At 42.8% G+C, this 70,583-nt stretch overlaps 2 long non-coding RNA genes across 3 annotated transcripts; one reads left to right on the top strand and one right to left on the bottom strand.

The window, feature by feature from the left end:
- Nucleotides 1-20,692: 20,692 nt before the first annotated feature.
- LOC308482094 lies at nt 20,693-32,333 on the bottom strand. Its single transcript, XR_013988991.1, has 2 exons — nt 32,175-32,333; nt 20,693-20,977 (listed from the first exon to the last, which is right to left on the bottom strand). It is a non-coding gene; the product is annotated as an uncharacterized lncRNA (long non-coding RNA).
- Nucleotides 32,334-32,386: 53 nt separating this feature from the next.
- On the top strand, nt 32,387-37,626 carry LOC308482076. 2 transcript variants are annotated; one of them, XR_013988962.1, is made up of 4 exons: nt 32,456-32,487; nt 35,175-35,290; nt 35,454-35,605; nt 37,228-37,626. It is a non-coding gene; the product is annotated as an uncharacterized lncRNA (long non-coding RNA). The 2 variants fall into 2 exon arrangements; XR_013988961.1 differs by lacking the exon at nt 35,175-35,290 and having other exon boundaries at nt 32,387-32,487.
- Nucleotides 37,627-70,583: the final 32,957 nt, after the last annotated feature.

Genomic DNA, 70,583 nt, shown 5'->3' with positions numbered 1-70,583 from the left:
GTATTTTGGAGAACCAGAAACCATCAATTCCAGGTGGCCTAGATAAGAAGAAGCATCTTTTTGTTATCTGAAGATGGCAGTTGGTATCACACCTTTTGCAGAGACAGGGGCTGAATTCTTACTGTGGTTCTTGCAGGCTGGGTGGGGCGGCAGCAGCAACAAGAGAGCTGGAGACAGAACTATTTCCAACATGCTTCCCAGGACTGGGTCAATACAGTGGGTTGCTTAAGGCAAAAGATGGTTCCCCTCCTCATTCAGTGTGGGAAAAGTCAACTAGACTGGCAGTAGACTGCAACACTGTAAAAGAGCCAGTGCACTTCACAGCCCCAAGTTAGTTCAAGGTAGACCAAATGGCACAAACAGCTTTTTGCCCTTCAATGCCTCTCCATGGCTGCCAGCCCCTTCAGTATTTGCCAAAGGTATGCTCAGGCCTGACTATTCCCTCAGCAGTGAGCAATGCAAGTTCAAAAAGCCATTGAGAATGATCTCATGGAAGAGTTATAGGTTGAGCAACTGGGTGATATCGTCTGTTTCACTCAATTTTGTGCTGCTGCTGCTGCTGCTACAACAGCAAGGAGCCCCTCCAGACTGGTGCTGCTCGCTGGTGTATTCTGCAACATGCCAGACACTGCATTCACATCAGATACATAGATCACGACAATGCCAATTTAAACAGTCATGGCTTTCCCCAAAGAATTCAGGGAGATGTAATTTGTTAAAAGCGCTGAGACCCCTATTCCCCTTGTACAGCTACAGTTCCCAGACTTCCCTGTGAAGAGAGATTGACCATTCAACTCATCTAGGGATTGCTTTGCAAAAATGTGTGCATTAGGAAGAAATTCACACTAAAATGCTGCTGAATTTCCATCAGGATTACTTAAAAAAAAAAAAAAATCACAACATGATATGGATATATGATTAACTGCACCTAAGCATGGAAGAATGAGAAACAAAGAGAAACCAAAATTAACCGATTTAGCCATCCCCACCAGAAAGCGGTAAAAAAAGGTAAAAAGGTAAAAGACCCCTGGATGGTTAAGTCCAGTTAAAGGCGACTATGGGATTGTGGTGCTCATCTCGCTTTCAGGCTGAGGGAGTCAGCATTTGTCCATAGACAGCTTTCCGGGTCATGAAGCCAGCATGACTAAACTGCTTCCAGTGCAATGAAACACCATGACGGAAACCAGAGTGCATGGAAACACTGTTTACCTTCCTGCTGCAGTGGTACCTATTTATCTACTTGCACTAGCATGCTTTGAACTGCTAGGTTGGCAGGAGCTGGGGCAGAGCAATGGGAGCTCATCTCATCATGGAGATCCGAACCACCAACCTTCTGATTGGCAAGCCCAAAAGGCTCAGTGGTTTAGACCACAGCTCCACCTGTGTCCCACCAGAAAGAGGAGTGCAGGCTGTAAGTGGTAACGGGATGGAGGCTTCTGCTATGGAGTGAAGCAGCTGCAGCCATCCCTACCACAATTTTGACTTTCCTCTTGAGGACTCAGAATGCTCAGGCCAACCTTATCCACATTAAATTAATTTGCTCCATGCTGCGTACTTCTGCACTATAGACACTGCCACCAGATCTGCAAGTCTGCCATTTCTTACAGAACCCCAAATGTGTGCAAAACCTTTTCACTTTGCCGCTTGGAAGGATGCATATATAGAAATACACAAAAGAGAGAGCTGTTGCACAATCCTGTCATTTCTATCCAGCAAAGGCAGAAAAGCATTAATCTGTTTGCTTCGCAGGTGCACTTATCAAGTTTCATATCAGGATGATTTGAAGCAGAACCACATTTAAACTCAAGGACAAAGGGTACTGATTCACAGAACTGTCATTTAGTGCTTCGGGCGATGCCTTTGCCTGCCTTACACACCTTCAGCATCTGCTTGTTACTCACACAGTTATGTTGCATTCCCAACATGTCCACATTTCCCTTCCAGCACATTGATTTGAGGATTGGATCTGAACATATTCATTCAGCAGAGATAGTATCTGCCAACCAAGGCGACCCCCCCCCTCGAGAATGTGACTCCACCCACAGCCAAACAGCAATAAAAGAAAATGACTTCTGGGAACAGGAGCTTCTGGAGGGAAGTGAATTGGAGCACAAGCATGCATATGGATGTTTCATTTTTTATTTATTTTTAACACTCCAGAGGACGAAATGTTACGATGGGTACCAAAAGCCTGATACATAATATCTGTAGCAAGCTGCTAGGGTTAAAAGAGAAGAGATGTTTCATAGCATGTTTGAACAAAATGCAGGCAAGGAACTTGTCACACATGAAAAGGAAACAGCTATGGAGCGGAGATGATCTCTGGAAATCAGCAGCAATGCCAGACCTCTGCCCCGGCAGAGAGGGAGAGAAAAATAACTTGCCAGTGAGAACTGGAACTGACACTACAAAGTAACTGCCGGAAGAGGAGAGACAATGAGAGCTTAGACCTAAGATGTGGACTCGTGAACCTCAGCATCAGCCAAGTAATGTGCAGAGCTGAGTGAATGCTGTGTCTGGATTTTAACCTTTCCCAGGAATATTAGGAAAGGGAACATGAGCTAGCTAATGCTTCAACCCTATAATGGACACTGAACGGTTGTTACACGCCACCAAAATCTCTGAGCCATGAGAGATGCCAGGGTTTCTAGTGTTCTACCCACGGTTTGGTTTCCTTGGAATGAAAGTGTCTTTAGGGTATATTGTCTTTATTTACACCTATATGCAACAGGGGCATAAGATGGAGGGACTCACAGCATTATGCTGACTGATCCTCCGCTCCTCCGTCCAAGGGAAGCGGGTGGCACTGTGGTCTAAACCACTGAGCCTCTTGGGCTTGCCGATCAGAAGGTTGGCGGTTCGAATCCCTGTGATGGGGTGAGCTCCCATTGCTTTGTCCCAGCTCCTGCCAACCTAGCAGTTCGAAAGCACACCAGTGCAAGTACATAAATAGGTACCACTGTGGCAGGAAGGCAAACAGCATTTCCATGCACTCTGGTTTCCATCACGATGTTCCGTTGTGCCAGAAGCGGTTTAGTCCTGCTGGCCACATGACCCAGAAAGCTGTCTGTGGACAAACGCCAGCCTCCTCAGCCTGAAGTGAGATGAGCGCCACAACCCCATAGTCAACTTTGACTAGACTTAACCGTCCAGGGGTCTTTTACCTTTTCATTTCTTTTTACCTCCACCCCCCAGCCAAAAAAAGACCCACAGCAATATAAAAGGCAGACGTTCCTGAGAGTGAAGCTATTTCAAGGAGATAGGAATGCTCTAGGTCCAGGGGTGCATAATCTTTTTTTTGGGGGGGGCAGGATAATATGCTTTGGGTATATGCTGGCAGAGCTCAAGCCAGTGGTGGGTAAGGCCAGAGTCAAAGGAATCTCTCTCTCTCTCTCTCTCTCTCTCTCTCTCTCTCACACACACACACACACACACACACACACAGAGAGAGAGAGAGAGAGAGCCCATCTTCCTTCTCTCCTTCTCTCCCCTCTTGCTCTCTCCCTTTCCCCCTCTCTTTGTTCCTCTCCACCCAACAGGCTGCTGGGAGAAGAACAGGTCTCTCTTTCAAGTGTTCTGAACAGATTGCTTGCAAAGGTCTTTTGAAATAAGGCTGAGGGACACATGCAGCCCAGCCCTGATTCAGGAAGATTGCTGGATAACTAAGCTGCCTATTTACAAATCGCCAGAGAAAGAAAGCATCACCAAAAGGAGGGCACAGATTTGCATAAATTTGCTTATGCTACTTGACACATACATATGTGAATTAAGAAATATGTTGTATTATGTAAATAGAAATACAAAACATCTCACCCTAACAAAGAATACTGGTCACGTACCATGTGCCGGCTAAGTCTCTTATCCCAATGCTTATTGGTGCCGGGCAACTTCCAGAGCCCTGCTGCTCTCCATTTTATGGTAATTTATCTTTAATCTGGACTTGGACCAGACAGCCCTTCAAATAAAGGACTCTGAAGACAGCCAGCTCTATTAGTATATAACATCTGAATGAAGAGAGGCTTTGCAGGCCCTGGAGCACGGCCTGGACTCTGTGGTGAGCTGGATAATGGCCAAGAAACTAAGTCTAAATTCTGGCAAGACAGAGGAGCTGTGGGCAAGTGGTTTCTGAGTGTGGATAATTGGTCAATTGCCTGCTTTAGATAGGGTCATATTCTGGGTGTGCTCCTCCATCTATCTCTGCTATTAGAGGTCCAGGTGACTTCAATGTCTTTGACTTTGGCTACTAAGACAGCTATGGCTGTTTCTGGACTGGGATATTCTGACCACTGCCATCCATGTGCTAGTATGCTCCACATGGGATTACTCCAAAGTGTTCTATGTGGGGCTGCCCCCGAGGTCGGTCTGGAAACTGAAGCAAGTGCAAAATGCTTCAGCTGGTCTGCTCACTGAGGCAAAATAACACAAACCATGTCACTCCTGTTCTATAACATCCTCCTATATCTTTTCATGTAACAAATGCTCTGGTTTGTTTTTGTCCCACATTCACTGAACAAGAGTGAACCTCCAGATGGCAATATAGTTGTACCTTGGCAGTTGAACGCCTTGCAAGTCGAATGTTTTGACTCCCGAACACCACAAACCCAGAAGTGAGTGTTCTGGTTGGTGAACATTCTTTGGAACCTGAATGATGTGGGTTCTGCGGTTCTGATGTGGGTTCTGCAGCTTCTGATTGGCTGCAGGAGCTTCCTGCAGCCAACCGGAAGCTATGCCTTGGTTTCCGAATGTTTTGGAAGTCTAACGGACTTCCAGAACAGATCCTGTTCGACTTCTGAGGTACGACTATAATGTGCTGGGGAAGCATCACAGAACAGCTGATCAAGTGGAATGACGTGTGGACAGTCCAGTACAAGTCCACTACTAATGTGCTCTTATGACATCAGTGACATATTGCAGAACACATTCAGAAAAAATACACCGGTCTGGAGGGACCCTCAGAGAATTACAATTAATTGCTAGTGAGATCAACCACAACTACTTGTTGCAGGTCACTTTAAAGAGGGGGCTGGTAGGAAATCCTTCTTTAATGATTTGCAACTGTTTGAGACCACTGGTGGGAAGTAGCTTCCTCCTTAAGGATTTGAAGCATGTGGAGGTTATAGTATTACTTAATTTTATTGAGTGATTGCATTTATCTCCACCTTCTTCCATGACTTTTAGAGAGAGAGAGAGGGGGGGGGCCCTATGCCCCCTTTTGTTCTAGTGAGGTATGTTAGGTTGAGTTTTCATAGAATCATGGAGTTGTAGAGTTGGAAGGGACCCTGTGGATCATCTAGTCCAACCCTCTGCAATGCAGGATTATGCAACATACCTGGGACATACAGGGATCGAACCTGCAACCTTGGCATTATCAGCACCACGCTCTCGCCAAGTAAGCTAACCAGGCTGACAGTTCTACATTGCCTTCTCTGAAAGTTAGCTTCATTGAACTCTTGTGAGTATATCCTGTGATAGAGCTCACAGATTCACTGGCAACATGTGATTTGCGCTCATGATGAATCTTTTCTATAACTAGCTTACAACAAGCACGGCAACCCAAGTTCAGAACGATACCTGTGCAAATCATCTCAGAGTTTGCATTAATTGACAGTTGCAAAGCGGAAAAAGGTCTCTTTGTTCTCTCTCTCTTTATAAAGTGGTGCTATGCACAGCCAGATGTATTATAATCTCAACAATTACTTATTGGGCTGAAAAGTGTGTCTCTGAGAATGCCCTCAGTGCAACTTGGAGCTTGAATACATTATATTGTACTGCAACCCACAGGCAGATTTGTTCTACTTCCAAATATGTATTCTAGTTGATATATAGTGTAAGGTGCATTGTTACTATGTCACTGATTGTCAAATTTATTGAGTTAACAAGGAAGAAATATGTCAGGTAAAACCTTAGAAGTTGCTTCAAGGTTCTGGGTAGCAGATGTTTAATGGCTTCATCTATAGCCAGAGGATTTGTTTGGAGACTGTCCTGGAATTAATGGAGTAAGATCTTTTTTCTAGCAATACATTGTGTCCTTTTTAGTGACTTCATAACAAGGGCTTTCGGAAGCTGAGAGAGCTTTTTTAAAAAAGGCATGAGAAAGTGTGTGTGTGTGGCCTGTTCTATAGTTTCTTCATGCATTCAAAAGAACAAATGCAGGCATCAAATCTAGTATTGGGAGTGGGCACAGTGTTTGCCACTCACACCCCAATGTCCCTGTTGATGCTGAGCATGATTGTTGTAGCCTCGACCTTCCCAAGTTGAGCAGGAAGGTCTGAAGCAGGCTTCTAACTGCATTTGCCTAAACATGCTTAGTAGCCTCCTTTCAACTGGGAATCATGAGCATGAAGGTGTCACAGCACTGTCAACAAGCCAGGACACCTGCAGGGCAGGCACACACACAGAAGGCACAGAATGCTACTGGCTTTTTATTAGCAGAAAAACAACAACCCTGGTTCATCTTAACTCAATGAAGGTGTTGCTGAAACTAAGCTCTGGGCATACCTGTCTCAGGACGATTGGCGGGAGCCACCCCCTCCCCCTGCTCCTGAATCTTCCCAGGAACAAGAGGACAGGGTAGATTTGGAACAGTGGTTTGCAGAGGGGCATAGTTCAGAAGGCAGAAGCTGGGAAATACTGGATGGAGAACAGCTAGAAGAAGAAGAAATTCTGGGGGAGAGAGGGTTAACAGATTCACAGTCATTAGACAGCATTTCTCCACTGCCCTCCCCAAAGTCGAGAAGAGCTCAAGAAGTCACAGACAGAAAGTGCAGAGGGTATAAGCTCAGATTCCAAGACATAGGTGTGACGTAGATTAATAGGGACGGAGGGGTGTGTGCCTTAATTGGGAGCACCGCCATTTCTAGGGAGATGTGTTCTTTTATCTCTCACTGTGATTATTAAAGAAGCTAACTGGTAAGACGTTCCTTTTGTTTGATCTTCTTATTTACTGCCATGGGGAAGGAAGCTGATTCCCTGAAGCCTGATAATGCCCTTCCCCTCTAGCCTCTCATTCTGGATCCCTCCCAAGCAGACAAAGGCTGCGTCGAGCGGTGGTCTCCTCCTCTGGACCTGTCTGGAGCATTGCTCAACAACATGCAGGAGCCTCCTCAAGCGGGGTGTCCTAGGGGGAGGAGAGTCAGCAGGACTGGGACTGCATGCATGCTGTGACTCTCGTGTTCCAGTCTTGTCCTGGGGGGCCCTCCTGACTCCCCTTGATCACTCAAGTCTCCTGCTTCTATCAACTCCCAGCTCATCCCTTCAATAATCCATAATCACTTCATTCCTTTCAGAGAACATTTGGAGGGATGATATAAACATTTTATTTTGGGGGCTGGGTGTTTTTTATTCTTCTTTTTTAACTGATGTCTGCTTTACTGAGCTGTAATCTGATATTGGTCCAATACGTGGGAACAGGTAGGATCAAAAGAGAACAGTACAAATAAATACATATCAATCTTTCCAGCTGGACACACAGAAGGCTTAGCTCATTCCACAAATTAAGCCAAACTCATTACTATTTTCTTTATCAGTCTCCAGCTAATATTATTCACCATCATTTATATTATTCATTGTTGATAGCTCAGCCTTCCTCCAAGGAACTCAAAATGACGGCTTGGCTCACGAGAACTTTACGAGGTCCGGTTGGGTTGTAAACGAAGGACTTGTCCAAGGTTAACTTCAAGGTGGGCGGCTGCATACACATTGCCAGAAAAGAAGCAATTCATCATCAAAACCAGGGGACAATAGTTGAAGATTTATGTATATTAATGCATAGGTATAGAGGAGAATCGGGAAATGATTTTCATTATTTAAAATGGAAAATGATCCATCTTACCATCCCCACTACGGTGGGGAGGACTGTGATCAGGTGACCTGTCTGCTTGCTCAGTTTGCTATCCAACAAACTGATGGTGAGCCGTTTCAAAGCCCTTGGCTTCTGCTCCCCCTTCTCATGGCTCTTTATGAATCAGCTTCACTTGGACTAGTCACTTGACAGTCCTTCCAATATGCAGGGTTGTGCTCTGTAAAGTATGACACATGTTCCACCCCCTGTTCAAAATTAGCTGTTCCACCATCTGGAGATGCATTCCTGGGAATCATAGGATCTTGACTGTTTTCACACACTAATACCCCTACTATATAATTTTATCAGTTATATTTTATCTGCACAAATTATTGTTGTTGTTGTTGTTGTTGTTGTTGTTGTTGTTGTTGTTATGCTACCCATCTGATTGGGTTCCCCCAGCCACTTTGGGCAACTTCCATCAAATCAAAAGACAATAAGACATCAAACATAAAAAGCTTCCCTGAACAGTTCTGTCTTCAGATGTCTTCTAAAAGTCAGATAGCTGTTTATTTCCACAGGGCAGGCGCCACTACCGAGAAGGCCCTCTGCCTGGTTCTCTGTAACCTCACTTCTCTCAGTGAGGGAACCATCAGAAGGCCCTCGGCGCTAGACCTCAGTGAACAATGGGGGTGGAGACACTCCAGCCAAAGTCGTTTAGGACTTTAAAGGTCAGCACCAACACTTTGAATTGTGCTTGGAAATGTACTGGGAACCAATGTAGATCCCTTTGGACTGGTGTTATAAGGTCCCGGCAGCTGCTCCCAGTCACCTGACTGGCAGCCATATTCTGGATTAGTTGTAGTTTCTGAGTCACCATGAAAGGTAGCCCCATGTAAACTGTATTGCAGTAGTCCAAGCGGGAGATAACAATGCATGCACCATTCTGGTGAGACAGGGCATAGGCAGGTAGGGTCTCTGCTGGTGTACCAAATGGATCTGGTAGACAGCTGCCCTGGACACAAAAGTGGCCTATGCCTCCATGGCTTTTAATGGTTTCAATGGCTTGTAAGCTGGCTTTTAGGAGCTCTTGTTGATCCAAGCAGCTCCTATTGGAAATGCATTGCTGCTCTTGTTTTGATCATTGTTGAAAATATTTTCTTGAAAGTTAAGGTAAACATACTTGCAGTAAACAAATAAGGAAACAAAAATGAATAAATGATGCACTTGCTAGCTAGCTCATTTGGCTAATCCATGGCATTTCATCCATTGCTCTGACTGAACCCTTCTGCTTAGTTTAAAAATGATTTCTTAAGTTAAGCAAACAGAGTGCTAAGTTTTAGAAATAAGAGAGAGGTTTTGCTTCATGGATATAATTTTGCAAAATCAGTCTTTGCTTTGTCTATGAATCAGGCAGACCCATTCAAATGATATTGTGAATAAGGCAGAGGATTTACTTAATTAAAATCATACCAAGGCATTTCCTATTTCATGAAAAAAAGGCAATTGCCTTCTTTCACAAATAAAGCAATTCCACTAATTCAGCACAACATCTATATAGTGCACACAATGGATAACTATGAACTAATGAGCCAAAAACTCTGCGTTGTTGTTTTATGTGAATTACCAGAATAAAAGTGACTTGCCCTTTTCCTAAACAGAAGAACAGAAATGTGTAACAAATGACAAAGACAGTCTGCATGCACATTCCAGGTAACCTGCAGATAAGCTGGAAGTTCTTCTGTTATTATTATTATTGCAAGGGGGGGGTTGGAGGGTTCCCTCCTTACTGCTTTTGCTGTCATCCCCACATATTTTGCAGCTGTGGTGTTTTAGCAATGGTGTTTCATGGAACCTGGTTGGCTGCCATTTTTCTTCTTCTCTGCACTCCCTGGAATGTGGGTAGCAAGCATTCTCTCTGGTAGCCTTTGTAGAAACTGCTATTTCACTTAAACCTTGTGAGTCAAAGAGTGAGAGTAGATGTTTCTTTGTCTTGTGGCTCTCAGCCAAGGGTTCCCAGGCTGAGCACAACATGGTGGCCAACAAGACATCAATGGAGCTTGAAATGGAGCAGGCAAAGTTGCTGGTGGTGAAGGGGAACCTAGCATTTGGTTGGCTGCAACAGTATGAGTTTATGGTAACCTTCAAAGCCACCTTCAGTATGAGGTTGATGTTGATGTCTGCTACCAGTACTGTTTGTTTGTTTATCAGGTGTTTATCAGGTTGTGCCTGGCCGGGTCTCCCCAGCCACTCTGGGCAGCTTCCAACAGAATATTAAAAACACAATAAAATATCAAACATTAAAAACATCCCCAAACACTTGGGCATGTTGCCTCCTTGCATGACTTAACACATGTTTGGTGAATTGGTCAAATAAAGCGTTTTTCTGTTTCTCTTCCCGTAGATCTTGCAATATTATTCTTGGCTTGCTTGCTTGAATATTGAAGAACAGGAAGAAAGAGAACTGTAGGTTTCCCAGAAGCAAAAATGTTAATTGCTCAGCAACAGAACTATTAAAGGATGCTGATTTTTATTCATTGGTGATTAAGTAAGTTTGGGGACAATGCAAACATTCATTCCGTAGGTAACTAAAATGATAACATTCAAGGAAGGTATAATAGCAAATCTTGGAGTGTCTTAGACAAGGAGCGGACAGCGATTTTTCAGCCGAAGAGTCACATTTCCTCATGGCCAAACCTATGGGAGTAAACATGCCTGTGTGGATGGGGACAAAGCCAAAAAGGGGGCGTAGAGCAATTGATGTGACTTTATCCTTTGTAAGGCTATATTCCAGCCATACCAAACTCAGACACTGATCCATCTAGGTAAGCAAGAGTTCAGAGACACATTCCAGACCATTAAAGCACCTGAAGAGAATGCAGGGTTAGTCCAGTAAGGGACATGGCTTGGGAAGAATCCTGAGGTTCATACAGACAGGTCTGAAGAAGTGCATTTGGTCCCCACACCGGAGGATCCCATCATTTCCTTGGCTTTAAGCCTTGCTCAACTCTTCAGTACCTACAGATACAGAGTATGGAAAGAGGATTCCAAGGAAGCAGCTGGCTAGCCTCACTGTCAGGCTTTGTGGAATCAGCTTCCTCCCCAGTCACCGTAAATGAGCAGATCAAATGAAAGGAAATTATTACCAGTAAGTTTCTTTAATAAACACAGCCAAGGACAAAGGAAAGCATCTAACCAGAATGGTGGTGCTCCCAATTAAGGTTACTCCCCCCTCCACCCCTATTAATCCATGTCACTCCTATGTCTTGCAATCTGAGTTTGTAGCCTCCGCGCTTTCTGTTCTGACACTTTCTGAGCTCTTCTTGATCTTGGGCTGAGTGGAGGAACGCTGTCCAGAGACTGTGAATCTGTTAACCCTCTCTCTTCCAGTGTTTCTTCTGCTAGCTGTTCGCCATCTGGTATTTCCCAGCTTCTGCCTTCTGAACTATGCCCCTCTGCAAACCACTCTTCCAAATCTATACTGTCCTCCTGCTCCTGGGAAGATTCAGGAGCAGGGGGAGGGGGTGGATCTCACCATTCTTTCTCAGTGAAGCCTTCCTCAGCACGGTCCCTGACACACATATTCCAAAACAGGGATGGGGATTTGGATCAAGTCAGCAGGCCAGTTCTGATATCCACAAGTATGACATGAAGCCACTCACCTAGAATCATAGAATCATAGAGTTGGAAGAGACCACAAGGGCCATCGAGTCCAACCCCCTGCCAAGCAGGAAACACCATCAGAGCACTCCTGACATATGGTTGTCAAGCCTCTGCTTAAAGACCTCCAAAGAAGGAGACTCCACCACACTCCTTGGCAGCAAATTCCACTGTCGAACAGCTCTTACTGTCAGGAAGTTCCTCCTAATGTTTAGGTGGAATCTTCTTTCTTGTAGTTTGGATCCATTGCTCCGTGTCCGCTTCTCTGGAGCAGCAGAAAACAACCTTTCTCCCTCCTCTATGTGACATTCTTTTATATATTTGAACATGGCTATCATATCACCCCTTAACCTCCTCTTCTCCAGGCTAAACATGCCCAGCTCCCTTAGCCGTTCCTCATAAGGCATTGTTTCCAGGCCTTTGACCATTTTGGTTGCCCTCCTCTGGACACGTTCCAGTTTGTCAGTTTCCTTCTTGAACTGTGGTGCCCAGAACTGGACACAGTACTCCAGGTGAGGTCTGACCAGAGCAGAATACAGTGGCACTATTACTTCCCTTGATCTAGATGCTATACTCCTATTGATGCAGCCCAGAATTGCATTGGCTTTTTTAGCTGCCGCGTCACACTGTTGGCTCATGTCAAGTTTGTGGTCAACCAAGACTCCTAGATCCTTTTCACATGTACTGCTCTCAAGCCATGTGTCACCCATCTTGTATTTGTGCCTCTCATTTTTTTTGCCCAAGTGCAATACTTTACATTTCTCCCTGTTAAAATTCATCTTGTTTGTTTTGGCCCAGTTCTCTAATCTGTCAAGGTTGTTTTGAAGTGTGATCCTGTCCTCTGGGGTGTTATCCACCCCTCCCAGTTTGGTGTCATCTGCAAATTTGATTAGGATGCCCTTGAGTCCATCATCCAAGTCGTTGATAAAGATGTTGAATAATACCGGGCCCAAGACAGAACCCTGTGGCACCCCACTAGTCACTCTTCTCCAGGATGAAGAGGAACCATTGATGAGCACCCTTTGGGTTCGGTCAGTCAGCCAGTTACAAATCCACTGAGTGGTAGCATAGTCAAGACCGCATTTTACCAGCTTCTTTACAAGAATATCATGGGGCACCTTGTCAAATGCCTTGCTGAAATCAAGGTAGGCTACATCCACTGCGTTCCCTTCAAACACTTTATGTCCTGATGATATCAGGTGAGCCATTTTGCCTGCGTGGCTTGAAAACAAATTTCAAGAAATATGTGCAATGCTTTCCAAGTGCCAACAATCAGCTGACTGTTGGTGTGGGTGCCAGGGAAATCCTAGGCAGACTCTTCCCAAATGATACCTGTGCTTGGGAAACACTGTGCATAAGGCTTCTTAGTGCTGATAATCAGTGGACTGGCAATGTCTGCAAAGCTGATTTCGTCCAAGCTCTGCCATTACCTCCTCCATACGTGGCCTAATATATGACATCATTACTTGGCTGAATTGGCCTGCAGGCCAAATGGGGAGGCCTGGTAGGCCCTAAGTGTAATGATCTCTGGCAGGCAGGCAAGCCCCAATAAGAAGCAATGACTCTATGGCAGTTTTATGTATGTTTATTTGCAGAAAGACACATCCAGAGCACGGCTTCTCGCCTGCTCACATTCACGATAGTTGGTCAATCTGAATTTTCACCTCTCCAACACCAGGAAGGACTCCAAACTCCCGCTTTTCCCCTCTTGCCCTTCCTTTGCCATCTGATCTTTTCCAGACGCCTAGAATGGAGACTAAGAGGCTGGGCCTGCCCCCTCTCCACTTCCACTCGACACAGACTCAGACCTCTGCTTATCTGCTGATTGCCTAGCAACGCTCTGGCTGCCTTCCAACTCTTCCTCTTCTTGAGAGCTAACAGAGTCTTCCCCAAGAAGGGGGCTTGAACTACCCTTTCTCAACTCTGTCAGTCATCTGCAGAATAGGTCCCTCATTCACTTAGTTCAATTTCTGAGTCTTACACTTCCCCTGTGCTCTGGGGGGCCACGTTCCTGACCCTAAGCATATATAGATGTGTGCACATAGGACCATTTTCATGGGAATGCAAACTCTGATCAACCAGAGTTTGTGTCCTCATGAAGAATACCTTACATAGATGCATTTATATGTGCTTAAACTCCTTCAGACTGTTGCTTATCACATGATGGCCAAGGTGTGTGGCCATCAGAATGCACATTGACGTTGAGAGTGGGACGAGACTGGACAGTTTTTTAGAAGCCCCTTTGTGCTGTCCATGACTCCTTGGTACTGAAGACCTGACAGGGCTTTGGTTTTAAAACTAATCCGGAATAAGGACAAATGTCTGTTTACATGTTATATATGCAATTTATCTCATGCAGAGTGCTTCATCTCTGTAGTGGACTGTGAAAGTGGAAAGCATAAGATAAAAGATAAGATAACAAAGGACTCCTGTCGGCCTGTTTAGATTGCTTTTTTTTTTAAACATATAACCTAATTTTATGGTAATGGAAAATAGGACACAGGTTCGGCATTGCATTAGATAACAGAATGATTTGATAACAAAATGATTTGTTAATGACACCGTTGCAGCATTTAAAGTGTTAAACCTGAGAACAAGGGCTTTGAAAATATGTTCATAGTTTTTTTCAAGATGGGACTTGGATATATTTTAGCCCCTCTTTTTTTACCACATTATAAAACATTTTGTTTGTTTCAATGAGTCTAATTTCTATTTGTTCAATTTCCTGCTGTCCCAGGTTTTCTTTTGTATTTTGCTCTATTCATTCCTGTGCCTTTTCAGCAGTCCCTTGTTATTTTCCTTTTCCTTTGCATGTTATCTTGTTGCATCCATACTTTTGATTTCAGTTTTATTTTCTTCCCAGCCTGGTTTCTTTTTGTTCATCTTGATGCCTTCTTTTATTTTACAAATTGTTCTCTCAGAGTCTTTTGTCTTTTGCTTTCTAGCTTTAAAGTGTGTTGCTTCTCCCTCTCCTAGTTTAATACACATCTGACCATCTAGAACACCATATGGCTGACTGATGTAATTCCAATAAAGTTACTGTGTGCCTGTGTGTAAAATGGTAGGTACCCAGATATCATTTATCCTTTTCCTTTGTTTACAAAGCTATTGTACTACCAACCTTACTGTATGCTCATGAAACATGTACCACTTATAAATGCCATCTCCAGCTCCTCAAAAGATTCCATCAATGGTGTCTCTGAAAAAAATTACACAACGCTTGGGAAGACAGGCAAACTAATGCCAGTGTGCCGAGAGAAGCAAAGATCACCAGTGTCAAAACAATGAATCTTCAACATCAACTTCGTTGGAATTGTCTTCCAAAACAATTACTCTATTCTAAACTTAAAAATGGAAAGCATAATGCTGGTGGTCAACAAAAGAGGTTTAAAGACTCTCTCAAGGCAAATCTAAAAAAATGTAGTATAAACACCGACAACTGGGAAATACTGGCCTGTGAGTGCTCCAATTAGAGAACAGCCTTTACTAAAGGTGTCATGGACTTTGAAGATGCTTGAACTCAGGAAGAAAGGGAGAAATGTGCTGAGAGGAAGGCACACTTGGCAAACCCCACCATGATCAACTCCTGCCTGGAAACTTATGTTCCCACTGTAGAAGGACGTGTGGATCCAGAATTGGCCTCCACAGTTGCTTACGGACTCACTTTTAAAACCGTGTTTATGGAAGTCAATCTTATTCGGCTACAAGTGATTGCCAACTAAGAAGAAGAATAAGTCTGCCATACTGTAGATTGTGGCTTCATGCATTTTGTAGCTTGTTCAAGGTGCCAAAAATGTTTGCATGAGGAATAGAACCCCAATGAGCTCCAGGTTTTACTCCTGAATACACATGGTTAGTGTTGCCCTGTGGGACTCTTGTGCCTCCTTTGCCAGCTGCCTTCAGTTTGACTGAGTGTTTGGTCACCTTCAGTACAAATGGCACTGGGAGCATGGAGGTAAGATCTGCTCAGTGAAGATAGCTGATACCAGGAGTCTCTCTCTTTCTCTTTCTTTGTGAAATAAAGATCTGATTGGGGGGTTCATCAACACTTCTGCTTGTGCCAGCTGTTTTCTGCTTGACTCACACTTTCTAGTTTAGCCTCTATGACATGGGTAGGCAAACTAAGGCCCAGGGCCCAGATTTGGCTCAATCGCCTTCTAAATCTGGCCCGCGGACGGTCCAGGAATCAGCATGTTTTTACATAAGTAGAATGTGTGCTTTTATTTAAAATGCATCTCTGGGTTATTTGTGGGGCATAGGAATTCGTTCATTTCCCCCCCCCCCAAATATAGTCCAGCCCCCCCACAAGATCTGAGGGACAGTGGACCAGCCCCCTGCTGAAAAGGTTTGCTGACCCCTGCTCTATGAGAACAGGATAACAGGATGCTGGAATTGATGGGCCTGAAGTTCTTGCTCTGCCTGCTTTTTGGAAACCAAAACAAGTGGTAAATGCAAAATGGTGCAACAATATTTTATATAATGCAGATGATCATTCATCTTGATGTGTTTGAGCCAAACATTGTCATCTGTGATTTATGATTCAATGGTCTTTCATAGTAAATAAAAGGGGGGGGGGTTGTTCACAACTTGCAGGTAATTTCTGGCTTGAAATATGTTAGGATAAACAATCCCCATGTCATAGTCAATATTTTTGGACCTTTCTGATTTGATGCAGCACCTATTCTTTTGGACTACTTCTTCTGGTGCAAGAGACCATGACAAAACCACATTGAGTGTTGTATGTATAATGTAATGCACACTTAAGTGGTATACTATCTCATCCTTTCATCGTGCCCTCTGACTCACATGTAAAAAGCTTGGCCACTTCCACTGATGTATGCCAAATATCTTCTTTGGGATTGACATCTCTAGAATGCACAGAAAAGGAAACAGGGGTTTGCATCTAGGATTCCATTTGGATTCTTTATTCCCAGACTTAAAGCAAGACGCTCTCAACGCAATCATGTAACATTAACTTATATAAATAACCTAGGCGTTTTACTGTGACACAATATTCTGCAGACACAAATTGTACATTCAATCATCTTGTCAGCCAAAGTAAAGAAAAACATATTTAATAGAGCCCAGAGCCTCAGGGACAGAAATAGATGCCCTTGCTAACCAAATTTGCCAGCAACAAGAATGTTTGTATAGAGTTTAAATTCAAAACAATTTTTCTCAGACAAGTTTTCTCCGATGCAGTATGCTGTGCCATTGGAGTATGTAGTGTTGTATAGTATCTCAATATATAACTTCAATATAACTTTTAGTAAAGGTCTGTCTCTGCATCAGTTGTGGTACACTTTTCCATTTAATGTAGCCAAAGTGCTTGAAGTGTCAAGAATAAATGCTTAAAGTGTCAATAGAGGAATCAACTGTTATAAGGGGAAGAGAAAGATGCACCACCGCACAGCAGTTTTGATTGCCTTTGTTCTCCTTGCTTGCTTGTTCCCCAGAAGATGCTGATGTAGTCATTGGGATGATAGGTTGAGTTCATGGCTGAGAATAGGGACATGGGTGGCGCTGTGGACCAAACCACTGAGACTCTTGGGCTTGCTGATCAGAAGGTCGGTTGTTCAAATCCCCATGACAGGGTGAGCTCCCGTTGCTCTGTCCCAGCTCCTGCCAACCTAGCAGTTCGAAAGCACACCAGTGCAAGTAGATAAATAGGTACCTCTGTGGTGGGAAGGTAAACAGTGTTTCTGTGTGCTCTGGTTTCCGTCACAGTGTTCCGTCGCACCAGAAGTGGTTTAGTCATGCTGGCCACATGACCCAGAAAGCTATTTGTGGACAAATGTCAGCTCCCTCGACCTGAAAGTGAGATGAGCCGCCACAACCCCTTGGTTGCCTGTGACTGGACTTAACTGTCCAATGGAAAAGTCAAAATTGTGGTAGGGATGGCTGCAGCTGCTTCACTCCACAGCAGAAGCCTCCATCTCATTACCACTTGCAGTCTGCACTCCCCTTTCTGGTGGAATGCAGGTGGTGTTGTGGTCTAAACCATTGAGCCTCTTGGGCTTGCCAATCAGAAGGTTGGCGATTCGAGTCCCCATGACAGGGTGAGCTCCCATTGCTCTGTCCCAGCTCTTGCCAACCTAGCAGTTCAAAAGCACACCAGTGCAAGTAGATAAATAGGTACCACTGCTATGGGAAGGTAAACGGCGTTTCCATTCGCTTTGGTTTCTGTCATGGTGTTCCGTTGCACCAGAAGTGGATTAATCATGCTGGCCACATGACCCGGAAAGCTGTCTGTGGACAAATGCCAGCTCCCTCGGCCTGAAAGCAAGATGAGCACCGCAACTATTTAGTCACCTTTGACAGGACTTAACCATCCAGGGGTCCTTAACAATTAACTTTACTTGGCTGAGTGGGGATATGAACCCTGGTCTCTGAGGTCAAAATCTGATACTCTAAATACTACATTTCCAGCATATGTTTTCTGCACCAAGCTCTGGCTGATGGATCTTAGAAGCCTGAAGTCTGTGCACCCTTGACTGACATCCTATTGACTTCAGTGACAAAGGAATCCTTGGCTTTTTAACTAGCTGAAAGTAAAGTTTTCGGGCAGGATGATGCTTCACTCCAACTCCCATCAACTCCAACCAGCTGCCAGTGGTCTGAGATGAAGAATGCAATAGTCCATCAACATCTGGAGGTCCACAGGTGTCCTGTCCCTGTTTGGGGAGAATTCTCCAATTTGGCCTTGTCGCCTTTGATTCAGATATGACTTAAGTAAATCTTTTAGTTGACATTCCTGCATCACAGGGTCAGAAGGGATGACCCTCGGAGTCCCATCCATCTTTAGAGATCTGTGATTCTTTGTTGCCATTGATTACTGAAGAAAGAGCAGTAGCAGGTGAGTCATGAATGCCAATGGATTAAAACTAAAGACAACCACAAGTAGGCATGATTCAGTTTCTTCAGGAGCAGAGCAGCTAATGTAGGACTAAGTTGAATACCGCCCTATGTACAGCCTTACCTTGGAAGTCGAGCAGAATCCGTTCCGGAAGTCCGTTTGACTTCCGAAACATTCGACTTCCAAAACGCGGCTTCTGATTGGCTGCAGGGAGCTCCTGAAGCCAATCGGAAGCGGTGGAAGCCCCATTGGATGTTCGGCTTCCAGAAGAATGTTCAAAAACCGGAACACTCACTTGAGGTTTTTGATTGTCCGGGAGCTGAAATGTTTGACTCCCAAGGCATTCAGGAGCTGAGATACAACTGTATTTATATGCCTGTAATATTAAAGTCATACTTCATGGGTAGGGAAACTAAGGCCCGGGGGTTGGATCTGGCCCAAATCGCCTTCTAAATCCAGCCTGCGGACGATCTGGGAATCAGTGTGTTTTTACATGGGTAGAATGTGTGCTTTTATGTAGACTGCATCTCTGGGTTATTTGTGGGGCATAGGAATTTGTTCATCCCCCCAAAAAAAATATAGTCCGGCCCCCCACAAGGTCTGAGGGACAGTGGACTGGCCCCCTGTTCAAAAAGTTTGCAGACCCCTGTCATACTTGAGGGTCAAACTTGATAGGCACTAAAATAAGCAGCAGACACCTGTGGGAATTTTTTCCTCAAAGGCTTCTATCCCCACACAGAAATGGAGGTGCAGAAGGAAATATCCATTCTAATGTTAGTGGATAAATTCCACCTTCACAGTAAGAATCAAAGTGCATTCAGATATGCGGGTTATTGCATTAGTTTTCTTGGTCATAATCTTAGTGCTTCTTCCGGCTTCTAGTATTCCTTTTACACTGCATTACCTGTTGTATTATGAACCTTTTGTCAATATGCAGCCATTTGCACCACATTTCACTCACATCAGTGGGCATGGCAGGACATAACAGCAGATATTATTGGACATGTTGGCATCTTTTATTCCCCAGATTCTGGTCATGTAAAGTAATAAAGGCTTTCTGGGTGAAATGAAAAAAAAAAAAAAAGTTTAAAATGTCCTTTGTTAAAAAAAACCAGAAGTCTTTTTATTAGGAATTCTAAGGTACTGACATCCCAAAGGAACAGAAAAGACTCTTTATGTATGAGACAACAGCAGCATGGTTGCTAGTAACGCAGAGACGGAAAGAAGAAAGAGTCCCCATCAGAGACGAATGGCAAACCAAGCTGTTAGACTACACCGAAACAGCAAAAATGACAGGAAAGCTCAAGAACCAAGAAGACAAAAACTTCAATAAAGAATGGGGGAAATTTATAATTTACTTGGGAGACCGCTATAAGCAGATGAAAATGTTAGCAGGATTTTAATTTCACTTGTAATGTAACAAATACAGTGGTACCTCAGGTTAAGTACTTAATTCGTTCCGGAGGTCCGTACTTAACCTGAAACTGTTCTTAACTTGAAGCACCACTTTAGCTAATGGGGCCTCCTGCTGCTGCCGCGCCACCGGAGCACGATTTCTGTTCTCATCCTGAAGCAAAGTTTTTAACCTGAAGCACTATTTCTGGGTTAGCGGAGTCTGTAACCCGAAGCGTATGTAACCTGAAGCGTATGTAACCTGAAGCGTATGTAACCTGAAGCGTATGTAAACTGAGGTACCACTGTACTATGGACAATATGGACAGATATAAAATATAGATTATGGTATAATATGCAGTTGAAAATGTTGGCATTAGGACCCATGGAGGGGATGGGGGGAAGTCTCGAGATTCAGAGAAGTCTCTTTAAATGAATATGTATTTGGCTTTGCTAGAAATTTATATCTGTAAAATCAAATAAAAACGTTTTAAAAGGAATGCTGCCCCAAATTCCATGGTTAATGAGGTTACAAACAGAATTTCTTACTGGAACCAATTAACATGACAACAAGCACTCAATTTCCACTGGATCCTGCTAGTTTTCCAGACATGGCTTTTAAGCCATGTGAAAAATCACATAAAACATGGAAATTATCAGGTAAAGAAACTTCAGGAAAATGGAATAAAATGTTGTCTGAGCAGAGCCTCAGGGCTCCCTTTCTCCTGTAATTAGTTAAGGGGAAAAAACCTGAGCTGCCTGTTAGGCTCATATCTAGTTAGAGAAAGAAAAATAAGTGCCTACTGAGAACAGAGAGCTACTGTATCATAATGACAAAGAACATTTGCACGGAACATAAACATTTTTAAAAGCGCAGAATGTTACATCCTATTACTTAATTTCGTTGACCTGTGACTTTGTTTAGCAGCAGCAGCACAATAACAGGGAAATGCAGAGTTTCAATTAATGAAATATTAAAACAAATGGTCCAATCAACAGCACAGTTGTTGCATTATTTAGAATAATATTTAATTCATCACAATTGCTCCTCTTTCCGAATTATGTTGATATTTTTATATGGCGCACTTGCTCGGGAAATTCACCTTCCTGCAGAAGGCTGCAGCAATGACGACGAGGTACCACTGCTCGAGTATGTTCACACAGTTGTCAATGAGAAGTGGGAAACTTCAGCCTTGGCAGAAGGTGGGTGGGATGGAGGACCCTCTGCCAGCTTCAGTGACAGCTCAAAGCATCGGAGATGAAGGGAGATACGGGGGAATCTCTGGCACCTCAAACAACAGAGTACATTTTGTCATGCAAGCTTCCACACAACGTGATCCTCAGCTCCCAACTTTTGTTTGACACTCAGAGAGAATAAATTACATAAGGCATATGTGTTTGCCCAGACAGGCGCATCATGGGACCCATGAGAGCAGCAAAATAACCAGACTGTACAACGGTGGTGGGATAAAATCAGGCCAAATCTTTATCAACAGCAGCAGGCAGGGCAAGGCTTGGCATGGCATTGGGTCCCAGGATCAGTTCATCATTCAACAAGCCCCATGTTGATGAAACGGATCCACTGGGTTTGGACCGCTCCAAATATGTATGATGGGAGTTGGCCAGTGTTGAACCTTGCCATGCTGCAAGCCAAGCAAGCAAGGTCTCACAGGGGACCAGGGTGCAGATTCCAACCGTGCAGATATCGAACCCACGCTTGGGTTTGCCATGGCCAGTCCTCTCTTCAGGCCCCTATACAGTGGTACCTCGGGTTAAGAACTTAATTCGTTCTGGAGGTCAGTCCTTCACCTGAAACTGTTCTTAACCTGAGGGACCACTTTAGCTAATGGGGCCTTCCGCTGCCGCTGCACTGCTGCTGCACAATTTCTGTTCTCATCCTGAAGCAAAGCTCTTAACCTGAGGTACTATTTCTGAAGCATCTGTAAGCTGAAGCTTCTGTAACCTGCGGTACCACTGTAATATGTTGATCCTGACCAATGCCAGTTCTGCCCTCGTACAAACAATGTTCTTCTGCCTAACAGAGAAAAGCCATAATTTCATTAAGGGAAAGGGGGGGGGGCGGACAACCAAGTGTCAGTCAGGTGTGTGTGGGGGGTTCCTTTCCAGCCCTGTCAACCAGTGACCCAAAATTGCTCAGTGAAGGCTCTAACTTGAGGTTGGGTGGGCGGGAAGCTCTCAAAGCAAAATGGTTGTGAGTTCCAAGGGAAGCAGCTTTTTATAGCCTTTCCCCTCCCCTCTTCAGCAAGGGCTCATGGGACAGTTTTTTCCCCCATGAGGCCATCATACAGAGAAGGTAGACCAACTGTCATTCTTGCCTCATGATGTTGTTTCAGTTTCTCTCAGACAGTATGTTATGGCGTTACCATTTTCTTTATTATTCAAGCTTTGTCTGACATAGACATTAGCCCCTTGCTTCGCAGAAAGGAAAGAAATGCTGCAGAAGAATGGTGGAATATCCTAAACTGGGTGCGTGAGGGGATATTCCCAGTCTGACAGGAGGACTGTTTTTTTTAAAATAAATCACCCCCACCCTCCACAACAGTCATCCTAGATGAATCAACAGCCATATGTTGTGTGGGGAGGGCACAGGTGCCTAACAGCATCCCTGCTTTCCCCCCCACATACCCTCCAACATTTTTCTGATAAAAATATGTACGTCCCATTCCATTATGATTTTTTCAAAAAACAACCCCTTCCCTATACAGGATTACCTTCAGATTGCTTGGGGTGGGGGTGTCAGATAACTCTATACCCTCCAACATTTCTCCAATGAAAATAGGGGCATTCTAAGGAAAAGTGAGACATTCCAGGATTAAATCAGAAACCAGGACTGCTTCTATAAATCAGGGACATCCCTGGAAAATAGGGAGACTTGTAGGGTCTGTTTTCAGTCCTGACAGGAATGGCTCTGCCCTTGTGAACTGAAGAAGGGAACCCTCCTAATGAAAGGGGGGCATAATGGCATCACTGTCTCTGCTTATTTTGGTCCTCCAAACCAAATCAGCCAGCAGTCATGCAGCAAGGAGTGAAGCCTGCAGTTAGTCACATGACAACCCAGGGCTATCTAATGTCTAATTGGAATATAGTCAAACTACAATGCCCACACTATACTTTTAGAGCACATTTCCACCCTTGAGAATTCTGGGTATAGTAGTTTATCCCTCACAGTGTTACAATTCCTAGCAACCATTAACCATAGAGGATGGGGGTCAGTGCACAGGAACCAGAGCAGCAGGAGCCATCAGCATAGCCAGAGGGGACCCTGTCTTCATGAACATGGTGAGCTCTGGGGCATAGGGAGCAGTGGGCAGAGAGCTCCAGGAGGCTGGGGTAGGCAAGAGCCCACAGCCCAGCTCCCTAGTTGGCCAGGTGGGGCTTGCTAGCTCTGGGAGGAACAGCAGGGGTAGGCTTGGAACAGGTGAGGGTCACCTGCCTTATCAAGCCCAGCTGCTGCAATCAGTAGGCAAAGTATAAAAGGGCAGCACAGCTGAGGTCTGCTTAAGTGCCCAAGTTGAAGAATCTCAGCTCTGATACTCCGTTATCTCTGTGGGACTGAGCTTTGCTTTGGACACCTGGATTGAGAGTGGAATGGAGACTTGACATACTGACCTGTTGCCAGGTAGGCCAGAGGTTCAGAGCAGCTGCTGAAAGACACTCTTGTCCCATGGATTCTGTGTTTTCTTTCTTGGTCACATGCTAGCGGGACAAAATGCAGAGAGCTTTTTTTTTTTTTTATGTAAAGATCTTGCAAGAGAGGGCTGCATATTCTTGCATGGCTGAGGATTGGACCAGGTGGTCCTCAGAGTCTTTTCCAACTCTACAATTCTGTGATTCTAAGTGAAAAAATAGCATCCAATATCATACTTCCTGCCTCTCATTTCTTCTTGTGCACATGAATTTTGCTTCGTAACAAAATATATCATTGTGGGTTGCTGGTTGGGGGAGGCTGTAGGCCTGAGTCTTCACTGATTCCTGGATCTAACAAGGCTCTGACTGCAGGAATAGCCAGACAAGTTTCTTTGGAATGGCTCCCAAAGTATGGGCCACAAATGTAACAAAGGAAGTAGCTCTGTGCCACAGAACAGATGGATGGGACCCCCATCTCCCCGAACTGTCTGGTAGTTAGAAAGACAAAAGGCCAGAGTTTGGTGGGCCAGAAACTAGAAACTAGAAGCTGGAGGCTGTAGCCTGGGCAGCTGGGAGACAGAGCCATGACTGATTTCTGTTTTGAATCTAAGGCTGTGGCTATGGGAGAATCAAGACCCTCTTCAGGTGTTAATGCTGTGAGCGCCTCCATTGTAGGCTCAGGTTGTTTGTGTGTGTGTGTGTGTGTGTGTGTGTGTGTGTATGTATACACAGTGGTACCTCGGGTTAAGTACTTAATTCGTTCTGGAGGTCCATACTTAACCTGAAACTGTTCTTAACCTGAAGCACCACTTTAGCTAATGGGGCCTGCTGCTGCTGCCGTGCCGCAGGAGCACAATTTCTGTTCTCATCCTGAAGCAAAGTTCTTAACCTGAAGCACTATTTCTGGGTTAGCGGAGTCTGTAACCTGAAGCGTATGTAACCCGAGGTACCACTGTGTGTGTGTGTGTGTGTGTGTGTGTGTATGTAAATAAACCCTATATCCTGAAGACACTATAGTCTCTGCTGTCCCTCATTCCAAGACAGTATGGAATTTGATACTGCCCAGAGATGCAACAATATGTATACAGCTCTATTCTCATGCGCTCTAAACATCTCTGCAGCTAGAATGGAGTTATATTGTTTTTATTTTCCCTAGCTCCCTATTTCTGATGTTTTTGTTTTGTTTTCATAACTCCTTTCAGGTTGATTTGTTCTATCATTCATCTTCTGACTATGCCAGAGGCAGAAAAGATGGAAAAGGAGTGAGTTTTGAGGGGGAAGCATTATGGAAATGTATATATAAAAAATCGAGCTTAAAAAGATACCAGTTGAAGATTTCTGGAGTAAAGCTTTAATTCTCTCCTCTAGGCTGTATTGTGTTGTGAGTTATGTACCATATTTCTAGCAATAGATTTCCCTCTGATGGGGGGGGGGAATGAACAAACAAATAACTTTACTAGTCCCTTGTACCATTCAAAAATAGTAAACTACTAAATATCTAAGGAATATTAAAACAAATATTTTATTGCAATGTTGTGCAAAGGGACGCGGAAATAGCAAGGAAAACAGTAGGGTAGAATAAATTAAAATAAGTTAGAGGCCACTGAGGCACCGTTATGTTTTGTTTAATTTAAACAAAATATGAAATTGTTATGGAAAGATTCTGATGTGATGAGTACCATCTGCTGTTATTTTGTTATATAACAATTTGCATAAAATCTATTAAGTTTGTGTATTGCATGCTTCGGGAATTTAATAACCTAGAATTATGTGCGACATGCATTACATGCCAACAAATTGGAACAGTGTGGATGGTCCTAAGTCAAAACACATCCAGGAAAGAGCGTTGGGGGTTGCTATAACTGGAACTCTCCCTGCTCCAGAAGTGGTACCTTTATCGGAGACTGGAGAGACTGAGGACTCATCTAAACTTTGCATTTAAAGCAGTATCATAGAATTGTAGCGCTCGAAGGGATCTTGAGATTCATGTAGTCCAACCACTTTAAACAGTCATGGCTTCCCCCACAGAATTTTGGGAACTATAGCTTGAGAACTATAGTTTAAGGGTCCTGAGAGTGGTGAGGAGATTTCTTTTCCTGTCAGAGCTACAATTCCCCAAGTTTTTTGGGAAGAGGGATTGACTGTTAAACCAGTGTTATAAGAATTCTAAGGTCTCAAATATCAATTAACACACATAAGTATATAAACCACGTGTCTGAAATAGTAGGCTGCAGGAGAGCAATCCTGAAGCCATTTTGACTCTCCCAAATTGACCTCAAATATTTCTCTGCAAGGAGGGAGGAGGTGGGAAAGCCTCCCCATTGCCTTTTTTGCTTGCAGATCCTGTCTTAAGGGCGTATTTATGTATGAACAGGGTGAGCCTGTGACCTGGATTCAGGAACTAAAGTATTAACTATCACAAAAAGAATGGTCAGGCTGCCCACGTAATGCAGTCAGTGACCATTATCAGGTATCCTGGCAGACAGGATTTCTGTTGAAGACCGCCTTCTCTGCTGTAGACCGCCTCCTTCTGTGATGTATGTATGATTTTTAGAGGGGTAGTCTTGGGCTACAGGGTGGGCAATTTCAAAAGCCTATATAAGGACTTGTGCACCATTGTTCAGGGTTCTCTTCCCTCCTGCATGTGGTGAGTGGGGACCCTGTTGCAACAATTTAATAAAGATCAGGCTTACTAGCCGCTTTGCTTCTCAATATACTCTAGTTGGCCTCTGTTATTTTCTCCTACCAATAGGGTGTGAGGATAACCTGAGCTTACAGAGTTAAACAGCTCAGAGTGTACGCCCTGCCTACTGTTGGGAGGGAGGAACTTCTGCGTCATTTCCGAGAGCCTCCAGCCTTTGTTTCTCTCTACTTTCGCTTTTGAGGAGAGAGGACGTGTTTTCACGATGCTGTTCGCTGTGATAGATAATGGATAGTCTGCTGTAAATAAAACTGCTTTTAGCTGCTAAGATCCTGAGTGGACTTTATTTAAGCAGACTGAATAATGCACTGGAGTTTTGAAGCTTTCTCTTACCGCTGCTGATCTCTGCTTTTGCTCAGAGCATCGGAATGTGGAGTTTGGAATGCAGAGGCCTGGCAAGAGCTACGCAGCCGAAGCGGGCTGGACGCCAGGATTTATCTGAGCAATAAATCAATATATTTCAGATAGGGAACCCACTTAAGGACTCTATACTGGCTCTTGAATACGCCATAAGGGAAAAGGAGCAGTTTTTTCTTATAATACCTGTTTGAGAACTGTAGCTCTGTGTGGGGAATAGGGTTCTCCTAACAATCTTTGGCACCTTTAACAAACTAAAGTTTCCACGTTCTTTGAAGGAAGCCATGGCTGTTTAAGATCATCGTTGGTGTGAAATTTCTGAGTCTTTTTGCCCCCTACCCTGGTCACATCCTCTGAAGTGAGGAGGGCAGTGACTGGAGAAAGGGCCTTTTCAGTTATTTTCAGGGGGTTTTATCAGCCAGAACTAGGCTTTCCTTTTGGGAATTATAGGGACAGAACTTCCCAAACTGTACAGAAACTTATTCATGTGTGCTACTACAGCGGCAATTATGTTACTTGCCCCAAAATGGAAAAAAGTCCTAGCAAAGGAAGAATGGAGACAAAAACTTATGGAATATGCAGAAATGGTGAAAATTATTGGAAAAATATGAAATCAAGATAACGAACTTTTTATTAAAAAATGGGAATCGTTTCTTGAATATTTACAGATAAATTGTAAAAAGATAAGAACATGGCAGGATTATTGTAATAACCTGCAGTTTCATAAGAGTATATATTTAAAGTAGATGAATAAATGACTAAGTTAATTTGGATATGCAGAAGATATTAAAAATAAATTTAAGGAACCGCGTAAAGAGGGGGAAAGATGTCAAGTTTTGAAATGGTAAATTAACTGTAAAATTATTGAAATGGATAAACCTGATATATATAAACATATGATCAGCCAGAACTCATCAGAACTCAATTCTGGCACATCTTAGGTATGCACCATTGTAAGAGCACCTGTTTTTCTAGAAAAATAGCACTGATTATGTTAACTAATTTATAAGTGCCTTTGTATACATCTCTATAGTTGTGGTGCGCTGCATGTGGCATGTCCTCCTCAGGGAGGCTCACCTGGTGCTCTATGCAAAGTCTTTGTTGGACCAGGCGAAAACCTTCCCCTGTTTTTTAAAAAATAAATAAATAAAAATAACCTGACCTTTCAACACGATACTTAAGCTGGTTTGAAAACAACTGGTTCTATTCTTTTTTAATCACTTGGGTTTTTTCTTCTTCTTGCTAAACTATGTTAATATACATTATTATTATTATTATTATTATTATTATTATTTTAATTGATACAGCAAGAAAAAAGAAAAAAACACAAATACCAAATTACACACAGGAATAACCATACAAACATAATTTTCTTAACAATAAAATAAAAATTGGTCTTAACACTAAAGACCCAACCTCCCGTCTATTCCATATTTCGATTTCATATTACTTATTGCCAATACACACTTTTATCATAATTAAACTTTTTCTTAATATATCTAATTTCTTATATCTACCTTGCAACTATTACTGAAGTTCCTCAAATGCTGCAACAGAATTTAAACTACTATATTTATTTTTCAAATATACTTTGAAAACCTCCCATTCTGAGACAAATTCCTGTTTTGATTTTTTCTGATAGACCGGCATATTCTGTCAGCTTTTGGATCCAATCTCGTATAGAGGGGATTTCATTACTCTTCCATTTTGCCGCGATCAGAACTCTCGCATATAAAAAGGTACCCTTCCTCTTTTGCGGAATATCCAGATCTGTTATTATACATTACAATATACATTTTTTTTTATTTTTTTATTTTTTTAACTTTTATTTTGCTTTAAACAGGTATGTATAAATGTATATTCAATATACAATATTTTAAATTAGTATTAGTTTTACTCATCAACCACTCTGGGGGCTTGTTAAAAAGGGGACACCCTAAAACATTATAAAGAAAGAAAGACAGACTTGGGCTGGCTCTAGGATAAAAGCAAGCTTTCTCCTCCCTTCCAACCTTTCTGCTTTTTTGCAATGTCGAGCCCCTATGTGCAGTCGAAGAGGAAGCGATCTCTGTCCTATGCTTTCTCAAACCTGAGAGATGAAGTGTCCTATGATTCTATGCACGTTCACTCAGAAGCAAGTCACACCGAGCTCAATGTTACTTTCTCCCCACTAAGTGTGCTGAAAACTGTAATCCTATGCACATTTTCTAGGGAGGGCTTCCCATTAGACCCAGTGGGACTTACTTTTCGGGAAATATAGATAAGTGGTTGGCGTGTTGTTTTAGTTCCATATACTTGGTGGAGAGAAAGGGAGAAAACATCTGATAGGTTCCCCTATTCATCCTTTCTTTTTGTTTGTTTATAACACGCCAATGCTACTTTTGTCATATTGGATTTTGTGCAATGTGCAGACACGAAACAAGCAACACCCTAAAATGTAGTAGTCAAATCATAATCATAATCATAATAATTTATTATTTATTCCCCACCCATCTGACTGGGTTTCCCCAGCCACTCTGGTTGGCTTCCAACGAAAGATTAAAAGTACATTAAAACATCAGTCATTAAAAGCTTTCCTAAACAGGGCTGCCTTCAGATGACTTCTAAACATTAGACAGTTGTTTATTTCTTTGACATCTGATGGGAGGGCATTCCACAGGGCAGGCACCACTATTGAGAAGGTCCTCTGCCTGGTTCACTGTAACCTCACTTCTCGCAGTGAGGGAACCACCAGAAGTCCCTCGGAGCTGGACCTATGTGTCCAGGCTGGATGATGGGAGTGGAGACGCTCCTTCAAGTATACTGGGCCGAGGCCGTTAAGGGCTTTAAAGGTCAGCACCAACACTTTGAATTGTGCTTGGAAACGTACTGGGAGCCAATGTAGGTCTTTCAAGACCGGTGTTACGTGGTCTCAGCAGCCGGTGCTATGTGGTAAAAAACAGTAGATAACATCTTTGAAAAGGCAGAGAACTCTTTGATCTGAAAGGTGTTTTTGTCCGGCACACAAAGGATGACAAATTTAATTCTATTAGAGTTTAATTGCTTTTTAAAAAGACTATACTTTGTTTTTAGCCTTTTGGATTTTATTCTTGGTGTTTTAATTTGTGCAAGGCGCATGGAGTCTGGGGAAGTTGGTGCCAGGCAAACACATTTGGGGAGGGCATCCCATAACTGGGTCAACACTGCCATTTTAAAAGTCCTCTGCCTTGTTCAAGTCTACCTTAGAGAAGGGCATCGGCAGATGTTATTAAAATATGAGAAGTATACACTTCACACATCCAGTCACTTACTCTGTCTTCTAAACCAAAGGAAAATGGCCTACAGATAAGTTGATGTTATTTTAAAATTTGTGAGAGTTGCCTGGGGGCGTTGTTGTTGCTGCTGCTGCTAATTTTTTGTATCTTAAGATTTATGTGGAAAGTTTCTGATTTTGTTGTATACTTTTTGATGTTCCTTTATTGTTCGACTACTTTTGTAAGCCACCTTGAGCGTGGCTACAACTTTGGAAAGGCGGCAACCTTAAATTCAGTTTTCCACATTTCCGCACCATTTTGTGACTTGTTTGTTTGTTTTTTTAAAAAGGTCCTTATGTAATTCCATCAGGATTTCAGAGTGAATTTCTCCTAATAGACACATGTTGGGATACAATGCTGTCTACCGTAAACATTTTTGCACTGCAGGCTCCCCCATTGTAAAGCATTTCTGCATATTGTCTTTGCGAATATATGTCCGTTATGCACACTTTACCTCAGGTTGTACAAAAAGAAGAACCGCACTGCAAAATTTGGGAAAGGTGCAGATTTTGCTGGGTGGCTTTGCTTTGTGTAGGTTTTTCAGAAAGTGCTGACTAAGTAGGCTTGCCTTTAAATGTGATCTGAATCAGATTTCCCCCCACCCCATCCCTTCCACAGGGAAAGAGACCGACCAAAAGAAGAATATTTCACTATACAACGTTGTACACATCTATCAATGTGCTTAATGTAGTTGTTTACAGCTAGCCCTTTCTGACTAAAATGGTTACATGATGTCTCATCCTGGCTTGGCAGTCTTACAGACAGGCAATTTTGTTTCAGGCTACATGTGAGCATTCCTCAGGAGCGTATCTGTTTGTGGTTTTTAGGAGGAAAAGTAACTGAAACACATGTTTTGGAACTGCACTTCTCTCCCACCTTCAATTTAAACAAATACATTCAAGAACAGACCTTGGATTGTTGGTACAAATGACATTGCTCCTCCCCCCACTGCGTTTTGACTACATATCATTATTTCTTAGGTGCACATATATTTCTGGTTGTCATGAAGAAATGCAATCGCAATAAACATTCTACAATGCACTGTATTGTTGAAATTTAAATATTTTTTTCATCTATACATCTCTGATCCAGTGAATACTGTAGTTTTAAAAGTGTAAAATAAAGCTGGATTGAGGGACCAATTCTTCTTTTTTTAAAATGGATCTATTGCAATTAGCTTCCTTAATATATTAGTAATTAGTTTATTCTAATGGCCGAGAGACTCCATTTCACAGTTCTGTATTCGGAGTACAGTAGAGTATAACATGATATTAGATTTACTAGATTTTTTTTAATGACTGGACAATAGCCACATTACTGTTCATCCAAAAAAACCAAACCCCACCCCCAGAAAGCACAGCTTATTGAAACATAGTTATGGGGAAAGAGCTCTTCATGGGGAAAGATGTCACTTCATCCCCACAGTAATTCTAACAAGTGTGAATTTATAATTAATTGCAAAGAATTTGAGAAGTGAATATTTCAGTTTAAATTAGATGGATCAGGGATGTCAAACTTGTGGCCTTTGGGGCTCTGCAATCTGGCTCTCTTGGGTGATTTTGTTAATTAAGCACATATTTTCTTAAGGGGGAAAGAAGTGTTTTGCTTGCAGTGGCAGCCTGACTGTGCAAGAGAAGTGTTTTCATCACCCGCTTGCCACAGGGAAGCTATAGGGAAGCTGCTTTGCTTTATTTCCCCGAAGGCTCAGGGGACAGTGTGATGATGTGAGCTACGAGTCCATCGAGCAACTGCCATCCCTGCCCTTGTACAGATGTTCAGCAGCTTCCAAGGAAACCAGCCTGTTGCATAAAAAGGAGAAGCAAGATGAGCATATGCAAACAAGGTGAGCTCAGTCCAGGCTTCTCTGTTGGCCGCAGTGAAAACAGGATGCTGGAACCTAGGGACATTTGGCGTGATCTCACAGGGATCCACCCCTATCGTTCAGCCCGGACACTGAGGTCCAGCTCTGAGGACCTTCTGGCAGTTCCCTCACTGCGAGAAGTGAGATTACAGGGAACCAGGCAGAGGGCCTTCTTGGTAGTGGTGCCCGCCCTGTGGAACGCCCTCCCATCAGATGTCAAGGAAATAAACAACTATCTGACTTTTAGAAGACATCTGAAGGCGATCCTGTTTAGGGAAGTTTTTAATGTTTGATGTTTTATCATGTTTTTAATATTCTGTTGGGAGCCGCCCAGAGTGGCTGGGGAAACCCAGCCAGATGGGCTGGGTATAAATAATAAAGCACAGTGGTACCTCGGGTTACAGATGCTTCAGGTTACAGATGCTTCAGGTTACAGACTGTTCTGGGAGATGGAGGGTCTGGAATGCTTTCAGCTGGGGGGTGTTCTGGCTCTCTCATGATTTCCCACCTTTCCCCCTCATCTGCCTCTGAGCTGCTCAAACCCATGTTGTAAATCTATACTGTCTTCCTCTTCCTCCTCCCTGGAAGAGTCACCATTCCTCCTCTGCCCAGTCCTTAACAATTACCGGTAGTTTTCTTTAACAGTGGAAGCAGGTTTTCAGATTATACACAAACTCTTCTTCAGACTTCGATTATGAGAGCAAAAAAATGAAACAGTCTAACTAGAAACAACTGGGTAGTTAGGCTGATGGTTACTTGGTTGCAGAAGTTTACTGGCTATTGCTGTTGGCATGGAAATAGTCTAGGCTGAATGCAAACATGCCATTCTGATGTCATGTGTGATGTCACAAAGAGCATATGCTTTAAGTCTTGGTAAAACCAGAAACAGTTAACAGTCAGACTGCATCTCAGCACTGTCAAGACGGATCTCCATAACAGGTGATGAATAGTTTTATTTGGGGGATATATTAACTTTTACTGTTGGAGAAAAGATTTAGATTGGTTTGCCAGTTTGTACCCCATCAAGTTGAGGCCAATAGATACACATTCACAACCCTGTACCCATCAAATAATCAACTTTATGTGTGACTTTGGGACTGATTCATACAACCACATTTCCTTTCTGCACTCTATAGCAGCCTTTTCTCTGTATTTGAAAAAAATAGCCAAGAAGGAGAAGATAAGTAACCAGGAAAAAGATCTAGATAAGTATGGTAAGGATCTAAGCTTTACAAGTGAGGGGGCTAGGATGATGGCTTTGTGGTCCAGCATGTCCTGCTGGGGATAGTGGACCAGCAGATCCTCGACTCATTAATGCCTCCTGTTTAGTATACCTCCCATTTCCTCTCTCTGTCTTCCCCACCTATCCTGACTCCATGCTAGACTGGCATTCCCAAATGCCAGTCCCAGTAGTGCGGACTAGTTGAAAAATGTGAGACCCAAACAAGGATTTCACATTTATTGTTGCAAGGAGAGGGAACAAATGTCTTTTTTCCCTCTTGCACTAATGTTCTTGCTGATGCAATAAACATCTGAATGGGGCCATCACAGTTCTGTTGCTGAATATAAGAAGAACAGGCTCTAATTCCCACATATAAGTCTCCCTATGCTCTTTAGGTAGAATGTAAGCTTATTAAATGCATACTTGACATGCAGCGGTAGTGGGAGGCCCCATTAGCTAAAGTGGCACCTCAAGTTAAGAACAGTTTCAGGTTAAGAACGGACCTCCAGAATGAATTAAGTTCTTAACCCGAGGTACCACTGTATTAGTATTAGTATTAGTATTAGTATTAGTATTAGTATTAGTATTAGTATTAGTACCCAACCCATCTGACTGGGTTGGCCCAGCCACTCTGGGCAGCTTCTGACATTACCATACTTTTCTGTGTATAAAACTAGGTTTCTTTCTTTAAAAATTAAGCTAAAAAGGGGGGGGTCGTCTTATACATGGATAGTGCATACCACAAATTTCTTAAATTTGAGTCTCCCAAAATTGGGGGCATCTTATACATGGAGCGTCTTATATACAGAAAAATATGTTATATAAAAACATAATAAAACATTAAATGAGAGATGATTCAAACCATAGAACCACCTCTTTTGCCAGGCTTGAATGCACTCCTCTGCCTGGTTATACGGCATATTCTTTTCCTCTGCAGCAGCCTGTTTTCTGTTGGTTTTAAAAAGCCCAGGGAGCGTTTGTTCTTTTTGGGTAAAGGGATTTGCAAAACATCTCCGGTTGGCAAGATGGTATCAACATTTCAGAATATGCCTGAGCACTTGCGGGGTTTTGTGGGGGAATGGCAGGCTGTGCACTGCATGGTGCTTTTGCACACATTTGCAGGCACTCATATGGGTGCGCACTAAGACAAGATGCATCCACCCACAGAGATTTAACACTGAGAGTCCCCAGAGAAGCAAGTCAGCTGGATTCTGGATCAGAACGCTACCAACTAACACGAAACATGGAAAGCCACCTTTCGAAGAAAAGAGGGGCAGGGAGATCAAGATTTTGCCAGGGATAGGAGCTGCTCAACAGGGATAGTCCCTGGTCAACAGGGATGGTTGGAACACATGCAACAGTTCTATTTGAAAGACAGATACAATATATTGATGCTGAGCCAGTAACTGCACATGTTGCCAAAATACATCTGAGCAGAATCCAATGTGAGGGAATTAAAGAGAGCAGGCAGCTGCCTGGTGGGGCACACCAGAAGGAACACTGCCTTACCTGGAAATGCCAGGGATTCAGCCTGAGACCTTCTGCAAGCAGAGCGGATGCTCTCCCACTGACTCACAGCCCCTTCCCATCATGCCAGCAGCAGCTCTGGTGCTGTTTCTCACAAGGCCAGCTCCTGATGCAAACTGGGGCTTCGCTCCAGACATGGCAGGAATTGTGAGGCTGCACTGTCAAGGGCTAACAGCACGATCAGGCCATGCGCAGGTTAGAGGGAAGATGCAAGACTGAAATGCAGTTAAGTTCCTTTTTTAGAGGGTGCTGCACTTTTGGATCCTCATGCTGTCCCGCCACTTTGTGAGGCTGAGACGAGTGGTATCAAAGGACTCGTGGCTGTTGTGTCCTTCTCACTAGTAAGTTTAAAAAATGATTGATAACCCAGGGTTATTAAAGCACGTCAGTACTTTTTCAGGGGATGGGGGAAGTGGCTGGTGGAGCTTCCTGTGGGCCCTGCCCCCTTTGCACCTTGATGCTGACCTTTAAAGCCCTAAACAGCCTCGGTCCTGTAAACCTGAAGGAGCGTCTCCACCCCCATCGTTCAGCCCGGACACTGAGATCCAGTGCCGAGGGCCTTCTGGTGGTTCCCTCATTGCGAGAAGTGAGGTTACAGGGAACCAGACAGAGGGCTTTCTTGGTAGTGGCGCCCACCCTGTGGAACACCCTCCCTTCAGATGTGAAGGAAATAAGTAGCTATCCTATCTTTAAAAGACATCTGAAGGCAGCCCTGTTCAGGGAAGTTTTTAATATTTAACGCTGTACTGTTTTAACACTTGATTGGGAGCTGCCCAGAGTGGCTGGGGAAACTCAGCCAGATGGGCGGGGTATAAATAAATTATTATTATTATTATTATTATTATTATATTTATTATTATTATTATTACTGCCCCAGGCACGGCAACTGATGCTACACCACTGCCTACAAGTAAACGTCACAGGAGAGGCCGAACTCATACATTGCAGCCAGGCCTTTACTTTCAGCATATGGAGAACATAAAGACTTTGTAGGTGTGTGTAAAATGTGAAAGCTTTGCACCGAAATTCAAGTAGACTCGGTACCCTTTCACAAAAATAATTGATTGCTCAATTATTTGGTATACACTTGGTATGCATTAGCAAACAAGGAAGCTGAACTGCTGATTAATTGTGCGGCATTGTCTCAATTGTGCAGCTGCCTATTGTGGCCAAGAAAAGCAACCTGATGCCTCATGGATTATACAGAATGAAAGGTCAGCCCTTACCACAAACAGCAGGAGGCAAATGAGCAGCCAGTCACAAGCTTGTAGGTGGGCTGGAAATTCTTCTGATTTGTTGGGGTAACAGGTAAGTATTTCTTTAGCCCTTATGCATTCCATATTTCCCATACGGCATCATCTCCCCCTCCAAGAAAGATCACTGCGCTGGCAATTTGCCAATTAATTGACATGTCACCGATTCAAAGCTGGAATTCCTTTGCATATTCCTCTAGCAGAGGCCATACATAATGTTAATCAAAGAACAAGTGGGAAATGCAACGAAGAATGTGGTGTGCTGCTGTTCACTATCAGCCAGGCCCACCCCCGTAACAGTCCATTCCATTCCAGGGATGTGGGTGGCACTGTGGTCTAAACCACTGAGCCTCTTGGCTTGCCAATTGGAAAGTTGATGACTCGAATCCCCATGACGGGGTGAGCTCCAGTTGCTCTGTCCCAGCTCTCGCCAACCTAGCAGTTCGAAAGCACACCACTGAACGTACACAAACAGATACTGCTGTGGCTGGAAGGTAAACATTTCTGTGCGCTCTGGTTTCTGTCACGATGTTCCGTTGCATTAGAAGCGGTTTAGTCCTGCTGACCACATGACCTGGAAAGCTGTCTGTGGACAAACACCGGCTCCCTTGGCCTAAAAGCAAGATGAGTGCCGCAACCCCATAGTCGCCTTTGACTGGACTTAACTGTCCAGGGGTCTTTTACTTTTACCTATTCCATTCCCCCCTCATTCATTATGACCCATCACTCTGCACGGCACCACCACCAAACGACCCATCAGCATTCTGTGTCTATAAATTATGCTCAATTCTTAGTGGGTTTTTGGAGGGGTTCACTGCATTTTGGGTCACCCCTTGAACATTATTTCATATTTCCACAAATCTTGGGGTTTCTGAGTCTGTGGGTACTAGTGCTGTGACAAAAAACAAACAAAACCTCCCACATTTGTTGTTTTGACCATTATTCATCAGTAAATGAGACAAATTGAATTCAAAAATTATCAAGGTGTGTGTGGGAAATGGTGACCTCTTGTTGATGGGGTGCTTACCTAACTTTTGTGGTGTTCTGAGTTTGTACCTCGATATGTGGTTTATTGTTTCCCCTCTACCCAAACAAAAGTTTGCTACCGCTTGAAGCAGGTGCAATGCTGTCCACAGTGCTAAGGTTAAGCAAGGTAAAGCAGCAATGCTCCCCCTTCCTGAAAATTTTGGAAAACTCTTTTCCGCCCCACTTATAATTTTTTTTTCTTGGGGGGGTGTGAGTTTTTATTTCACCCTGCTCTAGCCTACTCAATGCATTGCCACAAAAGACATTTCCACCACAGCTCTAATTTTACCTGCTTTCTCTGGCTTTGGAAAGCCATCGTTGTTTGCTATTGATTTGTCTCTTTTTCATGTTTGCTTTAAGGTGCCCTGAAGTTTTTTGTTTGTTTGTTTTTTAAGGTGAGGTATAAAGAGTTGAAATAAAAAAGAAATAACTACTGCACTACTCCAGCCTTCTCTCTCTCTCCCTCCCTCCTTTCTGTGCATGTGTGTGTGTGTGCACATATGCACACACCCCGTATCCTGCAATTTGAGCTATGTTATTACCAATGCAGTTAAAAACTGCTAATCCAGGCATGAATTGTTCTAAGGAGTGCTTTTCTTCAAAACAAGCATATATCATCCGACTTGAACTATCCATTGTCATCCTCCTTAGACATGAGATGCTACAGGCTTACTATGTCAGAGAGACAATTTCTGCCTAACACAGCATCGTACTCCCGCCACCAAGAAAGACGGCTATAGAAATCCTTTGTGCACTCTTTGTGCCTTCATGTCTTTTCGCCCGCACCCAGAGAAGTACTTCTGCAAGACAATTGACTGCTAAACATAGGGCCTTGTTTTGCAATTGCCCAAGAACTGCTTTAGCAACAGTCATAATGGGAAAACCTGAAAATGAACAGCAGACAGATTTGAAAGAATGAAAGTGCCTGCACAGAAGAAAAGAAGGAAGATTCTAACCCGGGGAACATAACAAGGGTCAAGGGTCAGCAAATTATGCCCAGAGATGTAGCTACTCGCCTACAGGAATATATTAAAAGTGCCTCTGAACACATGCAGAGTCGTCTTTTTGCCAAACAGGCTTCACCTGCCCTTCCATTCCCACACAAAGAAGGGCTTAAAGGGCAGGTGTTGTTTCTTCCCCCTAATTCTGAATCCCTGAACTTTTTGTCAGAAATTGAGTACAGTAGTACCTCGGGTTACAAACGCTTTGGGTTACAAACACTTCGGGTTACAAACTCCGCTAACCTTGAAGTAGTACCTCAGGTTGAGAACTTTGCCCCAGGATGAGAACATAAATCACGTGCTGGTGGCAGGAGGCCCCATTAGTGAAAGTGCGCCTCAGGTTAAGAACAGTTTTGGGTTAAGAACAGACCTCCAGAACGAATTAAGTTCGTAACCAGAGGTACCACTGTAATTCTTCCACTTCCCTTGCAAGTATTCAAAACTAGAGAGCACTGGACTCGCCCACAAAAAACCCCCGGTCCTAATTCTTCCCCCACCTCACCAGCTCTGATCCAGCTGCTCTTTGCAGTTCACAGACATTTCCCACGACTCTCTGGCTCTCTTGCTGCAGGCAGAGTCTTCGTTCTGTAACAGAGAACATTGCAGCTGAAATATGTTTCCCTCCTAAAAGCCTTCTAGGTTAAATACAAATTAAATACTTTTATAACAGCTAGTCCCCTAGAGATGCATAGAAAGGGAGAGTGGAACAAGGACGAGGCAGAGAAGGGACATCAGGACAGAACAGAGTGGAACCCATCAATAGTAGTGGCAGTGAGAGGGCAGACCCAGATATTTGGGTGCTTGCCAGGAAACTTGAAATCAGGGACTGAGGCTTGGAATTTCTGGGTGAAAGGCAGATAACTGGAAACCTATTAATTCATTGTAATTTCTATCCTGTTCTTCCTTTTGAAGGAGACCAGATTGGCATACAATAAAAAATAGTAAAGGAAAAAGAGAGGGGGGAAAACTTTAATGTACAGTACAAATAGGGAATGTAGCAGCCAAAATATCTAGGACTCAAAAGGCTGATTAAAAATAAAAAGTTGTAACCAAGCTAAGCAATGAAAGCAACCCCAAAAAGGCACAATACCTTGCAGACGGGAAGAAGGGCCTCTGTGGAAGATTTTGATTCTCAAGAAGAATTGAATGAAGAAAGGTGGTATTTGGGGAAACCTGAAGCCATTTCTGTGAACCGCCCTGAGACCCCCCCAGGTATAGGGCAGTATATAAATTCAATTAATAATAATAATAAATAATATTTTTGGGTTTTATAGGCCAAAACCAGCACTTTGAGAATTGCACCTGGGAACAAATAGATAGCCAATGTAGTCAGTATAAAACAGAGAGGGTTTGTGATGTGAGCCCTACCTTTTACCCCTGTAAATTCTTGGATTTAAAGGGATCTTGCCCAACATTGTGAAATAATTTCTTACAGGACATCGGCAAAAAGTTCCACCCTGCTTCCATGGGAGATATGCTTCCTAGCGTACAATTCTGGGTGAGGGGTGCATTATTCTCCAACATTATTCTCTCTCATTAAAAAATCTGCAATCATCTAGTTAATCCTATGCATATGTTGATTCCATGTAACATTTCAATATTGTGGAACTATGGCTTATATTTCATTGCTAACTGGAATTAATTTTGTGACATTTATTGTTTTTGTAACATGTTTTGAACATTTGGGAAGGTGAAAACCTTAAAACAGCATCTGGGAGTAAACAGAGAAAACCTTCAGATTTCATAAGGCACATTACCAAATTCATTATGCCAATGGAAATTTCCAGTAAATCAGCACTGTTTTTGCCATTAACAGTGGCAAAACAGTGCAGGTGAGCTAATGATCACCTCTGTTTTCCTCGTCTCTTATTTAGGCAACAGTCTTTGAGTTTTTCCCTTTACACTGCAACCCATTTACAATGAGGCAATAACATGAAATCCATTTGTAATGGCCCTTAAAGCTCCAACTAGGTACTCAGACAAAGTGATACACTTACAGTCATACACTCTGAACATTATAATGCCATTACGAATGCTACCGGTCCTATTTCTGGATGCATTGCCAACAATTGACATTTGTTGTAATCACGCATCCATGTTAAAATCCCAGAGAGAGAGAGAGAGAGAGAGAGAGAGAGAGAGAGAGAGAGAGAGAGAGAGCTGGCGGTGGGTGAAATTCACACTTCTCGCTACTTTTGTTTAAACACGGGATGTCATCTGTGCACAGGTTTTTGCAATCTGTTCACATCTGAAAAAAAAGTTTCTGGCATATGGACTAGATACTCTGCTCTTGCTTCTGCATTTGGTTTTAGTAGCAGAAGGCAACAGCGAGCCACAGCCTTTTGAAACTGTATTTCGCCCCCCCCTTCCTTCACAAATTGTCAAAACGGCATCCAATCTTGCAGGTTTGGTTAGTCATAACAGTGCTTCATCACTAGGGTTACAGTGGAACCTCAGTTTTCGAATGTAATCCGTTCCGGAAGACCATTTGACGTCCGAAACCAAAAACTGAAAGTGGAAGCCTCAGTAAAGGTAAAGGTAAAGGGACCCCTGACCATTAGGTCCAGTTGTGGCCGACTCTGGGGTTGCGGCACTCATCTCACTTTATTGGCCGAGGGAGCCGGCGTACAGCTTCCAGGTCACGTGGCCAGCATGACTAAACCGCTTCTGGTGAACCAGAGCAGCGCACGGAAACGCCGTTTACCTTCCCGCCGGGCTGTACCTATTTATCTACTTGCACTTTGACATGCTTTCGAACTGCTAGGTTGGCAGGAGCTGGGACTGAGCAACAGGAGCTCACCCCATCGCCGGGATTCGAACCACCGACCTTCTGATCGGCAAGTCATGGGCTCTGTGGTTTAACCCACAGCACCACCCACGTCCATGGAAGCCTCAATACAATAGGGAAATTCAAAACGGAAACCGTGTGGCACGTTCAGCTTCTGAAAATCATTCAAAAACCAAATCAGTTATTTCCTGGTTTTCGGCATTCGGGTTCCAAAACTTTTGTCAACGGAAACATTCGAGAACTGAGGTTCCACTGTACTACAAAATAATTTCTTCCCTGAACTTTCCCCCTTGTGGTTAGAGAAGAAGTTCTGAAGTTCAGTATGATCTCCTTTTTCTTTTCACTTTTGATGATGAGCTATGAACTTGATCTATGAAGGGCATTCTGGTCCATGGTAACACTTAGATAGGATGATGGGTGAGTTATACTTACAGAATAAGGCAGGGGACCTGTGGACTTCCTGATGCTGTTCAACTCCCATCAGCCTTGGTCAGCATGGCCCAATGGTTAAGGATGATGGGAGTTGAGCAACATCTGGTGGTCCACCCCTCCATCTTCTGATACAGAAGGAACTTAAATGCACGTCATAGGTTGCCTGTAAAAGCTTGGCAGGAGGGGTACGGAAACTTGTTGGGATATCTTTATTGTCACCATCCAGTTCTGAACTTCTTGCTCTGCTCTTGAACTCCTGAATTATAACTCCTGAGCCCTGAGCCTGCTGTCAATTCAATACACCTTTTTCCTCAAAGGTCTCTTGCTAGCTCATAAGTAAGAACATCTGTCTGCATGTGTTGGGCAGGAGCCAGGAGCGGGTCGCAGGCACTAATCTCTTATTGCGGCAATTGGAATAGACAATAATTTTCATCTATGTGGCATCTTTCTTAAAAATAAAAATCCTATCTCTTCCATCCCCTATCCTGTTTGTGCCTTGACTGCTTGATTACAACCCACATTTTATTTAGTGTTTGTTTAGCATCAATAACTGAAGGGCATCTGCACACTTTCAGAGATGTCTGAAAGGCCACTGTGGAGGTTTTTAAGCAGAGGCTAGATGGCCACCTGTCATGGATGCTTTAGTTGAGATTCTTACATTGCAGGGGCGTAGACTAGATGACCCTTGTGTGCCCTCCCAAATCTACAATTCTATGATTCTATATTCTTTAAGAAAGCAGTTTATGAAATTATTAAAATACATCAAAACAAAGGAAACAAAGCAAACAGTTATAAGGAATACTAAAACAACACCATCTTATGATCAAGAACAGAGTTCCTAATGCATAAGTGCCCATTTGACAACAAGTTCCTGTAATTCAGAACTCCAAAAGCAGGGGAGGCATTCAGATGATAATTAGTCTGGAAGCATCCCTAGATGATAGGAACTTTATAAATAGCAATTAATGCTACTATGTGCACAGGTGAAGCTATTAAAGAATATTCTATTTTGGTAATAACTTATTGCTGTAATTAAAAGAGAAACATCTATAGGGTAAAAAAGTCATATGCTTTTTAATATAACCCCCCCTTACTGGTATGTTTAATTATATTTCATATATTTATCCATTTCCTCCCCTCCCATTTCAGTATGATACATTTTCAGTAGGAAGCTGCTATCTTTTTAATTGTGTACAGGGCACCCAAACACCCACACCCATATATATATATATATATATGGGAAAGCTGTTAGCAGACTGGATATATATGAAAAATATCCAGTTTGCTAACAGTTTTCCTTTCTGTGATGCATCTCCGAATGACTGTTGCTAAGTAATCCTTTTTGTCCTAAAGACAAGGGAAGTAATGTGAGATATATATATATGCATAAAGTAGGTTTTAACTTGGAGAGATTTTTTTTCCCAAAAGTCTAGTGGTACTGTTTCTAAAGGTCCTCAAGTGGTTTTACTCTTCAACAAAATATAGTGCTATAGTGAAGGAAGTACATTATTATTACTATTTTATAGTCTAGTAATAGTAGGATGAGTAACAGCAGTAGTAAAATGTGCCTCCCACTTTTTCCCAAATAGACCTGTACCCAAAGTTCATTAGAAACTGTTTCCTTACAAGGAAGAATAAAAATAAATAGACAGGTGCAATGGATTAGTGCGGCAAACATTAATGTGCAGCTTTGTTGCAATGTGAAAAGATGTTAAACAAATGGAAGATGTGTGCTTGCTGACATTCATGAGTTTGATCCACTAAATCAAACCACATTTCCTACAGTGGATATAGAAACAACATGTTGAATCCCTATTCAGATTAATTAATTCACATGATGTATGAAATGACTGAAAGATTAATCTGCCTTCAATACATTATCCATAACGGTGGTCAAATTAATTCATTGAAACTTTTGACCACCATTACAGATAATTGATTTAGGAGGCATTAACCTGCTGAACACTATGTCTCATTTTCTACATTGACATTGCACATAAGGAAGAAGGTTGCTCCAGAGAAATCCAGTCACTTCAAACCATTATTGATGCCTGTTCATATTTTTGCTAGAATTAGTTCTACAGGTATTATGTTCTGTTCTCATATTGGATTGCAAAGCTGTGGCAGTGATGTATTATACAGAAATGCCAAAATGACATTGGATTGATAATTGCAATGTACAGTGTTCTCCTATAAAATGCAAAACAATGCATTTGGATTTCCGTGGGGATGAAACGAGTTCTGGAGTCATGTAACACTGTGGGAACAGACACAAATCTGAAATGAAATATTGGAAGCATCAATGAACCACAGAAGAAGAATAGCTGAGATTGAGTTATATATCTGATTAGATGTTATGATGTCCCAAATTTACAGCACAAACACATGCATTTCTACTCAGTAGTTCTACTGAGTTCAAAGAGGCTTACTCGCAGGTAGGTGAGTATTAAGCTAACAGCCTTAAGTTTCATCACATTAATTGAAGGTGCACATTTTATATATTCATCTCAGTTTGTGGCTCCGAAAGTTAAGATTAGTACTGATATATAGCAGTATTAATTACATTTCACAGTAAATTAATTTAGATCAACTACAGCATTAATGACATGTTTATTCTACCATACCGCGTCTCAAGCAGAATACATGCTTGCTCTGTCTCACCAGCTTCTGTATCGGAACCAAATAAAACCTTCCCACGTCAGGAGAAATTAATTGCTAGTCCTACCTTCTCTGGTCTCACAGAGAGGCAGCATATTTCTTTACCTCCAGTCAGCACATTTCCCCCTCTGCAGAGGCGGCAGACCAAGAAGGTGGTCTGCCTTCAGAGGCTGATGAATCCAATGGATTTCCAGATATCTCTGGGGGATTTTTTGGCTGATATGACTGGCGCGCCAGTCAAAGCCCTGGCTTACCTCTGGAACATCCGAGCAGCTCAGACCATTGACATGATCATCCCTGGGTGCCCTCTCCTACTTTGTGCAGCCTGTTTGGCTCCCTGGTGACACAGGTGGCGCTGTGGTATAAACCACTGAGCCCCTTGGGCTTGCCGATCAGAAGGTCGGTGGTTTGAATCCGTGTGATGGGGTGAGCTCCCGTTACTCTGTCCTAGCTCCTGCCAACCTAGCAGTTTGAAAGCACGCTAGTGAAAGTGGGGAAATAGGTACTGCTGTGGCAGGAAGGTAAACAGCATTTCCATGCATTCTGGTTTCTGTCACAGTACTCCGTTGCACCAGCAGCCGTTTAGTCATGCTGGCCACATGACCCGGAAAGCTGTCTGTGGAAAATGCCTGCTCCCTCGGCCAGAAAGCGAGATGAGCGCCACAACCCCATAGTTGCCTTTGACTGGACTTAACCACCCAGGGGTCCTTTACTTTTTTACCTTATACCCCAGAGCTTCTGGCAAGGAAACAAGATGAGAGATGAACTGTTAAGTCCTGTTATCCTGGATAGTAAGGCCATGGTGCTGGGATCGGTCCAGGTGACTACATCACTCTTGCCCCTCTTGGCTGATACAGAGTAGCAGGAAGGGGACAGGTGGCTGGGCCAGGGAAGAGACTGATGCCTCCTTATGAGTAGCGGCGGCTCCTGCCTGCTTGAAGGAGGCAGCAGTACAACCGCTTCTCAAGAAACCCTTCCTGAATTCAGAAAATCTAAGTAGCCACCAGTTGCAAATCTCTTCTTCTTGGCCAAGGTTCTTGAGCAGGTGTTCATGAACCGGATCCAGGTCCTCTTGGAGGAAACTGGTTTTCTAGATCCATTTCAATTGAGGTTTTGGCCCAGTAACTTCTTTGGATGCCCAGTTTGATGACCTGTCAGGAGAGAGTTAGGGAAAATGTGTCCTTGTTAATTCTTCTCAGTCCCTCAGCAGCTTTTAATACCGTTGACCATGGTATCGTTCTGAAGCAACTGTCTGTGTTGGAGGCAGGTGGCACCAATTTGCATTGGCTGCAGACCCACTTGGATAGTCATTTCCAGAGGGTGCTGCTTGCAGAATGCTCTTTGGTCCTGTGGAGCCTTCTAAGTAGAGTTTCTCAAGGTTCGATTTTATTGAACTATTTCAACATCTACATGAAACTGCTGGGTGGAGGAAGGCCGCTCGCACACAGAGCTGTAAATTGTGGACTATGTCCCCTCTACAGTGGAATAAGTGGGCATCCATTTTTTGGAAGAAAATAGAGGTGTGTCCAGTTACACGTTAAGAGTGGGACTGAACATGGAAGCTGTGTCAGTTCGCATTTCTTAGTGCAGAAAGTATTGATCTCAAGTGTAAAGATCTTTCCTATTCTTTCCTATTCTGATTAATACAAGAAACTACTAGAGGCACCTCTGTGTGAGAGAAGCAGAGGCAGAAGGGTTAATGATTGTTTGGGTTATACCTTCTGGGAAGCTGCTTTGAAATAGTTCTCTTATCTCTATTCTGCAGAGTCATGCTGACTAGAAATATAGGCCAAAAGAGCCAGGGGTCTTACTTTTCTCTTTCTCTCTCTTCCTTCTGGTGTGGGGTTTCTGTACATAGGATGCTCAGTGCTAAGGTTTAGTCTTATTATGAGTTAAGTTTATAAATGCTGCAACTGGATTTTTGTGTGGACTGAGCCAATCCTGATTGTATTGGATTTGTATTGGATTACACTACATTTGCCTTCAGCACAAGTAAAGCTGTGCTGAATGAAGTACTATTGCCTCTGGTCTATTTTTGGGAACTCTGCAATGTGCTTAAGATTTTCCTCCACATGTATGACAACATATGACAAGCTGTTACTGTTGAACCCAATGTATGGGCAGGAGTCGACCCCTTCTCACTTTACCCTTGATGCAGCCTATTGATCTAATTGGCTGCAGCTCTCTGGAGTCCTTTCTTTTCTTAGCCTCCTTATCTAAGATCCTTTCACCGAAATGCCAACTATTGGACCAGGGACTTTGCGCACACATGTGCACAAATGTGCTCTATCGGGGAGCTAGGCTCTCTCCCCACACACACCTCAAGAGGCATTCAGTAAATAGAGCCTAAACTGACTGCTTCCCTTCATTTTTTTATGCCACCCACTTTACATTTCAGAGGGAATGGCTAATCTGTAGCTGAAGAGATAGCATGGAATTGCCAGCCCTGTGAAGGAATGGTCAAACTGCCTTCATTTCTTCTCCCAAACTTCAATACGTATAATAGCCTTCAGCTCTCCTATTTAGACATAAAAGTCAATAAATATGACTACGGCTAATACAGTAATTCTGTACAGCACAAATCTATAATGTAGCCACTGACTCATACTGAAAAAAGAAAAAAGAAAATAACTGGCACACTGAAGGTATATGGAGACATGTCCGCGACTTTAATTATAGCTTTGATTTAAAGAAGTTAATGGAGTTGGCAATAGACTTCAGTTCTAATAAGTTTGAAGCATGGACCTATAACTTTTCCTAAGGCCAATTCTGGCTGTATGTAAGACACTACAAGAATAAAAATGATTACTGCACCATCTATGAGTTCCTATGACATAAATTGTAATGGGCAAAAACAGAGACTGCAGCCTGAATCCCAAAAGCCTCTTCAGTTGGCACAGAAGAAAGGAAAGGGGTGCATGTGGTGGTGGTGGGGAGAATAGAAGGAGAAGGAAGTAGGCGTTTGTGTTCAGCTCTTTCCTTCTCTGAAGCTGCAGTGCTGATTTGAGAAGATGTGCCGCTCTGAGCAATAATCAAATACTGCACCTTGAACATGGTGCGCACTAAACAGCAAGTAGATTTCTCTCCCCCCTCCCCTGACACATGCATGCACACAAACACAAAGAAATGAAGCTTTGACTTAATCAAAGGGTTGGATAAATCCTGTCATCCCTTAAATGGTCTTAAGGCCTAAAGGAAAGAATGTTTCAGGAGTTTCTCTAAAGCATCCAATGTGTTTATAGTACATAGCAAAGCTGCTCGGTTGTACGATGGGGTTAATGTGACCAGATCTACAGAACGACAAAGCTCGTGCACCCTGTCAGTATGAGGAAATTTCGGCAGGCACAACTGTTCTCCCTCCTGTATGACGCGCTGTCAAATTGTCCTTTCCTACAAAACGATTAAAGGTATAGGAGCCTCTTCCCCCAGCATATCCAGACATTCTAAAAGGCATTATGTAAATCCTGTGGAATTTCAGAAACTTAAAAGGGCTCAAGGGACGATTTGGAAAGCTTGGCAGACAAGTGATCCAAAGCTTATCAGACACCCTCTCTTGTGGTAGTATCACAGGTTTTTTGCCTCTGCACTGAGGCAGCAGCAGCTATGTTGTTGCTGTGGTAAGAATTCACTTCTACAGCACCTTGTTCTAGCCCAGGTGAGGGAACAACTTTAAATATGCAGGCTGAGATCCTACCTGCCCACAGACTGTCTCGCCAGAGCGGTGCATGCTCTAGTTATCTCCCGCTTGGACTACTGCAATGCGCTCTACGTGGGGCTGCCTTTGAAGGTGACCCGGAAACTACAACTAATCCAGAATGCGGCAGCTAGACTGGTGACTGGGAGTGGCTGCTGAGACCATATAACACCAGTCCTGAAAGACCTACATTGGCTCCCAGTACGTTTCTGAGCACAATTCAAAGTGTTGGCACTGACCTTTAAAGCCATAAACGGCCTCGGCCCCGTATACCTGAAGAAGCATCTCCATCCCCATCGTTCTGCCCGGACACTGAGGTCCAGCTCTGAGGGCCTTCTGTCGGTTCCGTCACTGAGAGAAGTGAGGTTACAGGGAACCAGGCAGAGCGTCTTCTCGGTAGTGGCGCCCACCCTGTGGAATGCCCTCCCATTAGATGTCAAGGGAATAAACAAATATCTGACTTTTAGAAGACACCTGAAGGCAACCCTGTTTAGGGTTTTTAATGTTTGATGTTTCATCGTGTTTTTAATATTCTGTTGGGAGCCGCCCAGGGCAGCTGGGGAAACACAATCAGATGGGTGGGGTATAAATAATAAGAGAACCAACAGTCTCAGCATCCTGTAGGAACCTGGTTTATTAGAGCTTCTGCAATAGGGCAGCCTTCCCTAGCAGCTGCTATGCTGCTAGTTAGAAGGATTGCCCCTAGGTACATCAGAACAAAGCTTATATAGGTTACTAATACACAGCACACAAAGAGTAATCAAAACATCTTTAAATGGTCAAACCAATAGTTCATTTAGTTCAGGATAATTTACACTGACTGCAATTGGCTCTCCAGGATTCCTATCCAGGTTCTTGCCCAGTCGTACCTGAAGATGTTGGGGACTGAAGTATAACACTGAATTATGGCCCTTCCCTGATTACAGCTTTCAAAGAACTGCAGTGTTGGAAGGGACCCCAAGGGTCTTCTAGTCCAACCCCCTGCAATGCATCCTCTGTGTAAACAGATATATTTACTTACTTGGAGAAAATCACATTAAAAACTCTCAGCAAAGAACATCTGGTGAAGGAAAAAAAAATCCCAAGAGCTTTCTTGAATGTTTTTGATCTATTTCTCATTTTACTTATAGCTCTTGTCCTTGGGAAGAAGGATAAAAAGTTTAAAAACTTCATAAAATTTATGCTTCATACCATGTTAACCTTTTAAGTATGATGTGTTTTGATAGGCCAACCATTTTTCCCTTTTATCTTTCGCTGGTTTCAAGCATTGTAAAAGCAAAGTACATGAGTGGGCACCCATTAATACAAAGAATATTGAAAAGGTCAGTATAGCTTTATAGAACAGGATTTTCACCTGCTGATCTATCTGTCTGTCTCTCTCTGCAGGTGTCTGTGTATTTCTGTATATATTTCAAAACCTTGCCTGTAATGATAGTAAATGGAAGAAAAACAAGCTTTTGTGCATGTAAGAGTGTAGTTGGGGCCAGTTCTCTGCAATCTGGACCAGCAGTCAGATTTGTGTGTGTGTAAAGCTAGCACTTTTGTATCATTGCTAGAATTTGTTTTTAGTAAAATATAAATACAAGCACATTCTTTAGCTGTGCAATTTATACAACACTCTGAAAAGCTCAGCCTAAACTCTGTTCGTGCTTTGTGGCCTGGCCTACACTGAACACCTGGGCTCCCTTGCATCCTGGCTAATATATAATAAACCTTTTAATTTATTTTCTTTAATTTTCTTTATGCATTCTTGTATGCATTGCTGGAGAATTGCGTTGCAAAATTCAAAGGTTAGTTTTGCTTTGTCTCTTTCATTATTTTAGGAAGTGCAAATTAGGCAGGTTTGCCTTTAAATACAAACTGAATCTAATTCCCACCCCCCACCCCTTCTCAACTGAAAGATAAGTCCCACTGAGTTCCATGCAATTGCATGGGATTGCAGCCTTAGCTACAAAACATACCTTGGTTTCTTTGCCAATATGAAGACAGGGGAAGCTGAGTTTGAAATTTCAGTAATCAACACTGTACAAGAGAGGTCAGGTGCCCCACATTTGGATTTTATTGCTTCCCCAACCCTTGTCCTTGAGGCAGCATGTTGTAGCTGCCTCACAAGTGCATCCTATGTCCATTGAGATAAAACAACCAAAAAATGCAGTAGCCCTGCCCTTGATGGCGCTAACAATAAGGCACTGTCAGTTCAGCTTGTTAATTTGCAGTCCTTGCCAAGAACACATTTTGTATACAATTGTGGGTGCCACTGAACTTAGGTTCATGGCACCCAGGGATGCACAGAAAGTGGTGTAAATGGCAGGCGAAAGGTGTTTCTACAAAGCTTCAGAATAACCAAGGAAACAAAGTTCTCTTGAGAAACATTTATGGAAAAAAGAACCCTTCAAATGGAATTGTGGCATTTCATTATCAATCTTCTCAGATACTCACAATGAAGACCCTAGCAAGGAATTGTTCTGCTATGAATTTTGTCCTGAAATGGATAAAAACACTACCAGGATAAAGTTGCTGTTTCCATCGGTTATCGGTGAAGGATAGCTCAACTTTAGGTCGAGTTGAGATTTTCCGGAATATCCCACTTGCTCGATTTAGATGGAACCAGAAGGTGATGAAGCAAGTTCAGGTTTTTATAGGACTCATGATTTGGTAATTACAAACTGCAACCTTGGGGGACATATCCAGTATTTACTCTGGGAAGAGGTGGCCAAACTTAAGATAAATTCATTTGTTTGCTACCCATGGCCTCTTCCTGAAAGGCATACAACAGTACACAAGATCTCTGCTTCTTCTAATGTGCTGGGAAATCATTCTGAGCTGCCCTTTTTTTCTTTACTGCAATTTCCTTCTGTTCCTTTTAGTTTCCCAGAGGTTGATGAGGAGAAAAATTGGACTTAATTAACGAGCCTATTGCATTTTACTTTGAATGCTTAGCTGCTATTGTAATTAAGGGGCTTTGATGGTATCAGCAGCTGTCCCGTTTCCTTTGATGGCCTCAGCCATTTGGCACAACGGCAGGATATCGGGAGAGGGAAAGTATGAGGGATGTAAGCCACTTTAATGCCAGCTTGTTCCAGCTCACCCCTGAAAGAGAACTCTCCTGCCAACTCCCCTGAAGAGCCATTTCAATCTGGGACCATAGCTTCCAGCCTAATCCAGAGAGATGGAGAGGTTCCCTGGCTGAGGACCAAGCTGGAAGAACATCCACAAACTCAGTGCAAAGGCCTAGCCTAACTTTCGATAATGGTGGGTGAATACAGACAGCCACTTACCCAGTACTAACACTGTGAAGGACATACTGAATCAGTGGGGACCTAGTTTCCTCTCTGAAAATGATCCAAGGAGAGAGAAAACATCAGTGAAATTCTCATGGCGGGTGGAGGGGCGTAGGATTTTTCTCATAGCTGCCTTGCTTTTGCAGTGGCTGGAGTATTTGTCAGTATCTTCCCGTCAATTTTTGAAATCATCTCACCAGTGATATGCACTGTTTAGTCTCCCTGGGTGCTTCCATTATAAAGTAGCTCCTCCCATGGGGATTTTCAGACCAGGAAGCACAGGCACCTGGAGCGGCTGAATAAAAACACACACGCCACCCTTTACTATGTCTCAGCAACCAGGTAACCTCAAAACCTCACCCCAATGGAAAAGTCCTAAGAATGCAGCATGGGGGGGGGGGCTTTGGATATATTTGAGGGCGCAAAGCACTACCCACAATAAATAGAATCATCAAATCACAGAAATTCTGCTTAAAAATCTCCAAGGAAGGGAGAGTCCACAACCTCCCGAGGGAGAGCGCCATTGGTTCAAGTCTGACATGATCCTGTTCAGATGCATCTTCAGGAGTTACTGCGGGAGGGGCTACCCTGCAGAATGGGTGCAGACATTGGAACAACAATGGTAGACCAATAGGATGAGTGTTATCCAACCTTTCAGAGTCTCTGCCGCCTTTCAGAAAGAAAAGACAGCTCCGCTTTGTGTATTGAGATTCCCACATCCAGCCTAATTACCAGGATTGGGGAATGCAGTGTTAAGAAGGGAAAGGGAGAAGAGCAAGAGAAAGAAGGGAGTTGATAGAAAGAAAATGGGTGGCACCCTGCCCCACCCATTTTTGGCTTTGGCCCTGCTCATCACCAATGTTTGCCCTACCAATTAGTGGCATGTGCTCTCTAAGAGACTTCCTTGTGGGAAATTGTTATTCTTGCTGTTGTTGTTGTTATATACCACCCACCTGACTGGGTTGACCCAGCCACTCTGAGCAGCTTCCAACATATATAAAAACATAGTAAAACATTAAAAAAAAAACCTCCCTATACAGTGCTGCCTTCACCTGTCTAAAGGTTTTAGAGTAAGGTTGCCAGATTTTTTTCAATGAATCCGGGGACACTTTTCAACTTCCTACTAAATAGATGGATTTTGTCAGGGGACTGATTTGTAAATCTGGAGACTGTCCCCAGTAAACGGGGACACCTGGTAACCTTATTGTAGAGATGCTGTATCTCCTTGACAGCTGATGAGAGGGTGTTCCACAGGGCAGGTGCCACTACTGAGAAGGCCCTCTGCCGGGTTCCCTGTGACATCACTTCTCACAATGAGGGGAAAGTGCCAGAAGGCCCTTGGTGCTGTATCTCAGTGTCCCGGCTGAACAATTTGGGTGGGGACGCTCCTTCAGGTATACTGGGCCGAGGCCGTTTAGGGCTTTAATGGTCAGCATCAACACTTTGAATTGTGCTCAGAAACATACTGGGAGCCAATGTAGGTCTTTCAGGACTGGTGTTATATGCAGGAATGCAATCCTTGACTTTAAAATAAGGTTCACCATTCCCTGCTCTGACATTTTTCCAGTAGCAATGGTAGGTTGGGGTGGAAACACAGATCAGTGGTGGAGCCCATGCTTTCCATACAGAAGATGTATGGTTCAATCCATTATTTTTATTGTTTGTTTGTTTGTTTGTTTATTTAGTTATTTATTATTATTAATAATAATAATAGTTCATTCCATGGCATCTTCAGTTAAAAGTATCAGGTCATAGGTGATAGTAAAGGCACCTGCCTGGTTCAGGACTTTAAAAGTCTGAATTCACCTACTTTACTGACAGAGACAAAGACAGAATTACCTACGGTAACCATTTCTAATGATTATATAATCCGGTTAATCCTACTGCTCTTCATTCGAGAAGCGAAGACTGATGCTAGACTGATAAAAATAATTTTATCATTGGCCAGTAATAACTGTACCAGATTGTCAAAATGCTTTTACAAAGTGAGACTTTCCTCCTATCATTCTGGAACAGCCACTCTCAGGGAACATGCTGATGGGAAGGAGTGAAGATAATAGTCAGCCATAGAGTTTAATTTATCAGCAAAACATTTGATTTCTCAAGCGTGCTTTTAACATACCTCATTAATTCATTTAATTTCTCCCTCTTAACACTGAGAAGTTACTTAATAATGTTAGCTGATGTTGTCTTAATGTAAGTAAGGAATGTGTACCTCCAATTCGTAAGTCCCCCTGCCCAACCACAAACATTCAGAAATTCAACAGGAAGGCTTTCTCCTTTCTGCTTCATCTCCATGGCTGGAAAAAAGCAGCATCTGTTGGTATCATGCCTGTCATGCAGCTAAGATGGCTGACAGTTTGGGGGGGCAGTGAAAACCCTACTTGTTTTAGGCTTTCTTGTAACAGGGAATTGATTTGAGAGGGCAATGCTGTTCACTTGATGCAAAAAAGACTACATAAAATACACAGGGAATTTTATTAATCCTAAAAAAAAGCTGCATAAATCCCAATGCACCTGGGACTGCTGAGGCCTTCTTCAAAGGAATGACTTGGGAGGGGGAGATCAAATACTTATATTAAAACTAGAAATGAGCGAGTTTATCAAACTTCCCCTTAGATTAATTTGGAGATTATCTGAGATATTCTATCCCACCCCCCTCTTTCAGAGGCTAAGTCATGATGAATGCAAGCAACCTTACCCTCAAAGTATCTTGCATATGCAGCACAGCAAGTTACTGAGATTAAGCCCAATATACTGATTCTGCATTTGAAATCCTATCCCTGAAGCTGTGTTTGGCCAAAGAGGTGAAGACATACATGTATCTCATTGTACCAGTATATCTTCACCTCTGAAGTTAATAGCAGCTTTGGGATGGGGTGGGGGTTTGTTGTTTTGTATTGGGGCCCAAATACAACTTTCTTTCTTTTCTTTTCTTTATAAATGCATTTATTTGGTTTTTCAAATTAACGTTTTACACTCACGCAGGTGGTGCTGTGGTCTAAACCACAGAGCCTAGAGCTTGCCGATCAGAAGGTCAGCGGTTCAAATCCCCGCGAGGGGTGAGCTCCCGTTGCTCGGTCCCTGCTCCTGCCAACCTAGCAGTTCGAAAGCACCTCAAAGTGCAAGTACCACTCCGGCAGGAAGGTAAACGGCGTTTCTGTGAGCAGCTCTGGTTTCGCCAGAAGCGGCTTAGTCATGCTGGCCACATGACCCAGAAGCTGTCTGAGGACAAATGCTGGCTCCCTTGGCCTATAGAGCGAGATGAGCGTGCAACCCCAGAGTCATTTGCGACTGGACCTAACAGTCCGGGGTACCTTTACCTTTACATCTAACATACATCATAAAATCAAGATTCCAAAGAATCTCCTGGACTTCCCTCCTCCTCTTTGGTGGGTCCTATTGAGTCATTTCCTCCTGCATCTTTGATAATAATCCAAATCTTCATCTCCATTACCTCCAAAATTCACCATTAAACTACAAGTGTTATTCCAATCCTACTTACGATTTTAACTGTTTACAATGATTTTTAAGATAAATTAACACACACAACCCCATTCCTTATTAAAATTCTGGTCTTCCTGGTTTCTTTCCTTTCCTTTTTTTTCCCCTTTCCTTTATTGCAATTTAAGCTTTATTGATTTTACATATTGAATCCATTCACCACAAAAAGCACAAAAGAAGAAACAAAACACATCAAGTACACAGAAAATGTTACATATAAAATAAAGCTCTTTCATATGTTGAGACTTCTGTCTTCCTCAGTATGGGTCCTTCGTTTCCTTGTTGACTGCATATTATCTATAATCTTTGTAGCAGATAACATTGCAGAAGTTAATCAAAGCATGTCAAAGATTTCATGTGAACAATGTTCTTCTTGATTTCTGATTGTTCCGGTCACTTTTGCCATTTTGGCATAATCCATCAACTTAATCTGCCATTCTTCTCTGGTCAGGACCAAATACAACTTTCTGGTGCTTTAAGCAAATAACGCAGGGAACTCCAGTCATGGAAATTCCAAGTCAAGTCTACATTTTCTCACAGTTTAGCAGTTCACACATTCGACCAAAGGAGGACTAGGTAAGAGTGATTTGTCCAAATTCACAACACGACCTCGCAGATGTCAATCCTGTAACCAGATCTGCATATTTCAGCCCACCTCTCTAACCCTTGAAGCCGCACAGTATAATAAAACACCATAACTGAAGCTGCATCTTTATGCAGACGTTTCTCTGTTGCTTTGCTTGCTGCTTCTCCTCTATCTCTACATCTCTCCATCTTTCTGCCATTCTAACTCTTCACAAGGCCATTTAAATAGTCTGTCCTCCTGTTTTGGCTCTCCTCCCAGAGCCAAGATGATCAAGGGTCCGGAAACCAAGCCTTATGAGGAGCAGTTGAAGGAGCTGGGTATGTTTAACCTGGGGAAGAGGAGACCTTGAGGAGATATAATAGCCATCTTCAAATATCTTAAGGGCTGTCACATGGAAGAAGGAACAAGCTTGTTTTCTCCTGCTCTGGAGGACAGGAGATGAACCAATGGTTTCAAGTTACAAGAAGGGGATTCTGACTTAACATCAGGAAAAATCTTTCAGACGGTAAGAGCTGTTTGACAGTGGAACGGTCTCCCTTGGGAGGTTGTGGACTCTCTTAGGTTGTGGAGGTTTCAAAGCAGAGGTTGGGTGACCATCCGTCATGGATGCTTTAGCTGATATTCCTACATTGCAGGGTGTTATGTACTGAGCTGAATCCTAGAACAATAGGATCCAGAATGCAGCAGTCTGATTCGTCCGCAGGAGCCACCCAATCCAGCTCCAGGTGGAAGTGAATCCGCAACCTGATTGGCCTACAGAAGCAGCCCGGAATTAGCCAATCACGCGGGGGCCATTGTGTAAATAATGTATATATAGCTACTGCCGCCTGCCACACCGCTGCATCGCACCGTGCATCCAGGCTTCAGCTTCGGGACCCAAGGAACTCAGAATGGCAACCAACAGCAGCTTCTCGCCATTCAACCCAGCATCAGGAGACCGGAAGGATACGCCACCCATTTCAGCTTCCTCCTAGAAGCTAAAGAGGTCACCAACGATGCCAAGAAGAAGTCGACATACTTCAGCATCTGTGGAGAGGAGACGTTCAAAATCCCCTGGGCTCTCCTTGCACCTGAAGACGTTGCTACCGTTTCTTACAAAACAATAATGGAACGGCTGAAGGAGCACTTCTCACCGCAGCCCTCAGTGGTAGCTTGCCAAAATGCCTTCTACGCAAAGTGGCAAGCCCCCGGGGAAACCATAACCGGATTTGTGACCTCCCTCAGCCAAGCCGCCCGGCTCTGCAACTTCCCACAGGCTCCCTGACACCCTTGTCTCGGACAACAGAACTGCATTTACATCAGAGGAATTCCAGACCTTCACAGCGCAGAACGCCAACCGCCACATCCGCTCGGCACCATTCCACCCCACCACCAATGGCCAAGCAGAGCACATGGTGCGGACCACCAAGCACACTCTCCACCGCATGACACAAGGGGACTGGGAGTACCGCCTCGCCGCATCCTTCTAGCACAACACAGCATCCCCAGCACAACGACTGGCCAGAGCCCAGGTGAACTACTAATAGGGGGTTGGACTTAGATGAGCCTTGGGGTCCCTTTCAACTCTTTAATTCTATGATTCTGAATTGGCCACAACTGTGGTCTCTTGTCTCTTTTAAGTGACATCAGTAGCTCACAGCCAGCCCATTCAGCCCGCCATCAGTGGAGAACAGGATGGCCTGGCTATCCCTGGCAAGCTCTCATGTGTTTTGTGTGCCAAATATTTATTGTGCGTTACCTCAGTAAACGGCGTTTTCGTGCACTGCTCTGGTTCGCCAGAAGTGGCTTAGTCATGCTGGCCACATGACCCGGAAGCTGCCTGCAGACAAACGCCGGCTCCCTTGGCCAATAAAGCGAGATGAGCGCCGCAACCCCAGAGTCGGTCACGACTGGACCTAATGGTAAGGGGTCCCTGTACCTTTACTTACCTCAGTAATATTTACAGTACTATCATGCTCCTATTGCACTTTAAGGGGGTAAGGCCAAAGGGCCACCTTGTGGGGCTACCTTTGGAGGTGACCCGGAAACTACAATTCATCCAGAATGCGGCAGCTCGACTGGTGACTGGGAGCAGCTGCCGAGACCATATAACACTGGTCCTGAAAGACCTACATTGGCTCCCAGTACGTTTCCGAGCACAATTCAGAGTGTTGGTGCTGAACTTTAAAGCTCTAAACAGCCTCAGCCCTGCATCTCCACCCCCATCGTTCAGGCCGGACACTGAGGTCCAGCTTTGAGGGCTTTCTGGTGGTTCCCTCCCTGCGAGAAGTGAAGTTACAGGGAACCAAGCAGAGGGCCTTCTTGGTAGTGGTGCCTGCTCTGTAGAACACCCTCCCATCAGATGTCAAGGAAATAAACAACTACTTGACTTTTAGAAGACACCTGAAGGCAGCCCTGTTTAGGGAAGTTTTTAATTTTTGATGTTTTATCATGTTTTTAATATTCTGTTGGGAGCCACCCTGGGTGGGTGGGCGAAGCCAGCCAGATGGGCGGGGTATAAACAATAAATTATTATTATTATTATTATTATTATTATTATTATTATTATTATTATTATTACTTGTGAGTTTATAGCACAGGTAATACTTGGACCAGGGACACCATGGTTTCTTTCCAGCTCCGTCTGTTAGCCGCTGTAATACATAAGCCACAGTGGCCTGCTATGCCGCTCTGTATTAGCATCAGAATATCTGACAGGAAGACGGTGTTTTCATGTTTGAGCTGTAGCTCTATAAAGGTGCACCATCAGCACGAGCAGCATTTGCAAAGGTAAGACTCATTTTGTTCTCTCTCAGCACCCAGCTTTTATCACTGTGAGCCTGCATGCACACACACTCAGGAAGTAGCTTCTATTCAAGATGGGTATGAAGCATGAGGGGATTTAGTCAGCTATCATTCCAAGAAGTAAAAGCAGTAGGATTTCATGTTTATGTATTGGAAATGTGTGTTCGAGAAAGACTGTTAGCTGAACATAATGTATTCCCGCTGACTGTGCAAGCCTGCAAATTTGAATTGTAGCCTTTTTGAGAACACACAGAAATAGATGCATTTGCATTTCTAGAATTCCTGTCATATCTAATTCACTGTTTGCCTCTGGGCCTATATTAATTAGGGAGCAAATCCAAAGGCTAGAGACAGGGGACCGTATTTTACTAACAAAACACAGGTATTAAATATAAACTATATAAACTAACATTTTAATTAAATATAGTCTCTTGAACGTTAAAGCCACCTAATGCATGCTGAACTCAAGCCACCGAAAATAACCACCGCAGGTGAACATCACAGTATTTTCACCAGGAACATCTGAATTTAGTTACGAGCCTGCAGTTTGTGGTAACAACATAGTCATTAGCGAAGGGTAAGCATTTGCGATCTGAAGAGTTTCAAAGGTTTCAACAATGCCGTTTCAAAATAACTCAGCCCATTCTGAGCGAATACCACCAGAATGCATTTCCTACCAGCTCCCTTGTCCTAAACAAGCAAACAATTTTTGAAGGTAGGGGAAGATTCGCTAGAGGTAGCGTAGAAAACATTGTCTTCCTTCTCCCAAACAGGAAATGATGCTCCTGAACAGTTACAAACCTACGCACAAAAAAAGGGTAAAGGACCCCTGGATGATTAAGTCCAGTCAAAGGTGACTAAATTGTTGTGGCGCTCATCTTGCTTTCAGGCCGCGGGAGCCGGTGTTTGTCCACAGACAAACAGGTCATGTGGCCAGCATGACTAAACTGTTTCTGGCGCACAGAAAACCTTGACAAATGCCAGAGCGCACGGAAACGTTGTTTACCTTCCCACTGCAGTGGTATCTATTTATCTACTTGCACTGGCATGCTTTTGAACTGCTAGATTGGCAGGAGCTGGGACAGAGCAACAGGATCTCACCCCGTCATGGGGATTTGAACCTCTGACCTTCTGATCGGCAAGCCCAAGAGGCTCGGTGGTTTAGACCACAGCACCACCTGCGACACACACATGGGCTAGCCCTCCCTGTTCTCAAAATGTTAGGCTTGCTTTAAAAAAAATGGAGAAGGCAGTCACACTATGGTCATTTGGGCCCCACCCCCAAGTATCACAAACAGATCCAACAAAAGTAAGTCCAAAAGTGCTGATGGTTTTCAGGGTGAGCTGACAAACCATTGCTTCTACTACCACACGACTGCTACCGATTTCCACAGTTTACTTTATTTACTTATTTATTTAGTGCATTTATAGGCCACCTTTATCTTCCAACGATCTCACGGTGGTGTTCATGGTTCTCCTCTTCCCCATTTCATCTTCACAATGACCCTGTGAAGTAGGTTAGCCTACGAGATGGTGACTGGCCCAAGGTCACCCAGTGAGCTTCATGGCTGATTGGTGATTCAAACCCTGCTCTCCCAAGCTCCTAGTTCAACACTGTAACAATTCTGCATATGCAAACCTGCACAAATTTAGTATGCATGTTTCTTTCAGGTGGGGTTTAAATCCATAACTTCATTCCACTTCTGCATCAATCTGCAAATTAAATATTTCTCTCAAGACAGATATTTCCAAACATTTCCTATTTTAGCCCTCAATAATAACTACCAGAGGGGACCTCCAGTAATAGCCCCACCAAACTCTGGGGCAAAGGGGATGAGAAAATATAAACTAAACGATCTCATGTGTAAGCAAAATCTAACATTGCAACCTAAGAAGGTGTGCCTAACGATAAGGTCTGAGATATGGGACTGGTCAAGCTTGGAAGGAGCTAAAACTGCCCTAAGTAAAATCCTGAGAATAAGCATAGTTCATATTGATCTTCATGCTTTACTTCCGCTAACTCAATCAAATGGCCCTTACAAAGTTATTTTAGCCTTCCGTTCGCTGAGACTACCCTTATTAATAATAAGACAAAAATGGAAATTTATAAAAACAAAAATCATACCCACAAGGGTTTTTGCGGACAGCATAGTAAAACCACTACTTGTGGAAAAAGAGAAAGAGATATTAGATTCAGGAACAAGCTCTACAAAATCGCCAGACAAAGAGATGTTGCCTTCCCCACAGATAACGGAGGAGATGGCCTGCAGTCCACAACCAGGAACGGACTTGGGTGGTTCCAGAATATCTAATGATGAAAGCGCCCTTATGAATTCATTTGATGAATTACAGTCACAAGAAAAAGAAAAAATAATAAATAAATTAGATAAACTAAGAGAGAAGATGTCTCAGGCCAAAAGCAAAATAGGAAACAAAGAAATTCAAACCAACAGGGCCATTGGAGGCTCAGTGGACCTTCTCAAATTTAGCCCACAGCCTCAAAATAGGTCCATAAAATCCAAGGCAACGATACAGACAATCGTCTCGCCACCCCTATTAGTTAATCTGGAACCAGCCCTTCCTGCACCAGCCGGAATGGTTACACCTACTAAAGAACAGCAAAATGTAAACAAAATTTCGACACATTCCTCAATGCCTGACCTGGAGTCATCATTATCGGACGGAGAATCTCTAGCTGATGATTTAGAAGCTCAAACCGCTATCGATATGGACTGGACAGAAGACCCCTTGGGCCATATAAATAAGATGATACACCCACGGAAGGGAAATCTAATAATAGTTAAAACTTGTACCGACTTAATCTCTGCCCCCCTAGGTGATAAGCTCTCGGATAAAACAAGGGATTTCAGAGAGGAGACCAGATCAAACCAGGACACTACCCCTATAGGATCGGGCGAGCAGAGCATAATTACAAATAGCTCAAGAGGTACATCTGCGCCAAAAGGAGAGAAGTCATCTACTATTAGTCAAAGGAAAATTACTGACTTCTTTAAATTTGACAACCCACCAAGACCAGCGTTCCCCCCTTCCCCATTGTGACTACCCAAACCTCAGTCAAATCCTCCCCCGTTCTCCCTTTTAAGCTGGAACATAGCAGGTTGGAAGGGGAAAAAATCTGACCCGGACTTTGTAAAACTAATAAACTCACACCAAGTAATTCTCTTGCAGGAAACATGGGAAGAGGGGAGAGTAGATATTAATGGTTTTGATGTTACATCATTACCGGCATGCCCGTCTACTAAAGGAGGCCGGCCCAGTGGAGGATTAGTTATAGCAATTTCCTTGAAAATACAGGCAAAACTCACGCTTGTAAATGCTTCCATCTTTGCAATTACAGCCCTGATTACGGGGAAAAACTTTGAACTTGTTATAACAAATGTTTATCTTCCTCCTGGAGGCAATATTGCAGACTTACACAATAAATGGGGAATCTTGGAGGAACATCTCACTCTTTGTCACTCCAAATACCCCAATATACCCAATGTTATAGCAGGGGACTTCAATGCTCGCATTGCAACAAACTGGGAGTCTTTAATCAAAGCCAAATGGTGGATAACCCCAGAATTCATTAATGACCTCTCCCTCCATAATCAAAGACTTTCTAAAGACAAAAGGGTAAATGAAGCAGGAACCCTTCTTTACCAATTGGTACTACGTCTAAACTTAGTGATTCTAAACGGGAACTGCCCGCCAGACGTACCGGGTGAGTTTACACACATAAGCTCCTCTGCAAACAGTGTCCTGGATTATATGTTAGTATCTCATGACATATTCCCCAAATTTTCCCATTTTAAAGTCGAAAACATTCAACTGAGCGACCACTTACCGTTGGTCGCCACAATGACTATAGACTGGACCCCAGATGGAGACAAGCACCCAACACATCTGATTACGAACTCAGCATTGCAAATCAAAAGTGTAAAATGGTCCGAACTACAGGCCCAAAAATACTCAGCATATTTCCAACAAGGGCTAAAACAAGCATATTCAGGCTTAATCGAGAATTATTATGATTATGACCAAACTCTAAGACTATTCTCGAATCTGTCAGAAGATCTAACTTCTTTTTTCTCTGTCCCGACGCATAAAATAAATCGAACACAAAGGAAGATAGGTGCCTTGTGGTTCAATAGTGCTTGTAAACAGGCTAGACAACTTCTTGGTAACATCTACAAAGAGTATAAAGCCTCCGGGGCAACGGTCTTGCCAAAAGAATATTTCCAAGCAAAATCAGCCTACAAGCAAATTCAAAAGGGAGCCAGACAGGAATGGCAAGTGAATCAATGGCGAGCAATCATAGAAGCCTCATCATCACGGAACTCCAGACAATTCTGGCTCCTGGTAAATAAAAGAACTAAAAGATACCCTTTGACTATTATTCCTGCCCCGGTTTGGGAATCCTACTTAAAAAACTACTTTGCCACAACTGACTGTATTGCTAACACAAGAGATGATTTTCAAGATCAGCTTCCCCTCTGGCCCCCCACCGATCCGGAAGACATCCATGACTTAATCGTTAAACTCAAAACAGGGAAAGCGCCTGGGCCAGACCTGATCCCGGCAGAAGCTATAAAATATCACGCGGACTGGTGGGCCAAAGTTCTGGCGACCATCTTCGATGCCGTTAACAACTCTGGAAAGATCCCGGAAGTATGGAAGGACGCTGTTATTGTTCCAATCCACAAAAAGGGCTCACCAGATGACCCGGGGAATTACAGAAATATCAGTCTGCTCTCAATAGTGGGGAAACTGTATGCCCGCTTCTTGCTGAACAGACTTAACCAATGTGCCGAAGAGAAAAAATTAATTGGGCCCGAACAAGCTGGATTCCGCCCAAAACAGTCAACAATTAATCATATTCTAATTTTACAGCATCTTGCCTGGAAATATTCCACCCCAAAGGGTGGCCAACTCTGTGTGGCATTCATTGACCTAAAGGCAGCATTCGATAGTATCCCCAGGAGCATCCTCTGGGAAAAACTCTCCCGCTGGGGCATCGACAGAAGGCTTCTCTGGCTAATAATCAAACTCCATGAGAACTCAGCGGCTAGAGTGAGACTCACCCCGGAGGGTGATCTCACCAATCCAATTCCCATTAACAGAGGTGTCCGACAGGGTTGTATATTGGCTCCATTCCTGTTCAACTTGTTCATAAGCGATATGAGGACTCCCCTAATAGAGGCTCAAGAAAGGATTCATGCACCCCGCCTAGCACTTTATCGCTGCCCTTTGTTACTGTATGCGGATGACGCAGTCATCCTTTCCTTTTCTAGAGTAGGTCTCAGGAGGGCCTTAAAAATTTTTGGATCGTACTGTAACGCAAATTCCCTTACAATTAATTATGGAAAATCTAAGATCCTAATTTTCTCAAAGAGCCGGAAACTCCATAATTGGAGAATTGATGGGAGAGTCATCGAACAAGTCTATAGATTCCAATACTTGGGAGTTTGGTTACAACATAACCTTAGATGGAAGGCCCATGTAGCCTATGTTACAAATAGAGCCAAAGCTATCTCCTTGGCGATCTTGCGATTCTTCTTCACCGATGGGGCCTTTCATATCCCATCGGCGTTGAAAGTCTTCAAGGCCAAGGTGATCCCGACAATTGCCTATGCCATCTCAATTTGGGGGACTTTTGTCAATCTATCTCACCTAGAGGTTATTCAAAATCAGTTTTTAAGAGGGATATTGAAACTGCCCAACTGTGTAAGTAATACAGCGTTACGCATGGAACTTAATACTGTATCCCTGGAAAACGCTCTGTGGAAGCACATACTTTGTCACTGGTTATCTCTATGGCACAATCTCCCAAACTTGTACTTGATACAATGTATGTGGAGAGATGATTTCCAGAGCCCATGGGTAAAAAATTTACAGCTGAAAATAACGGCAATGGGAATCTCCCCATCCAAATTACTAGAGCAGGACATAGTTCCAGCTAAAAGAACAGTAACCTGTAAACTAGAGGAGATGGACTTGCAGCAGAAAATGGTCTTGGGCAATGGTACCTGCTCACCTCTAAACCTTGGTTTATCACCCCTCTTAAGGCTCCCAAACTATTTGAATTCCTTAACTTCTTCGGCTCATAGATATGCCTTTGTAAAGGCAAGATTCAACACCTTCCCATCGAACATGCTGAGAAATAGATTCTCCAATGGACAGATATCGCTCTTATGTGATTGTAATTGTGGGGCACCGGAATCGTTGCATCACATAATTTTTGACTGTGCTTTTCACTCATCGGCCAGGAGCAAGTTTCTTGCCCAATATCTAAAGGGAATTGCCGATGATACGAATGAAGCCAAACTGAGATATCTATTAAATGATGATGACCCCCTAAGATCACTCACGGTTGCCAGATTCTTGATCAGTGTCCTATCCCTAAAGAAGAGAAACGGACTCCTGTGTGGCTCGGAAAATCCCTTTAAACCATGATCTATGTTTTAGGATGTAACTAGGTGAATCACCATTGATGTCTTCTATTGATTTGTGAGCAGATGGTGATGGTTATGTTACAAATTTATTGCAACGTATGATGTTGGTCTTTTGTTTTTGTTCTGCTTTGGTTCTTGTCTGTTTTTTGTAAGTTTTGACGGTTTTAAATTTGGAGGTTCAAGTACATTATGTTGGTATGGGAAACTGTCGTGTGACGGGCCAATGGCCGTAATAAAGATCAATCCAATCCAATCCATTTCCTATTTTAAAAAAAATATACACTTAAACTGTTGAGATGTGACTTTCTATGATCAAAGCGATAACTATGTTTCAATGTTCATATTAGACTGATAGGTGGAGTTCAGGACATTTTTTAATATGTATTCACAGAGACTGGATTCCTCAAGCACTACTGAGATTTCTGGAGTTAAGACCCCCAGAGATCCAAGTGCAATCGTATCTGCATTGTGGGGAGGGGGCAGGATAAAACAGGATGGAATGAGATTGCTCATTAAAACAACAGTCCTGTGGCACCTCAAGAACTAACAAATGTCATTGTGGCAGGAGCTTTCGTGGATTAGAGCCCATTAGAGTCCCTGAAAACTTATGCCATAACAATTTTCTCTGTCTATAAGGTGTGACAAAGCTCTGTTGTTTTTGCTGTGACATATCAGCATGGTTGCACCCTAAAAATATGATCTCCCTGAAAAAGAATATTCCGAATAGGGTGCAAGGGATCAGGCACCTGTGTGGATAAGTTAGTTGATACATTACTTTCCACATTCAGCACCTGGATAAGGCTGCTTCACATGGGGAATCTTTTAACATATGGCCTTAACAAATCCTACTGGGCTCAGTACAGGATGAGACTGGACTGTTTTAGAGGTATGAACCTGAGCTATGGATTGTAGCCCAAGTAATGATCAAAACAGGGAAATGGAAGCATAAGAAACTCCTTAAAATGGATTCAAATTGAACAAGATTTAAAAAAACACAAAAAACACAAAACATTAAATACAAATGTTGACAAGAGGTGTTCTGCTATGAATAAAATTGCCCAAGGATAATTGTCATCAGGACCAGAAGTCTTCTTTCTCAAATAATCATTCATTGGTATTTTAGACAGATGGCACAAATTGCAAACTTGCTTTAGTTAAAAGATTAAAACACCAGATAATTTTATAACGGATGACTATAAAATTAAACAGCAGTTAGTAATAAATGAGATTAAATAAGTGTAGTACATAACACAAATACCAGATACATGTTGCAATGGTTCATATCCATCAAAGGAAATGCTGAGACGCATCTGAACATATAGAGAATAAACAGACAAACCACTTTCTAAAATATATAATCAATATTTTATTAAAAATTTCAAAGGCCAGGGCAAAGAGGTATGTCTTCAGCATATGACATAGCTTTGGCCTGTCAGAGTGAAAATACATACTTACAGTGCTTTTTCTCTTAAAAAATGTTTAGGGGTACTCTCATTTTGACTCAAGAAAATCACAATTTTATAGTTCAAATAGGGGGGAAATAAACACTCAGGAAACACTGTGACAGGAAAAGAGGCTGCCATCAGGGGTTGCAACGGAACTGATGATTCACCATGCTAGAGAAGAAACTTTTTTTTTTTTTTAATTTAGTTTCTTCTCCTGTTAGATTCACAAAATGTTTAGGGGTATGCAGCCCAGAAAAAAGCATTGCGTACATTTGTACATACATAATTATATTTGTTTGCCTCCTTTCCACAGTTCAAACTATGCTCAAGGCAGCTTGCAACAAGAAAGAATGCATAACTGTGATGGAACAAAAGTTGTCCTAAACAATAAGCAAAACGTAAAAACCAAACTGAACAATTTCCACATAAATCACAAGATCTGAAATTAGGATTCAAGAAACCCAACAGCAACCCATCAAGAACATCCCAGCCCACGAGTCTGTTCAGTACACATACAACCCCAACCAACCAACCAATTTGTTCATGTTATTCGCAAGCCTTTACTTGTGGGTCTGCCTGTCAATGCACAAGAAAGGTTAGCAAATATATTTAAGGACACCTCACAAGTTCTTTCAAAGCATTGCAAAAGAACTGAGAAATGTGTGTGCTTCAGGCTATCCAGCAAAGGTCTGGTGCTGAACTACATTTCAGTAAATCTGGAGTGAGAGGAATGTAAACATTGGTACCATTCCAGCTATTGACAATATATTTACTTGCACTGTACAATGAACACCTCCGCAAACACATTTTATTCCTGCCTGAATACTTTTGACCAGAAGGGTCTAATTAATTGCCTTCATGATTCTGTGTTTGGTCCATTATTTTTCACTTGCTCACTGCGCGGAACCCTTTTTAGTGGATGTTATTGATCCCTTGATACTGTTTTCTTATCTTTCCTTTATCTAACAGGGAGCGAGCGAGAGAGAAATGAGTAAGACGTATATATCAAATCAAACAAATCAGGTGTGGTTAGGAATATTGAAAGAATGACAAAGAAAACAATGGAGGGGGTTAGTTCCCCCCCCCCAACTCCAAAAGCAGCTTTAAAAGGTACCAACCACAATAGCCCCAGACCCATTCTTCTGCAATTAAGTGGACAATTTTCAGATCAATTGTCCACAAAACACATGGGGAGATTAAGTGACTCCTGTTTCACACGCTCCAAAATGGTCACAGCTGTCTTTGCAGGCAAACCACTGCAACGATCCTTCTGAAATTTTGCAGGATTCATGCCTCAGAAAGGGTGACCTTGTCTGAAATGTACATATATCAGCCAGAGATAAGGCAGCTTTGGCTTCACCTGCCTGTTCTCTCTCTGCCCCTGTTATCCACCCCTCCTCCCCAACTTGCTGTAATTGATCAAGCCTCCACTGTTGAGCTTCTGCAAGGGCAGCCTGGAATAGTTGGGAACAGAGTAAACAGAGTCTGAGGTTCTGATCCAAACTGGACCCCTTTCTTAAATGTTTTCTGAAGAAGAAAAGAACATGTAGCTTGCCACATAGCAGAACTCTGACGCTGAGAGCTGCACTAAATGCCAGTTTCCTCCTGGGTCAGGATCAAAGCAACTGTGTTACTACTCCACAAAGTCCTAAACAATTCAGAACCAAAGTTCAAATCTTGCCAAAGAGAGCCTGATTCCTTAACCTCCACCTCGATCACTGGAGTCCTCTGATGGGTCAATTCTGGTGGTTCCACACACTCCTGAGATTTGGCTGCCCTTCACTGGGGACCCGATCTTTAGTGTGGCAGACCTTGCCAGCTGAAGTTCAGCAGAAACCACCCCTCCCTTCTTTCAGACATCTTTTGAAATCGTTGTTGTTTTTTCTTAGATAGGCCTTTACAACACAATATTCTTGTAACTAATCAGTATTTATTGATGTTTTTTTGGAATATTTTGGATTTTAAAAATTCTTTTTTAAAAAAATAATTTTATTAAGTTTTCCATTTAACAATCCAATCATATCACATTAATTATTCCAAATTATACCAATAAATATCATAAAGTCCAAATATTTTGCCAAATTATATTTTTGTTGGGGGTTCCCATGCTTCAAGTTCAGTAAGAGTCCAGTCATCACATATTTCTGCTGCTTTTAGTATTCACCAGTCCCATCTTTTAATCTTCTTGTTGTTATCCTTTTTCTTCTTGATAGTCTCTGAGTTGTTTCCACAGGCGAGTTAAAGTAAGCAATATTTTGCTTCTGTGTGAACTTTGTAAGGCTCTCCCTTTTTTTAAGGCTGGTAAGTCTTTTGTTTGCAATAAATTCTCACACGCTGATCCAAAAGTCCTCCTCGAGTGGCAGACGCCATCATTCTCCGTTCCGGTGAAATAAAATCTAGGCGTTTGCTCATTAATTTTCCCAGACAGGTTGCATTATAAATTAGGCTTTCCAGGGAAGGATTTGCCAGGTCGAAGATAGAATACAAACATGATAACAGAGTAGTGGCTCGCCTCCCCCTGTGCCTATTAATCTCACAACAAAGTTTGTCTCATAATGGCGGATCCCGATTAAAAACTGCGTCACAAGAGAGCCTTTTATTTTCTTTCCAGATCTTTCAAAAAACAAAGGCTTTAGTTGATATTTTTATTTCCACACAGTTTATTTTCCAATCTCACTTGTTATAAGTCGTATGACGGTTCTTCTAGGGAAGGGGTTGTTAGGTAATATCGTAATAAAAAGAGGGAAAAGTCCCCCCCTTTCCGTTCCGTTTCAACATACCAGCATAGATGTTGCTCTTTGATGTTATCTTCTGTCCAGTCCAGTCCATCACTTAACTTCTCAGTGGCAGGCTTAATTAGCAGCTAACATACCCTTTTCTTCTCTTGAAGCATGTGCAATAACTTTTATATCCAATTTTTTATCTTAAGTAATGCAACTAAAGTCGCTCTCAGAAACAGCTTCCGGGAGATCCAAACTCACTCGAGGGCTTTCCGTCCAGTGCCCTCACCCCCTCCTTCTTTCGAACTCAGGGGTGATTTATGGGCAGCCGCGGATGAGGCTGCATCTTCCCTTCCACTGGGAAGAATTTGGGAGGCTGATTTACTTCCATAATCAGCCCCTTAATTACCTTGTGTGAGCTGGAGAGATGGTATTGTCGGCCATCTTCCAAGGCGCCCCTAGCGGCTCCCCTGGATTTTAAAAATTCTTAATTTATGATTTTCAATTTTATACATTTCAATAATTTTACAATCATTCCAACATTTTAAAACTCTACTTCCTCCCCCTCTTTCTATATATTTCAAATTATTTCAAATTAATGTAATCATTTATTCATCTACTTTAAATATATACTATTATAAAACTGCAGGTTATTACAATAATCCTGCCAATGTTCTTATCTGTTTACAGTTTGTTTGTAAATATTCAATAAACCATTTCCTTTCTTTTATAAAAAGTTATCTTGATGTCTTATTTTTCCAGTAAGCTTCACCATTTTTCTGTATTCTATAAGCTTTTGCATTCATTCTTCTTTCATTGGGACTACTTCTTTCCATTTTTGGCTAAGTAACATTCTTGCCACTGTAGTCACATACATGAAGAAATTTCTCTACAATTTGGGTAGTTCTGTCCCTGTAATGTTTTTGTTGATATTATTCTATACCTATGAAAGTGTGGATTACAAATTGATAAATGACTAACATGTATTTTGCCACTTAAATCAAGGTACAGTCATACCTCGGGTTACAGATGCTTCAGGTTGCGTTTTTTTGGGTTACAGACCCACCGAAACCCGGAAGTACCGGAACGGGTTACTTCCGGGTTTCGGCGGTCGCGTATGCGCAGAAGCACATTTGTGCATGTGCAGAAGAGCCTAATCGCAATCTGCACATGCGCAGACGCGGCACTGCTGGTTGCGAACACTGCGGATTGCGAACGTGCCTCTCACACGGATCACGTTCGCAACCCGAGCGTCCACTGTAATTTAAACAACAAGAAAAAGGCCAATTAAAATTAACCGTTTTTCTGATTTTTGGTTTTCTGTACAAGTGTTCCAAGAAAATACATTGGTTTGCAGCTAAATAGACTCCAGAAGGCTAATCCAAAATATCTGGTCATGTAGACCTTATACATTTTCTCCCACAGAGTTTATCATGTATACAAATGGCAAACTCAAGTTTCTGAGTGCTATGTTTATTAGATAAAAGAAGGGAGGTAGCAGAAGGCTTGGGGGAGAACAAAAGGTTTGCAGAAATAATAAGAAAAAATATTTAGAAAAACCAAAGAAAGCTAGGGAGCATGCCCTGCCAAATAGCCCAGTGAAGACTGAGCATGCTCAGGGATTGCAAAATGCTGACTGACTGTTGAAAGGAAAAAATGAAGGCCTGGGGGGGCAGAAGAATGTAAAAAAGCAACTAGAACCTTTCCCAGAACAATTCCAAACTGTAACATTTTATACAGTTTTTTAAATCCCTTGTTTAATTCAGTTTTTAACTATTATGAATGTAGACTCTAATAAGCTTGTTTGTATTAGGTCAAAGTCCTTTTTCATTTTAAAGCAGGTTGTTTTTAAGGGATAAATAATATGCTTCTTTTTAATAAAATTTTAAAACGTTATTCACATTCTTAAAATCCTCAAAAATATTATTATTATTTATTCCCATCCATCCTACTCAGATAGCTTCAGGGGCAAGTTGGGATTTCAAACATTAGAGACATGTACTATTTCCGAGGGCTGAATATTTGGTTCATTTCCCCCTTTTTCCTTTTCACTCAGCTAACTTGAATGGAAAGCTATGAACTGCTTAAAAGACTTTACAAATCCACACAGCTGGTTATCCCCACCCCTCTTTGTATAATGGGGATGCTAACTTCTTTTGTCACCTCAGCATATACCTGACTGTCTCATATGACAACCGCTTGGAAAAACTAACAGCTGTGCAGCGTATATGCTTAAATTCTTCAGCAGGGAGCCATCAGTGCAGTGAGTTCAGAGCATCATTTCATGATCCTCCATTAGCTCATACAAGCAGCTGTCCCAAATGAAAAGGAGACATGATGATCTGGAACTAGTGACATTAGTTTACAACCTGCAGATACCAGCGTGTTGCTGCTTGAGCAAATCCACGCACATCAAGTCAACAACACAAATGCAATCTCTGTATCTATTCACCTAAAACAACAACCCCACTGCCCAGCCTCTCACCTAATCAAGACCCAAGACTCTGTGTTTAACATGACAATAACCGTCAAATAATAATAATAATAATAATAATAATAATAATAATAATAATGGCAGATCCAGACGTCGTGCTCCCCAGTCTCCAACCCCCCCAGATAAATAAAAGACCACTAAGACTGGTTTATCAGGCACACGGGT

Source organism: Podarcis pityusensis, assembly GCF_964106645.2.
Source record: "Podarcis pityusensis genome assembly, chromosome: 7".
Classification (NCBI taxonomy): domain Eukaryota; kingdom Metazoa; phylum Chordata; class Lepidosauria; order Squamata; family Lacertidae; genus Podarcis; species Podarcis pityusensis.
This window is presented reverse-complemented; position numbering and strand designations above follow the sequence as displayed.